This window comes from Zea mays, chromosome 9 (genome assembly GCF_902167145.1).
Source record: "Zea mays cultivar B73 chromosome 9, Zm-B73-REFERENCE-NAM-5.0, whole genome shotgun sequence".
Classification (NCBI taxonomy): domain Eukaryota; kingdom Viridiplantae; phylum Streptophyta; class Magnoliopsida; order Poales; family Poaceae; genus Zea; species Zea mays.
In genome coordinates this window covers 47,304,369-47,375,228 of record NC_050104.1, presented here as the reverse complement: position 1 = coordinate 47,375,228, position 70,860 = coordinate 47,304,369, and the positions used below count along the sequence as shown (strand labels likewise).

The 70,860-nt window shown below is 44.4% G+C and overlaps 3 protein-coding genes and 2 long non-coding RNA genes across 10 annotated transcripts in view; 2 read left to right on the top strand and 3 right to left on the bottom strand.

Annotated features, from left to right (window-relative positions):
• Positions 1-2,175, top strand: part of LOC103638330 (uncharacterized) — a 10,860-nt gene extending 8,685 nt beyond the window's left edge. Inside the window, exon 4 of one of the 2 annotated variants that reach the window (XR_558700.3) lies at positions 2,025-2,175. This is a non-coding gene — a long non-coding RNA (uncharacterized lncRNA). Of the gene's footprint in view, positions 1-2,021 lie in introns of both variants that reach the window. The other variant, XR_002749225.1, reaches the window with a different exon arrangement.
• Positions 2,176-33,477: 31,302 nt separating this feature from the next.
• Positions 33,478-40,830, top strand: LOC100274442 (ADPATP carrier protein 1 mitochondrial). 4 transcript variants are annotated; one of them, XM_020543563.3, is made up of 5 exons: positions 33,478-33,966; positions 36,370-38,702; positions 38,783-39,025; positions 39,132-39,335; positions 39,443-40,830. In XM_020543563.3, the coding sequence occupies exon 5, from the start codon at positions 39,457-39,459 to the stop codon at positions 40,555-40,557; it is 1,101 nt and encodes a 366-aa protein (XP_020399152.1). In that variant the 5' UTR covers positions 33,478-33,966; positions 36,370-38,702; positions 38,783-39,025; positions 39,132-39,335; positions 39,443-39,456; the 3' UTR covers positions 40,558-40,830.
• Positions 40,681-44,055, bottom strand: LOC103638329 (sodium/hydrogen exchanger 4). Its single transcript, XM_008661274.3, has 14 exons — positions 43,693-44,055; positions 43,484-43,602; positions 43,278-43,375; positions 43,046-43,105; positions 42,916-42,962; positions 42,650-42,844; positions 42,520-42,566; positions 42,366-42,432; positions 42,185-42,285; positions 41,950-42,051; positions 41,612-41,753; positions 41,451-41,513; positions 41,269-41,352; positions 40,681-41,186 (listed from the first exon to the last, which is right to left on the bottom strand). The coding sequence occupies exons 1-14, from the start codon at positions 43,873-43,875 to the stop codon at positions 40,902-40,904; spliced, it is 1,593 nt and encodes a 530-aa protein (XP_008659496.1). The 5' UTR covers positions 43,876-44,055; the 3' UTR covers positions 40,681-40,901.
• An 11,474-nt stretch (positions 44,056-55,529) lies between these two features.
• On the bottom strand, positions 55,530-56,835 carry LOC109942392 (nuclear distribution protein PAC1). Of its 2 annotated transcripts, XM_020544341.1 has the most exons (4): positions 56,669-56,835; positions 56,336-56,378; positions 55,932-56,139; positions 55,530-55,641 (listed from the first exon to the last, which is right to left on the bottom strand). In XM_020544341.1, the coding sequence occupies exons 1-4, from the start codon at positions 56,812-56,814 to the stop codon at positions 55,637-55,639; spliced, it is 402 nt and encodes a 133-aa protein (XP_020399930.1). In that variant the 5' UTR covers positions 56,815-56,835; the 3' UTR covers positions 55,530-55,636. The 2 variants fall into 2 exon arrangements, with proteins under 2 accessions (XP_020399930.1, XP_035818427.1); XM_035962534.1 differs by lacking the exon at positions 55,530-55,641 and having other exon boundaries at positions 55,847-56,139.
• An 8,851-nt stretch (positions 56,836-65,686) lies between these two features.
• Positions 65,687-67,598, bottom strand: LOC103638328 (uncharacterized). The gene is made up of 5 exons (XR_558699.3): positions 67,569-67,598; positions 67,406-67,497; positions 67,229-67,322; positions 66,195-66,287; positions 65,687-66,108 (listed from the first exon to the last, which is right to left on the bottom strand). It is a non-coding gene; the product is annotated as an uncharacterized lncRNA (long non-coding RNA).
• Between the last annotated feature and the right edge of the window lie 3,262 nt (positions 67,599-70,860).

The window sequence follows — 70,860 nt, the reverse complement described above, 5'->3', positions numbered from 1 at the left end:
AAATGCCTCTCAAAATCTTATTCATTTATCTTTGACTATTTGCAAAAGAACTTTGAAAATAATTTACAAAAGAATTTGCAAAAACAAAACATGTGGTGCAAGCGTGGTCCAAAATGTTAAATATAAAGAAACAATCCACGCATATCTTATGAGTATTTATATCGGCTCAATTCTAAGTAACCTTTGCACTTACAATTATGCAAACTAGTTCAATTATGCACTTCTATACTTGCTTTGGTTTGTGTTGGCATCAATCACCAAAAAGGGGGAGATTGAAAGGGAATTAGGCTTACACCTATTTCCTAATTGATTTTGGTGGTTGAATTGCCCAACACAAATAATTGGACTAACTAGTTTGCTCTAGTCTATAAGTTCTACAGGTGCCAAAGGTTCACAATAAGCCAATAAAAAGACCAAGAAAAGGGTTCAAACAAGAGAGCAAAAGACAACCCGAAAGGTACCCTGGTCTGGTGCACCGGACTGTCCGGTGTGTCACCGGACAGTGTCCGGTGCACCAGGGCACTCGAGGCTGAACTCTTCACCTTCAGGAAATTCAGAGGGCGCTCCGCTATAATTCACCGGATTGTCCGGTGAGTCACCGGACAGTGTCCAGTGCACACCGGACTGTCCGGTGTGCCAGCGGAGCAACAGCTACTTCACGCGCAACGATCGACTGCAACCGCATTAAATGCGCTACAGTGCGCGCCCGAGTCAGAGCACGAGCGGGAGGCGCACCGGACAGTCTATAGGACCTGTCCGGTGTACCACCGGACAGCCCAGAGGCCCCACAAGTCAGATCTCCAACGGTCGAACCCCAACGGTCTACTGACGTGGCTGGCGCACCGGACTCTCCGGTGCGCCATGCGACAGCAGCCTACCAACGGCCATATTTTGGTGGTTGGGGCTATAAATACCCCAACCACCCCACATTCAATGCATCCAAGTTTTCCACTCTTCTACACCTTACAAGAGCTAGCATTCAATACAAGACACACCAAAGAGATCAAATCATCTCCCAACTCCACACAAAGCTCTAGTGATTAGAGAGAGAGATTTGTTGTGTTCATTTGAGCTCTTGCGCTTGGATTGCTTCTTTTCTTTCTCATTCTTCTTGTGACAAACTCAATTGTAACCGAGGCAAGAGACACCAATTGTGTGGTGGTCCTTGCGGGAACTTAGTGTTTCGTTTGATTGAGAAGAGAAGCTCACTCGGTCTAAGTGACCGTTTGAGAGAGGGAAAGGGTTAAAAGAGACCCGGTCTTTGTGACCACCTCAACGAAGAGTAGGTTTGCAAGAACCGAACCTCGGTAAAACAAATCATCGTGTCTCGCTCTTTATTTGTCCACGATTTGTTTTGCGCCCTCTCTCTCGGACTCGTTTACATTTCTAACGCTAACCCGGCTTGTAGTTGTGCTTAAGTTTAGAAATTTCAGATTCGCCCTATTCACCCCCCTCTAGGCGACTTTCAATCACAAAAACTATTTGCAGACCAAGCGTGTGCGAGATGGCATATGGAGAAGCCAGGAGTATGTTAATATACAAAATACTGACTAATTATTTTTCTCAAATTGTTCTGATACTGGAGAAGTTTAAGAGTGTCCTTGACAGAGATGGCACACTCGACAATATGCCAAGCTCGATCTGCCAGGAGACTCATGATCACAAGAACTGGCTTGCTCATTGGGTCCAAATGCTCAAGCATAGCCAGCCATATCTCTCTGGGCCTCCTCCGCCAAAATTGTTGTAACTATTCATCATTCAGTACCTTCTCCCTTCCAAACCCTGCTAATCCGATAGGCAACAGAATGCAATTTCAGTTATTTTCTGTCTATAGACAAAAAAAAGATTAGTAGTAGTAGTAGCACAATTAGCGCTTGCTTCGCTTCACCACGGTGTTCTCTCTTTCAATCAATACACAAGATGTGAATACAAAGGTTGCTGAGAATGCATCTTCAAGGGCTTGAAATGGTTGAGATCGTCACATAAGAACTCATCTGACTTTTCATGTTTATTTAATATAGCAGCTTCAAAATCAAGTCCGACTTCCAAGAAGAGCAAGGATGACGATGATTCTGATGAGGACGAGACAGATGAAACCAATTGCCTTTTAATGGTCTATGTTATCATTCAAAATTGTCTTATGTTGACACTATGTATATATGCTATTCACAATAACAGAGCCATTCATGCTGTTGGGCGCCTTGGATGAACTATCTTTTCTTCAACAAAGATGGAGCTCATGCAGATTGATTTAGTCCCTTTCTTGCAACGTAACATATATTTCATACAATTTTTTTACTCCTGTTGCATTGTACGGACACTCACCTAGTATTATATATATTGTGTGTGGATGAGGCCTCCATTTCGGATTTCACCTCGGACCCCTAAAAAGTTAGGAACGGCCCTCTTCATTGTCGTGCCACACAGCTGCCTCGTGGCACGCATAAAAGTGTGCCCTGGCCCATCTTGTTACTGGCGTGCCACGTCCAGCCATTCATGTGCCACGATGAACCTCTCTGGAATCGCCCGGCCAACTCGCCAACGACCTATAAATTGGTCGTGCCACCTGTTGCACCTCCTCTTTACGCACATGTCCAGTTTGTCCAATCGCCTGTTCATCCACTATAGCCTCTTCTCAGCGGTTTTCCCCAGAAATGGTCACCGGTGCTGTCGCGCTTCACCTCGCCGTGGCTGAGCCCCTGTCGCTTGTTTAATTCTGGTATATTATGTGTTTTAGCTTCTTTATGATCCCCTGTTGCTCATCGTACCTTCCGTTTAAACTCTACCGCAGTGGATAGCCGGGAACGCTGCCTCATCGCCGGACTTCGCCGTGGAATGCCACTTGCACGGTGACTGGTCCATCCACTTCTACACCGGCTTGACCAATCCTTGTTCTCAGTATCTGGAAAGTCCATGAAGCTTATTACATCTTCAGTTTGAGCCCTACCGTGCCATAGCCGTAGGAACATGGTCACCTCGCCGCGGTTCTCGCGAGAGCCCGTTCTAGTATTTTGGGGTAGGTTCCGAGCCTCGTTTCTTGTTCATAGGCCTACATTTTAAGTCGGATTTGGTGTAGAAGTAATTTTTAGCTCATGTCGTAGCTTGTCTCGGCCAAGCCAAGCTCACTTCCTCTCTTGCTGGGTGTCGTGGACTTAGTTTGTGAAGGAACGAAAGTGGGAGGGGTCTCAGTGAGATTGTCAGTGAAACATGTGAATAGTGCTTAGGATTATTTACCAGTTGTTTGAATCGACAGGTGGCTTGGTGCAAAATGAAAACATGGGTGCAGGCCGTGCGCTGGTGCACGGTTTTTGCTGTGGCTGGGCTGGTTTGGGCCGGATTTAGCCCAGTTCCTGTTTCACGTTTTTCCTTTATTGTTTGTCTGAAATATTGTGAAAGCTGCCAAAAATTGTAGAAAAATGAAACATGTTAATATTTTTAGAGCTAATAATAAATTTTAAGTGATTAAAAGGTGTCTATTTTAAGCCTATTTGAATTTTAGAAATAAAATCTGAACTTAAAAATTATGAATTTTTTTCAGTGAGCTTAATATGTTTATTGTAGCCTCTAGGTAAAGTTTTAATCTGTTTGGAGGTCATTTGACTAGAAAACCCGTTATTGCCCAAAATAAAGACACTTTAATGTAAAATCAAGTGACAAATTAAGTGTTGGATAAAAAATAATAAGTTATCTAATGATTTTTGGATATTAAATTAAATTCAAATATGTTTAAGCTCGCTGAAGACTCTTAGTTGGAAAAGGTAGCTTATAATGATCCTTAAGAGATTAAATATCTAGTTGGTTATAATGTTTTGTATTGCACCGTGAAGGAAAGTCGTATTCAACAAATCTAGTTTGTTCTCATTTATTCAATTTTGCATTTTATGACTTAAACATTCATGACCATATCATCACATGAGCATTCATTATCATATTTGACTTGTAGAACACTCAAAAGAGATTGTGGTAGAAGAAGAAGCATCTCCAGAATCTGAGGATCCTCTTATTGAGAAAAACACTAATTGTGACATCCGAGTAGAGGAACCCGAATCTCCTTCTCATCAAGGCAAGCCTTGGTGCATCTTACCTTTCCTTGTTGTTTACAAAGCTTTTTCTCACCTTGAATAATGCTTTAAGGGCATGTTTGGTTTCAATTAGTCCTAGGACTAAACTTTAGTCCTAAGACTAAACTTTAGTCCCTATATGTTTGGTTTTAGGGACTAAATAGATTCTAAAGTCATTAAATACACTATACAAAGACTCAAATACCCTTAGAATATACTCATAATATTAGTTATCTATAAAAAAGGTAAGGGCAATATGATAATTATGGGCTTTTAGTCTCTTTTAGCACCTATGTGAAGGACTAAAGACTAAATCATTTTAGTCCATATTTTAGTCCTAGTGTTTGGCAAAAAAGGGACTAAAAACTAGAGACTAATCTTTAGTCCCTCTAACCAAACACCCCCTAAGTGATAAGAGTTGTATGTTAAACGATTGATGCATTACCCTTCCTTGGAATATTGATTACCACCCTTGCCACCAGTTTTATGAAAACTTAGAAATGCTTAGTGAAAGCTCTCTTGTGGGTTTTGGTGTTTGGATGACAACCCAATTAAAGGACTAACAAGTGTGCTAAGTGTTGAACAGGAGCTTAATGCAAAGCTAATAGGGTTCAACACAAGTAAACAAGTGCGATGGTCCAAAGACTGGATTATCTATAGATAATGGACATCACAAGTAAGATGGACATTGCTTAAGTGAGACTCGGTGTGCATAACTCAGAGACAACCGATCAAGCCAACGATGGAGGCAAGAAGAGCTTCGAGGTACCGAGTGCACGTGAGAAGGTAAGGGGACCAAGAACCCAAAGCCAGGGGTGAAGAAGAAGACTTGCAAAGTCAAGGTTGATCGAGTTAAGAAGAGTTATGGTGCATCAAGGATCACTACATAAGGACATGACTTACAACCAATGAGGTAACATCTACAATTGTGAGGTGTAAGTCATAAGGCTTAAGATCAAGCTCAAGAAGTGAACAAGGTCACTAGAAGGAGGAGCAGTGTCAAAGCCAGAACTGGAAGCAGCCCAAAAGAGCTAAGTTCACCTTGATCTTTAGATTGGGTTGTTCCTATGTTTGGATATATTCTATGTGACCTTTGCAGGGGGTTGGAACTCAGATATGTCAATATAGATCAAGTCAAGTTGACTTGATAGCTTATATGTCCAACACATGTCAATGTAATATGTGCTAAATGGTTAAGACATGCAAGTCTAAGAATCAAGGTATATCTCTGGCCCTAGTGAATTGTTTTTAGAGCTAACATATTTCTCTAAGTGCCAGGGACCAATTTGAGTCAAATCCAAAAGAGCAAAGGAAGTCCATCTGAAAGGCCAATGGAGTACCTGCTGCGGGTGCACCGGACAGTGTCCGGTGCCCCAGCAGCTCGGCTGGCAAACTAGCAGCTCTCGGGAATCGATGGGGGCGCTGTGGCTAAAATTCACCGGACTGTCCGGTGTGCACCAGATTGTCCGGTGAACCTACAATGCCCGCACTAATGGTCGGCAGCGCAATCAGCGGGCGACGCGTGGCCTGAGCCAACGATCAGTTGGCGCACCGGACTGTCCGGTGCGCCAAGAGGACCGAGGGCGCAACGGTCGGCTTCGCCAGAAAAGGAAGGATATCGGGCACCGGACAAGATACTGTTCATGTCCGATGGTGCACCGGACTGTCCGGTACGATACCCGACAGAAGACAAGGATAGCTTTCCAAATGAAGCTCCAACAGCTCCTAGGCCCTTTGGGGCTATAAAAGGGACCCCTAGGCGCCTCAAACAAGAAAAGAAGAGCAGCCAACAAGTGCATACATCATTTGGATCAATTCTCTCTCTCCCTCTCTTGTGTATCTCTCTAGTTTGTGTAGAGGTGAAGTTATAAGCCTTTAGAGAGAGGGGAAGTGCTGCTGAGAGCTAGAGCAAAATCTTGAGCGCATTGTTACTCTGCCGGAGTGCTGTCAAGAAGATTGTAAGCAGCCACGACATCGTTGTAACTGACATCAACATAGTGGAAGGCTCTATCTGTCGCACTGATAGATCCGAGCAAACAGAGGAAGAAGTTGAAATAGACTCCAAGCCAAGGTGTGGCTAACTCCAACGAGGACTAGGCAAACATTTCAGGCTTGGCCGAACCTCAGGATAAATCCCTGTGTCTGTGTGCTCTGCTCTGTGATGTGTGTTGTTTCTCTGTCTTATTTGTTGTTTATTGCACTTCTATATTTATATGTGGTACAAGCTATCTTCGAAGTGCAGGGTATTTTAAGACAGGAACTTCAATTCCGCTGCAACCTACTTGAAGGGTCTTTCAATCCACTGTGATCCAGCTTTCGAGTAGAGTAAGAATTTCCAGTTTTAAAGTAATAATTATTATTCGCCTATTCACCCCCCCTCTAGGCGACATCCAGATCCTATTCCCGGGCAAAGGGAACTTTCAATTGGTATCAGAGCTAGGCCTCTCTATTGTGGGCTTAGCCGTTCAGAGATGGCGATGTCGTCACAAGAGGTAACTCTAGAACTTCTTCTAGGCGATGGTTCTAATTATAAATCTTGGTCTGTCTCTATTTATAATGCTTTCATGCATATTGATCCTGATTTGAGACAGCTCTTCAGTAGAAGTATTTTTCCCTCTAATATTAGTAAAAAACCTTCTAATGCTGAACTAAGATGTCTATCTCTTAATCACCATGCTTGCAACATGTTAGTTGACTCTCTTTCTAGAGGTGCTTATTTTGCCATCATAAGTAGTGATAGTGATTTATTTGTTGATGCTCATGATCTATGGACTAGAATTAAAATAAAATATTATGAGTCCAATTGTACTACTTCTACTCCCTACGTTGCTTGTGGTACTAACCTTTCAAAGGGAGAAGAAAAACGATGGCAACCAAACGATGAATCCATCTCACCGACATGTTTGTCTTCCACTAGTTATAAATGTCTTATTGCTAACAATGATAGTGGAGACGAAAGCGATGATGAGGAGGAATATGAGGATGATAGCGAGGATGAGTCTTCATCACCACAAGGTACATTTTCCTGTATTGCTTCCACTAATAATAATGACAGGGAAAATGAGACCGGCGATGTGGAAGAAGAGGAGATTCGCTGGTTCTACACCCATCTCAACAAAAAAGACAAAGTGCTCTTGGTTAAGCTGTTGAGGAGGAACAAGGAACAAGGCGAGACGCTTCTCAGGCTAGAGGAGACTCTCATCAAAACCAACAACAGCCTGGAGAAGATGACCAAAGAACATGAGGAGTTAAAGTGCTCTCATGATAATTTGGTCCAACGGTATGAATCTATTTTATTTGAGCAAAGAAATAATCATGATGTATTATCTGATGTTGCTCAACTTAAAACTGAGAATTCTATGCTTAAGAGTCAAGTAGAAATGATAAATTTAGAAAATTTTGCTTTAAGTGAAAAATATGATATGCTATCTTATTCTCATAATGAATTAGTTGATGACCATACCATGCTTGATGTTGCTCATGAGGTTGTAATTGTGAACTTAAATTCATGTGAACCTCACTCTTGCACACGTGCGCATTTAGATAATATATCACCATGTGCTAACCCCTGCAGGATCAAAAGAAAAGTTGCTCATCAATAAAGAAAGGAACAAGAAAGCAAAACAACTAAGGAGAAGACGCATTGCTCAACCTCCTCAAGATATCCACGGACGCGTGGTGAAGAAGCTTGAGACGGGAGAAACCGCAGCAAGTGTTAAACTCCATAAGAAGGATGTTCCCAAAGCAATAAATGAAGGAATCAACATGAACAAGGAAAAAGGTAAAAATTCAATTAGTCATGTTGTTTGCACTGATCATCTCTCTATGTCATCCAAGAGCAAAAAGGGAAGAGGAAAAAGGAGGTGCTTCAAGTGCAAGGAATTAGGTCACTTCATTGCGTCTTGTCCACACAAAGACAAGGATGAAGGAATGAGGAGATGTTTTGGATGCAACGTTAAGGACCATATGATCACTTCATGTCCGCTCATGAAGAATCAAAGACGTGCACCCTCCAAGATGACCCTCACTAAGAAAAAGACAAACAACAAGTGTCATGTCAGGTTGAGCGACGCTTCTGCTACATGTGTGGTGAGCATGGTCATCTACCTAAGGTATGTAAGAAGGGTAAGGTTCCTAAGCAAGTAAATTTATCTCAATCTTATTCGCTTAGGAGACCCAAATCATACACTTGTGCTAGATCAGTAATGAGATCACCTAGAACTAGCACAACTGCTATTTGGGTACCAAAGGCTCTTTTAGATGAATGCTATGGACCCATCCCGAGATGGGTACCAAACTGTGCCAACTAGACCATGCAGGTGCCTCGAGATGGACTGGAGATCTTGGGAGAGCTTAAGATGGTTAATTCAAACTCTATGCTTAAGCTGTCAATTTTTACTGTCTATTTATTGACCCAAGGTTGAATTATTGTGCAATACTAATCCCATGTTCATCTCGAGTTAAATAAGTTGTAGAGGTCCTTAATCATTATTGATGAATCAAGCAAAGGACTTTGATGAGAATCTGCAACTTGCTCTCTAAAGGACGGTACCCGTGTATCTTAAGTGCATTATTTCTAATCAGCATTGCTTTTAAGTTGGATTGTCATGCTATACCTATCCTTGGAGTAGTTATGCTTTTGAGATTGCTTGTGTGGAATATCTTTCAATTAATGATCCATGATTTCCAAGATCATAATCATGCTTGCTTAATCGTGACTGTGTGCTTTATAGGTCATATCTCTTGAATCATTCAATGGGTAGCTTTTCATTTAATATATCCACCATAATTAACTCTCTTGGTGTATGTGGATAAACATGTATCTTTTTGTAAGTCATGCTATGTGGTTTTTAATGATTAACCTATGTGCAAGCATGATAGTTTTGTTTAGTCCATGTTCACATGATTACTTTGTCTTGGTACTCTGTGTATACCAAAACAAGAAATCCATGTTGTGTCTCTAATGCACCCTCTCGAGCTATGAGGTGCATGAGCAAAAGGAGCCCTAAATTGGTGACAACATGTGCTCTCAGAATGAATCTCATGGCATTCAGGTAAAAGACAAAGGTATGGAGAATGGAACTATGCAATTTCATTGAATATCTTGAAGTTTTGTTGATTGTGTTCATAGCTATGTTCTTGCCTTTCAATTGGTAGTATCTTGGCTTAGGTGCTTTATGCTTTAAAATGTTGTTTCCTTTGGTGTACCTAGAAAAATACTTCTTAATCATGGTGTGCTTAGACATTGTGCTTTATATGCATGATCTTGTCGTTTTTCAATTGGTATATGTGTTGCAATGATCATCATGTGTGAAACGTGCCTAGGTTGTTTTTAAGTGTTATATATCATGAGGCATGCATTGTTTCCACTAGTCATAAGTTGTATTATCTCATCTATTCAATTGGTATCTTTTTGTGATGCAATTGATATATTATGCCTAGACCAAGGTATGTTGTGATCCCCTTTAGTTCTGAGGATGCTAGAATGTGCAAGGTGCAAGTCATTCAAATACTTGATGCACAACTTTAGGGGGAGCACACATAACTTGTGTCCTTTGAGACTAACTATTTTTTGAGTGATCCTATATAGTCTCAAGGTGGAAAAGGGAAGATGAGCAAGAAATGGAACAATCAGAACTTCAGTACCTCCACAAGTCAAGTAATTGGTATCTAAAGTTGTGAGTAATTGCGTATTTAAAATTGCTCATGCTCTATAATAGTTGGTGATCCTAGATGCTTATCTTTAAATATCATGGAGCTATGACAGTGATGATCTTTCAATTAGTAGCATTGGTAGTGTGCTTCAATTTGTATTTTTTGGTAATCACTAGAATAGAAGCCTCATCTTGTGCCCCAATACTATAACTTGTTCTAAGTTTGGTGTCTTAGCAACAGGAAAAGGTCAGGATAAAGGATCAGGCATGAGTGTAAAAGAGCTCCCTAGAGATAAAACTTTCAAGATGGAAAGTACACCATATCATGGTAAAGGCACGAAAGGAAGTATTGACCTTTTTGCGTATTTGTACCTTAATTTTCCTCCAATGCTTGTGGTGCATATGTTTAATGTGTAAGGGGGAGTAATGTTAGTGTGTTGCATTTTCCCTGCTTAATACCCTGTTGTCCCTTGACATCATCCTATGTTCTTGCTTGAATATGGTTTTGGTGTTTGATGTCAAAGGGGGAGAATTTGTGCATTAAAGCTTATCTCGATCTGAGAGGAAAGGTTATCTTTAGGGTGAAGATTAATTTTTTGTGTGCTAAAGAACTCAAAGGATCTTAAGGAAGAATGTATTAGTTTTGTTGATAATACTTATCATATGCTTCTTGTTGTATTATATGGTGATAATGCATACTTAGTGTTTCCGTTGATATGAATCAATTGGTATCTATTGTGTTTGTCCTGTAATAGATATTCATGTGGTTCTGGTGCTTTAAATTGGTATCTTAATGGTGAATAGTGGTAGGTTGATATTCCTATGGTATATCCATTTAATTGGTGTTTAACTCTGATTCTGTGCATTTGTGTGTTATACGTATCACAGTTTAATTATTGTCACAATGCATCCCACAGGTGCTAAGGTGTAGTAATGCTTCAAATTAGCCTAAGTTTAATTATTGTCACAATGCATCCCACAGGTGCTAAGGTGTAGTAATGCTTCGAATTAGCCTAAGTATGTGCAATTTGGCATATAAGGCCAAAGTTAAGATTCTAATGTAAGCACATATTTAGAAGGAGCATTCTATAAACTTAGAAGTCAAAATTTGTGCTTTAAATCTTATTCTTGTGTAAGCTTTAATTGTGTTGCCATCAATCAGCAAAAAGGGGGAGATTGAAAGCTCTCTTGTGGGTTTTGGTGTTTGGACGACAACCCAATTAAAGGACTAACAAGTGTGCTAAGTGTTGAACAGGAGCTTAATGCAAACGGAGGAAGGAGTTGAAATAGACTCCAAGCCAAGGTGTGGCTAACTTCAACGAGGACTAGGCAAGCATTTCAGGCTTGGCCGAACCTCGTGATAAATCCCTGTGTCTGTGTGCTCTGCTCTGTGCTGTGTGCTGTTTCTCTGTCTTATTTGTTGTTTATACTTGCACTTCTATATTTATATGTGGTACAAGCTGTCTTCGAAGTGCAGGGTATTTTAAGACAGGAACTTCAATTCCGATGTAACCTACTCGAAGGGTCTTTCAATCCACTGCGATCCAGCTTTCGAGTAGAGTAAGAATTTCCAGTTTTAAAGTAATAATTATTATTCGCCTATTCACCCCCCTCTAGGAGACATCCAGATCCTGTTCCAGGGCAAAGGGAACTTTCACTTAGCTCTGCTAATAGATTAGAGTTAAAATGATTTTGATCTCTGAATCATGTTTTTATAAAGAAAAAGGGCTCCAAATGATGAAGGCATCAAAGACCTTGATGAATTCATCATTCAAGCAGGGTACCTCTCTCAGGTACAAGTTTTTAAGAATTAGTTTAAAATGAGACCAAACATTGAGCAGGAGAGTTCGCCCGTCTGTGTCGTTTAAAGGGAGAATTGATTCAAGGGAAGCATTTCTTTGGCCAAAGGAAAAGTGAAAGGGAATTAGGCTTTCACCTAGTTCCCAAATAATTTTGGTGGTTGAATTGCCCAACACAAATAATCGGACTAACTAGTTTGCCCCAGTGTATAGAGTATACAGGTGTAAAGGTTCACATTCAGACCAAGTGTTGGATTCAACAAAGGAACAATGAGGCAACCGAGGGCACCTCTGGCTGGAGGCACCGGACTGTCTGGTGTGCACCGGACAGTGTCCGGTGCGCCCAGAGGACACCAACTCAAACTCTTCGCCCTCGGGAATTCTCGGAAGCCGGCGCGCTATAATTCACCGGACTGTCCGGTGTGCACCGGACATGTCCGGTGCTCCAAGGAAGCACGGTCTCCAGAACTCGCCAGCCTCGGGTTCGCGTGGCAGCCGCTCCGCTAAAATTCACCGGACTGTCCGGTGTGCACCGGACTGTCCGGTGTGCCAGCGAAGCAACGGCTCCCTGCGGCGCCAACGGCTCCCTGCGGTGCATTTAATGCGCGCGCAGCGCGCGCAGACGTCAGGCACGCCCATACTGGTGCACCGGACATCAAACAGTACATGTCCGGTGTGCACCGGACACCCAGGCGGGCCCACAAGTCAGAAGCTCCAACGGCTAGAATCCAACGGCAGTGATGACGTGGCAGGGGCACCGGACTGTCCGGTGTGCACCGGACTGTCCGGTGTGCACCGGACTGTCCGGTGCGCCATCGAACAGACAGGTTCCCAACGGCCACATTTGGTGGTTGAGGCTATAAATACCCCAACCACCCCTCCATTCATTGCATCCAAGTTTTCCACTTCTCAACTACTACAAGAGCTCTAGCATTCAATTCTAGACACACTAAAGAGATCAAATCCTCTCCAATTCCACACAAAGCCCTAGTGACTAGTGAGAGTGATTTGCCGTGTTCATTTGAGCTCTTGCGCTTGGATTGCTTCTTTTCTTTCTCACTTGTTCTTGAGATCACAACTCCATTGTAATCAAGGCAAGAGGCACCAATTGTGTGGTGGCCCTTGCGGGGAAGTTTTGTTCCCGGCTTTGATTTGAGAAAAGAAGCTCACTCGGTCCGAGGGACCGCTTGAGAGAGGGAAGGGTTGAAAGAGACCCGGCCTTTGTGGCCTCCTCAACGGGGAGTAGGTTAGCAAGAACCGAACCTCGGTAAAACAAATCTCCGTGTCTCACTTGCTTATTCGCTTGGGATTTGTTTTGCGCCCTCTCTCGCGGACTCGTTTACATTTCTAACGCTAACCCGGCTTGTAGTTGTGTTGATATTTATAAATTTCAGTTTCGCCCTATTCACCCCCCCTCTAGGCGACTATCAATTGGTATCAGAGCCCGGTGCTTCATTAGAGCCTAACCGCTCGAAGTGATGTCGGGAGATCACGCCAAGAAGGAGATGGAGACCGGCGAAAAGCCCACTACAAGCCACGGGAGCACTTCATCGGAAGAGTCCCGCACCAAGAGGAAGGAGAAGAAGAAGGACTCCTCCAAACGGAAGGAGAAAAAGTCTTCCTCTTCTCACCACAAAGAGAAGAAGGAAAAATCCTCTTCCCACAAGCCGCATCGGAAAGGCGACAAGCATAAGAGGATGAGGAAAGTGGTCTACTACGAGACCGACACTTCATCAACATCAACCTCCGACTCCGATGCGCCCTCCGTCACTTCTAAGCGCCAAGAGCGCAAGAAGTATAGTAAGATCCCCCTACGCTACCCTCGCATTTCCAAACATACACCCTTACTTTCCGTCCCATTAGGCAAACCACCAACTTTTGATGGTGAAGATTACGCTAGGTGGAGCGATTTAATGCGATTTCATCTAACCTCGCTCCACAAAAGTATATGGGATGTTGTTGAGTTTGGTGCACAGGTACCGTCGGTAGGGGATGAGGACTATGATGAGGATGAGGTGGCCCAAATCGAGCACTTCAACTCTCAAGCAACAACAATACTCCTCGCCTCTCTAAGTAGAGAGGAGTATAACAAAGTACAAGGGTTGAAGAGCGCCAAGGAGATTTGGGATGTGCTCAAAACCGCGCACGAGGGAGACGAGCTCACCAAGATCACCAAGCGGGAAACGATCGAGGGGGAGCTCGGTCGGTTCCGGCTTCGCAAAGGGGAGGAGCCACAACACATGTACAACCGGCTCAAGACCTTGGTGAATCAAGTGCGCAACCTCGGGAGCGTAAAGTGGGATGACCACGAGATGGTTAAGGTTATTCTAAGATCTCTTATTTTCCTTAACCCTACTCAAGTTCAATTAATCCGTGGTAATCCTAGATATACTAAAATGACCCCCGAGGAAGTTATCGGGAATTTTGTGAGTTTTGAGTGCATGATCGAAGGCTCGAGGAAGATCAACGAGCTTGATGATGCCACCACATCCGAAGCTCAACCCGTTGCATTCAAGGCAACGGAGGAGAAGAAGGAGGAGTCTACACCAAGTAGACAACCAATCGACGCCTCCAAGCTCGACAATGAGGAAATGGCGCTCGTCATCAAGAGCTTCCGCCAAATCCTCAAACAAAGGAGGGGGAAAGACTACAAGTCCCGCTCCAAGAAGGTTTGCTACAAGTGTGGTAAGCCCGGTCATTTTATTGCTAAATGTCCTATATCTAGTGACAGTGACCGAGGTGACGACAAGAAGGGGAGGCGAAAGGAGAAGAAGAGGTACTACAAGAAGAAGGGTGGTGATGCCCATGTTTGTCGGGAGTGGAACTCCGACGAAAGCTCAAGCGACTCCTCCGACGACGAGGACGCCGCCAACATCGCCGTCACCAAGGGACTTCTCTTCCCCAACGTCGGCCACAAGTGCCTCATGGCAAAGGATGGCAAAAGGAAAAAGGTTAAATCTAACTCCTTCACTAAATATGAATCTTCTAGTGATGATAATGCTAGTGATGAGGAGGATAATTTGCGTTCCCTTTTTGCCAACCTTAACATAGCTCAAAAGGAAAAATTAAATGAATTGGTTAGTGCTATTCATGAAAAGGATGACCTTTTGGATTCCCAAGAGGATTGTCTAATTAAAGAAAACAAAAAACATGTTAAGGTTAAAAAGGCTTATGCTCTAGAAGTAGAAAAATGTGAAAAATTATCTAGTGAGCTAAGCACTTGCCGTGAGATGATTGACAACCTTAGGAATGAAAATGCTATTTTAAATGCTAAGGTTGATTCACATGTTTGTAATGGTTCAAATCCCAATCTTAGAGATGATAATGTTGACTTGCTTGCTAAGATTGATGAATTGAATGTATCTCTTGCTAGCCTTAGATTAGAGAATGAAAATTTAATTGCTAAGGCTAAAGATTTTGATGATTGCAAAGTTACAATTTCCAATCTTAAAGATAAAAATGATATTCTTCATGCTAAGATTGTTGAACTTAATTCTTGCAAACCCTCTACATCTATTATTGAGCATGTATCTATTTGTACTAGATGTAGAGATGTTGATATTAATGCTATTCATGATCATATGGCTTTAATTAAACAACAAAATGATCATATAGCAAAACTAGATGCTAAAATTGCCGAGCACAACCTAGAGAATGAAAAATTTAAATTTGCTCGTAGCGTGCTTTATAATGGGAGACGCCCGGGCATTAAGGATGGCATTGGCTTCCAAAGGGGAGACAATGTCAAAATTAGTACCCCTCCTAAGAGATTGTCCAACTTTGTTAAGGGCAAAGCTCCCATGCCTCAGGATAACGAAGGTTACATTTTATACCCTGCCGGTTATCCCGAGGACAAAATTAGGAAAATTCATTCTAGGAAGTCTCACTCTGGCCCTAATCATGCTTTTATGTATAAGGGTGAGACATCTAGTTCTAGGCAACCAACCCGTGCCAAGTTGCCTAAGAAGAAGATTCCCAATGCATCAAATGAACATAGCATTTCATTTAAGACTTTTGATGCATCATATGTTTTGACTAACAAATCCGGCAAGGTCGTTGCCAAGTTTGTTGGGGGCAAACACAAGAGCTCCAAGACTTGTGTTTGGGTACCCAAAGTTCTTGTTTCTAATGCCAAAGGACCCAAAACAGTTTGGGTACCTAAAGTCAAGAACTAAATTTGTTTTGTAGGTTTATGCATCCGGGGGCTCAAGTTGGATACTCGACAGCGGGTGCACAAACCACATGACCGGGGAGAAAAGGATGTTCTCCTCATATGAGAAAAACAAAGATCCCCAACGAGCTATCACATTCGGGGATGGAAATCAAGGTTTGGTCAAAGGACTTGGTAAAATTGCTATATCTCCTGACCATTCTATTTCCAATGTTTTTCTTGTAGATTCTTTAGATTACAACCTGCTTTATGTTTCCCAATTATGTCAAATGGGCTACAACTGTCTTTTTACTGATGTAGGTGTCACTGTCTTTAGAAGAAGTGATGATTCAATAGCATTTAAGGGTGTGTTAGAGGGTCAGCTATACTTGGTAGATTTTGATAGAGCTGAACTCGACACATGCTTAATTGCTAAGACTAACTTGGGTTGGCTCTGGCACCGCCGACTAGCCCATGTTGGGATGAAGAATCTTCATAAGCTTCTAAAGGGAGAACACATTTTAGGATTAACAAATGTTCATTTTGAGAAAGACAGGGTTTGTAGCGCATGCCAGGCAGGAAAGCAAGTTGGAACCCATCATCCACACAAGAACATCATGACGACCGACAGGCCACTGGAGCTCCTACACATGGATCTATTCGGCCCGATTGCTTACATAAGCATCGGCGGGAGTAAGTATTGTCTAGTTATTGTGGATGATTATTCTCGCTTCACTTGGGTATTCTTTTTACAGGAAAAATCTCAAACCCAAGAGACCTTAAAGGGATTCTTGAGACGGGCTCAAAATGAGTTCGGATTAAGGATCAAGAAAATAAGAAGCGACAACGGGACGGAGTTCAAGAACTCTCAAATTGAAGGCTTCCTTGAGGAGGAGGGCATCAAGCATGAGTTCTCTTCTCCCTACACACCTCAACAAAATGGTGTAGTGGAGAGGAAGAATCGAACTCTATTGGACATGGCAAGAACCATGCTTGATGAGTACAAGACACCGGACCGGTTTTGGGCCGAAGCGGTCAACACCGCCTGCTACGCCATCAACCGGTTATATCTTCACCGAATCCTCAAGAAGACATCATATGAACTCCTAACCGGTAAAAAGCCCAACATTTCATACTTTAGAGTTTTTGGTAGCAAATGCTTTATTCTTGTTAAAAGAGGTAGAAAATCTAAATTTGCACCTAAAACTGTAGAAGGCTTTTTACTAGGATATGACTCAAACACAAGGGCATATAGAGTCTTTAACAAGTCCACTGGACTAGTTGAAGTCTCATGTGACGTTGTGTTTGATGAAACTAACGGCTCTCAAGTAGAGCAAGTTGATCTTGATGAGATAGGTGAAGAACAGGCTCCATGCATAGCGCTAAGGAACATGTCCATTGGGGATGTGTGTCCTAAGGAATCCGAAGAGCCTCCACATGCACAAGATCAACCATCCTCCTCCACGCAAGCATCTCCACCAACTCAAAATGAGGATGAAGCTCAAGTTGATGAAGGACAAAATCAAGAAGATGAGCCACCTCAAGATAATGGCAATGATCAAGGGGGAGATACAAATGATCAAGATAAGGAGGATGAGGAAGAACCAAGGCCGCCACACCCAAGAGTCCACCAAGCAATACAACGAGATCACCCCGTCGACACCATCCTCGGCGACATTCATAAGGGGGTAACCACTCGATCTCGTGTTGCACATTTTTGTGAACATTACTCTTTTGTTTCCTCTATTGAGCCACACAGGGTAGAGGAAGCACTACAAGATTCGGATTGGGTGGTGGCGATGCAAGAGGAGCTCAACAACTTCACGAGGAATGAGGTATGGCACTTGGTTCCACGTCCTAACCAAAATGTTGTAGGAACCAAATGGGTCTTCCGCAACAAGCAAGATGAGCATGGTGTGGTGACAAGGAACAAAGCTCGACTTGTGGCCAAGGGATACTCCCAAGTCGAAGGTTTGGATTTCGGTGAAACCTATGCACCCGTAGCTAGGCTTGAGTCAATTCGCATATTATTGGCCTATGCTACTTACCATGGCTTTAAGCTTTATCAAATGGATGTGAAAAGTGCCTTCCTCAACGGACCAATCAAGGAAGAGGTCTATGTTGAGCAACCTCCCGGCTTTGAAGACAGTGAGTACCCTAACCATGTCTATAGGCTCTCTAAGGCGCTTTATGGGCTTGATAGTCGCCTAGAGGGGGGGTGAATAGGGCGAAACTGAAATTTACAAATATAAACACAACTACAAGTCGGGGTTAGCGTTAGAAATAAAGAACGAGTCCGCAAGAGAGGGCGCAAAACAAATCTCAAGTGAATAAGCAAGTGAGACACGGAGATTTGTTTTACCGAGGTTCGGTTCTTGCAAACCTACTCCCCGTTGAGGAGGCCACAAAGGCCGGGTCTCTTTCAACCCTTCCCTCTCTCAAACGATCCACGGATCGAGTGAGCTTCTCTTCTCAAATCAAAGCCGGGAACAAAACTTCCCCGCAAGGGCCACCACACAATTGGTGCCTCTTGCCTTGATTACAATGGAGTTTTGATCTCAAGAACAAGTGAGAAAGAAAAGAAGCAATCCAAGCGCAAGAGCTCAAATGAACACAAGCAAATCACTCTCTCTAGTCACTATGGCGTTGTGTGGAAGTTGGAGAGGATTTGATCTATTTGGTGTGTCTAGAATTGAATGCTAGAGCTCTTGTAGTAGTTGGGAAGTGGAAAACTTGGATGCAATGAATGGTGGGGTGGTTGGGGTATTTATAGCCCCAACCACCAAACTTGACCGTTGGCTGGAGGCGTCTGCTCGATGGCGCACCGGACAGTCCGGTGCACACCGGACAGTCCGGTGCCCCTGCCACGTCATCACTGCCGTTGGATTCTAGCCGTTGGAGCTTCTGACTTGTGGGCCCTCCTGGGTGTCCGGTGCACACCGGACATGTACTGTTTGATGTCCGGTGCACCGGTATGGGCGAGCCTGACGTCTGCGCGCGCTGCGCGCGCATTAAATGCACCGCAGGGAGCCGTTGCTCCGCTGGCACACCGGACAGTCCGGTGCACACCGGACAGTCCGGTGAATTTTAGCGGAGCGGCTGCCGCGCGAACCCGAGGCTGGCGAGTTCCTGAGGCCGACCTCCCATGGCGCACCGGACACTGTCCGGTGTACACCGGACAGTCCGGTGAATTATAGCCGAGTCGCCTTGGAAATTCCCGAAGGTGGCGAGTTTGAGTCTGAGTCCCCTGGTGCACCGGACAGGTACTGTTCACTGTCCGGTGGCACACCGGACAGTCCGGTGCGCCAGACCAGGGGTGCCTTCGGTTGCCCCTTTGCTCTTTTGTTGAATCCAAAACTTGGTCTTTTTATTGGCTGAGTGTGAACCTTTTACACCTGTATACACTATACACTTGGGCAAACAAGTTAGTCCAAATATTTGTGTTGGACAATTCAACCACCAAAATTATATAGGAACTAGGTGTAAGCCTAATTCCCTTTCAATCTCCCCCTTTTTGGTGATTGATGCCAACACAAACCAAAGCAAATATAGAGATGCATAATTGAACTAGTTTGCATGATGTAAGTGTAAAGGTTGCTTGGAATTGAGCCAATAAAACTACTTACAAGATATGCATGGAATGTTTCTTTCTTATTTAGCATTTTGGACCACGTTTGCACCACTTGTTTTGTTTTTGCAAAACCTTTTGTAAATCCATTTCAAAGATCTTTTGCAATAATCAGCGGTAAATGAATAGGAGTTTGCAAAAGCATTTTCAAGATTTGAAATTTCCTCCCCCTGTTTCAAATGCTTTTCCTTTGACTAAACAAAACTCCCCCTAAAAGAGATCCACCTCTTAGTGTTCAAGAGGGTTTTGATATACCATTTTTGAAATACTACTTTCTCCCCCTTTTGAACACAATAGGATACCAATTGATAAATACTTTTGGAAAACACTAAGTTTTTGAAATTGGTGGTGGTGCGGTCCTTTTGCTTTGGGCTCATTTCTCCCCCTTTTTGGCATGAATCGCCAAAAACGGAATCATTAGAGCCCTCGAAGAACTATCTTCCCCTTTGGTCATAAGTAAATGAGTTAAGATTATACCAAAGACGAAGTCCTTTTCCTTGATGCTCATTTCTCCCCAAGGAATAGAGAGTTGCTTGGAGTGATGGCGAAGTATGAGTTACGGAGTGGAAGCCTTTGTCTTCGCCGAAGACTCCAATTCCCTTTCAATATACCTATGACTTGGTTTGGAATAGACTTGAAAACACATTAGTCATAGCATATAAAAGAGATATGATCAAAGGCATTCAAATGAGCTATGTGTGCAAGCTAGCAAGAGAAATTTCTAGAATCAAGAATATTGAGCTCATGCCTAAGTCTGGTAAAAGTTTGTTCATCAAGAGGCTTGGTAAAGATATCGGCTAATTGATCTTTAGTATTAATGTAAGAAATCTCGATATCTCCCTTTTGTTGGTGATCCCTAAGAAAATGATACCGAATGGCTATGTGCTTAGTGCGGCTATGCTCGACGGGATTGTCGGCCATTTTGATTGCACTCTCATTGTCACATAGCAAAGGGACTTTGGTTAATTTGTAACCGTAGTCCCGCAGGGTTTGCCTCATCCAAAGCAATTGCGCGCAACAATGTCCTGCGGCAATGTACTCGGCTTCGGCGGTGGAAAGAGCGACCGAGTTTTGCTTCTTTGAAGCCCAAGACACCAAGGATCTTCCCAAGAACTGGCAAGTCCCCGATGTGCTCTTCCTATTAATTTTGCACCCCGCCCAATCGGCATCCGAATAACCAATCAAATCAAAAGTGGATCCCCGAGGATACCAAAGCCCAAACTTAGGTGTGTAAGCCAAATATCTCAAGATTCGTTTTACGGCCGTAAGGTGGGATTCCTTAGGGTCGGATTAGAATCTTGCACACATGCATACGGAAAGCATAATGTCCGGTCGAGATGCACATAAATAAAGCAATGAACCAATCATCGACCGGTATACCTTTTGATCCACGGACTTACCTCCCGTGTCGAGGTCGAGATGCCCATTTGTTCCCATGGGTGTTTTGATGGGCTTGGCATCCTTCATTCCAAACTTGCTTAGGATGTCTTGAGTGTACTTCGTTTGGCTGATGAAGGTGCCTTCTTGGAGTTGCTTAACTTGAAATCCTAGAAAATACTTCAACTCCCCCATCATAGACATCTCGAATTTCTGTGTCATGATCCTACTAAACTCTTCACATGTAGACTCGTTAGTAGACCCAAATATAATATCATCAACATAAATTTGGCATACAAACAAGTCATTTTCAAGAGTTCTAGTAAAGAGTGTAGGATCGGCCTTGCCGACTTTGAAGCCATTAGCAATAAGGAAATCTCTAAGGCATTCATACCATGCTCTTGGGGCTTGCTTGAGCCCATAAAGCGCCTTAGAGAGCCTATAAACATGGTTAGGATACTCACTGTCTTCAAAGCCGGGAGGTTGCTCAACATAGACCTCTTCCTTGATCGGTCCGTTGAGGAAGGCACTTTTCACGTCCATTTGATAGAGCTTAAAGCCATGGTAAGTAGCATAGGCTAATAATATGCGAATTGACTCAAGCCTAGCTACGGGTGCATAGGTTTCACCGAAATCCAAACCTTCGACTTGTGAATACCCTTTGGCCACGAGTCGAGCTTTGTTCCTTGTCACCACACCATGCTCATCTTGCTTGTTGCGGAAGACCCATTTGGTTCCTACAACATTTTGGTTAGGACGTGGAACCAAGTGCCATACCTCATTCCGCGTGAAGTTGTTGAGCTCCTCTTGCATCGCCACCACCCAATCCGAATCTTGGAGAGCTTCCTCTACCCTGTGTGGCTCAATAGAGGAAACAAAAGAGTAATGTTCACAAAAATGAGCAACCCGAGATCGAGTAGTTACCCCCTTATGAATGTCGCCGAGGATGGTGTCGACGGGGTGATCTCGTTGTATTGCTTGGTGGACTCTTGGGTGTGGCGGTCTTGGTTCTTCCTCATCCTCCTTATCTTGATCATTTGCATCTCCCCCTTGATCATTGCCATTATCTTGAGGTGGCTCATCTTCTTGATTTTGTCCTTCATCAACTTGAGCTTCATCCTCATTTTGAGTTGGTGGAGATGCTTGCGTGGAGGAGGATGGTTGATCTTGTGCATTTGGAGGCTCTTCGGATTCCTTAGGACACACATCCCCAATGGACATGTTCCTTAATGCGATGCATGGAGCCTCTTCCTCACCTATCTCATCAAGATCAACTTGCTCTACTTGAGAGCCGTTAGCTTCATCAAACACAACGTCACATGAGACTTCAACTAGTCCAGTGGACTTGTTAAAGACCCTATATGCCCTTGTGTTTGAGTCATAACCAAGTAAAAAGCCTTCTACAGTTTTAGGAGCAAATTTGGATTTTTTACCTCTTTTAACAAGAATAAAGCATTTGCTACCAAAAACTCTAAAGTATGAAATGTTGGGCTTTTTACCGGTGAGGAGTTCATATGATGTCTTCTTGAGGATTCGGTGTAGATACAATCGGTTGATGGCGTAGCAGGCGGTGTTGACCGCCTCGGCCCAAAACCGATCCGAAGTTTTGTACTCATCAAGCATGGTCCTTGCCATGTCCAATAGAGTTCTATTCTTCCTCTCCACTACACCATTTTGTTGTGGCGTGTAGGGAGAAGAAAACTCATGCTTGATGCCCTCCTCCTCAAGGAAGCCTTTAATTTGAGAGTTCTTGAACTCCGTCCCGTTGTCGCTTCTTATTTTCTTGATCCTTAAGTCAAACTCATTTTGAGCCCGTCTCAAGAATCCCTTTAAGGTCTCTTGGGTTTGAGATTTTTCCTGTAAAAAGAATACCCAAGTGAAGCGAGAATAATCATCCACTATTACAAGACAATACTTACTCCCGCCGATGCTTATGTAAGCAATCGGGCCGAATAGATCCATGTGGAGTAGCTCAAGCGGCCTGTCGGTCGTCATGATGTTCTTGTGTGGATGATGGACTCCAACTTGCTTCCCTGCCTGGCATGCGCTACAAATCCTGTCTTTCTCAAAATGAACATTTGTTAATCCTAAAATATGTTCTCCCTTTAGAAGCTTATGAAGATTCTTCATCCCAACATGGGCTAGTCGGCGGTGCCAGAGCCAACCCAAGTTAGTCTTAGCAATTAAGCATGTGTCGAGTTCAGCTCTATCAAAATCTACCAAGTATAGCTGACCCTCTAACACACCCTTAAATGCTATTGAATCATCACTTCTTCTAAAGACAGTGACACCTACATCAGTAAAAAGACAGTTGTAGCCCATTTGACATAATTGAGAAACAGAAAGCAAGTTGTAATCTAAAGAATCTACAAGAAAAACATTGGAAATAGAGTGGTCAGGAGATATAGCAATTTTACCCAATCCTTTGACCAAACCTTGATTTCCATCCCCGAATGTGATAGCTCGTTGGGGATCTTGGTTTTTCTCATATGAGGAGAACATTCTTTTCTCCCCTGTCATGTGGTTTGTGCACCCGCTGTCGAGTATCCAACTTGAGCCCCCGGATGCATAAACCTACAAAACAAGTTTAGTTCTTGACTTTAGGTACCCAAATGGTTTTGGGTCCTTTGGCATTAGACACAAGAACTTTGGGTACCCAAACACAAGTCTTGGAGCCCTTGTGCTTGCCCCCAACATATTTGGCAACTACCTTGCCGGATTTGCTAGTAAGCACATAAGATGCATCAAAAGTTTTAAATGAAATGGCATGATCATTTGATGCATTAGGAATTTTCTTTTTAGGCAACTTAGCATGGGTTGGTTGCCTAGAACTAGATGTCTCACCCTTATACATAAAAGCATGATTAGGGCCAGAGTGAGACTTCCTAGAATGAATCTTCCTAATTTTGCTCTCAGGATAGCCGGCAGGGTATAAAATGTAACCCTCGTTATCCTGAGGCATGGGAGCTTTGCCCTTAACAAAGTTAGACAAGTTCTTAGGAGGGGCATTGAGTTTGACATTGTCTCCCCTTTGGAAGCCAATGCCATCCTTGATGCCAGGGCGTCTCCCATTATAAAGCATGCTACGAGCAAATTTAAATTTCTCATTTTCTAAGTTGTGCTCGGCAATTTTAGCATCTAGTTTTGCTATATGATCATTTTGTTGTTTAATTAAAGCCATATGATCATGAATAGCATTAATATCAACATTTCTACATCTAGTACAAATAGATACATGCTCAACAATAGATGTAGAGGGTTTGCAAGATTTTAATTCTACAACCTTAGCATGCAACATATCATTTTTAGTTCTAAGGTCAGAAATTGTAACATTGCAAACATCTAGTTCTTTAGCCTTAGTAATCAACTTTTCATTTTCTACTCTAAGGCTAGCAAGAGATACATTCAATTCATCAATCTTAGCAAGCAAATCAACATTATCATTTCTAAGATTGGGAATTGAAACATTACAAACATGTGAATCAACCTTAGCATTTAAAATAGCATTTTCATTCCTAAGGTTGTCAATCATCTCACGGCAAGTGCTTAGCTCACTAGATAATTTTTCACATTTTTCTACTTCTAGAGCATAAGCCTTTTTAACCTTAACATGTTTTTTGTTTTCTTTAATTAGACAATCCTCTTGGGAATCCAAAAGGTCATCCTTTTCATGAATAGCACTAACCAATTCATTTAATTTTTCTTTTTGAGCTATGTTAAGGTTGGCAAAAAGGGAACGCAAATTATCTTCCTCATCACTAGCATTGTCATCACTAGAGGATTCATATTTAGTGGAGGATTTAGATTTAACCTTCTTTTTGCCGTCCTTTGCCATGAGGCACTTGTGGCCGACGTTGGGGAAGAGGAGTCCCTTGGTGACGGCGATGTTGGCGGCGTCCTCGTCGTCGGAGGAGTCGCTTGAGTTCTCGTCGGAGTCCCACTCGCGACAAACATGGGCATCGCCGCCCTTCTTCTTGTAATACCTCTTCTTTTCCTTTCGTCTCCCCTTCTTGTCGTCACCTCGGTCACTGTCACTAGATATAGGACATTTAGCAATAAAATGATCGGGCTTACCACACTTGTAACAAACCTTCTTGGAGCGGGACTTGTAGTCTTTCCCCCTCCTTTGTTTGAGGATTTGGCGGAAGCTCTTGATGACGAGCGCCATTTCCTCATTGTCGAGCTTTGAGGCGTCGATTGGTTGACGACTTGGTGTAGCCTCCTCCTTCTTCTCCTCCGTTGCCTTGAATGCAACGGGTTGGGCTTCGGATGAGTCGCCAAGCTCGTTGATTTTCCTCGAGCCTTCTATCATGCACTCAAAACTTACAAAATGCCCGATAACTTCCTCGGGGGTCATTTTAGTATATCTAGGATTACCACGAATCAATTGAACTTGAGTGGGATTAAGAAAAATGAGAGATCTTAAAATAACATTTACCACTTCGTGATCGTCCCACTTCTTGCTCCCGAGGTTGCGCACTTGGTTCACCAAGGTCTTGAGCCGGTTGTACATGTGTTGTGGCTCCTCTCCTTTGTGAAGTCGGAACCGACCGAGCTCCCCCTCGATCGTTTCCCGCTTGGTGATCTTGGTGAGCTCGTCTCCCTCGTGCGCGGTTTTGAGTACATCCCAAATCTCCTTGGCGCTCTTCAACCCTTGTACTTTGTTATACTCCTCTTTACTTAGAGAGGCGAGGAGTATCGTTGTTGCTTGAGAGTTGAAGTGCTCGATTTGGGCCACCTCATCCTCATCATAGTCCTCATCCCCTACGGATGGTACCTGCGCGCCAAACTCAACCACATCCCATATGCTTTTGTGGAGCGAGGTTAGATGAAATCGCATTAAATCGCTCCACCTAGCGTAATCTTCACCATCAAAAGTTGGTGGTTTGCCTAATGGGACGGAAAGTAAAGGTGTATGTTTGGAAATGCGAGGGTAGCGTAGGGGGATCTTACTATACTTCTTGCGCTCTTGGCGCTTAGAAGTGACGGAGGGCGCATCGGAGTCGGAGGTCGATGTTGATGAAGTGTCGGTCTCGTAGTAGACCACCTTCCTCATCCTCTTGTGCTTGTCGCCTTTCCGATGCGGCTTGTGGGAAGAAGATTTTTCCTTCTTCTCTTTGTGGTGAGAAGAAGATTTCTTCTCCTTCCCTTTGTTGGAGGAGCTCTTCTTCTTTTCCCTCCTTTTGGTGCGGGACTCTTCCGATGAAGTGCTCCCGTGGCTTGTAGTGGGCTTTTCGCCGGTCTCCATCTCCTTCTTGGCGTGATCTCCCGACATCACTTCGAGCGGTTAGGCTCTAATGAAGCACCGGGCTCTGATACCAATTGATAGTCGCCTAGAGGGGGGGTGAATAGGGCGAAACTGAAATTTACAAATATAAACACAACTACAAGTCGGGGTTAGCGTTAGAAATAAAGAACGAGTCCGCAAGAGAGGGCGCAAAACAAATCTCAAGTGAATAAGCAAGTGAGACACGGAGATTTGTTTTACCGAGGTTCGGTTCTTGCAAACCTACTCCCCGTTGAGGAGGCCACAAAGGCCGGGTCTCTTTCAACCCTTCCCTCTCTCAAACGATCCACGGATCGAGTGAGCTTCTCTTCTCAAATCAAAGCCGGGAACAAAACTTCCCCGCAAGGGCCACCACACAATTGGTGCCTCTTGCCTTGATTACAATGGAGTTTTGATCTCAAGAACAAGTGAGAAAGAAAAGAAGCAATCCAAGCGCAAGAGCTCAAATGAACACAAGCAAATCACTCTCTCTAGTCACTATGGCGTTGTGTGGAAGTTGGAGAGGATTTGATCTATTTGGTGTGTCTAGAATTGAATGCTAGAGCTCTTGTAGTAGTTGGGAAGTGGAAAACTTGGATGCAATGAATGGTGGGGTGGTTGGGGTATTTATAGCCCCAACCACCAAACTTGACCGTTGGCTGGAGGCGTCTGCTCGATGGCGCACCGGACAGTCCGGTGCACACCGGACAGTCCGGTGCCCCTGCCACGTCATCACTGCCGTTGGATTCTAGCCGTTGGAGCTTCTGACTTGTGGGCCCTCCTGGGTGTCCGGTGCACACCGGACATGTACTGTTTGATGTCCGGTGCACCGGTATGGGCGAGCCTGACGTCTGCGCGCGCTGCGCGCGCATTAAATGCACCGCAGGGAGCCGTTGCTCCGCTGGCACACCGGACAGTCCGGTGCACACCGGACAGTCCGGTGAATTTTAGCGGAGCGGCTGCCGCGCGAACCCGAGGCTGGCGAGTTCCTGAGGCCGACCTCCCATGGCGCACCGGACACTGTCCGGTGTACACCGGACAGTCCGGTGAATTATAGCCGAGTCGCCTTGGAAATTCCCGAAGGTGGCGAGTTTGAGTCTGAGTCCCCTGGTGCACCGGACAGGTACTGTTCACTGTCCGGTGGCACACCGGACAGTCCGGTGCGCCAGACCAGGGGTGCCTTCGGTTGCCCCTTTGCTCTTTTGTTGAATCCAAAACTTGGTCTTTTTATTGGCTGAGTGTGAACCTTTTACACCTGTATACACTATACACTTGGGCAAACAAGTTAGTCCAAATATTTGTGTTGGACAATTCAACCACCAAAATTATATAGGAACTAGGTGTAAGCCTAATTCCCTTTCAGGGCTCAAGCAAGCCCCAAGAGCATGGTATGAATGCCTAAGAGATTTCCTTATTACTAATGGCTTCAAAGTCGGCAAGGCCGATCCTACTTTATTCACTAAAACTCTTGACAATGATTTGTTTGTATGCCAAATTTATGTTGATGATATTATATTTGGGTCTACTAACGAATCTACATGTGAAGAATTTAGTAGGATCATGACAAAGAAATTCGAGATGTCTATGATGGGAGAGTTGAAGTATTTTCTAGGATTTCAAGTGAAGCAACTCCAAGAGGGCACCTTCATCAGCCAAACGAAGTACACTCAAGACATCCTAAGCAAGTTTGGAATGAAGGATGCCAAGCCCATCAAAACACCCATGGGAACAAATGGGCATCTCGACCTCGACACGGGAGGTAAGTCCGTGGATCAAAAGGTATACCGGTCGATGATAGGATCATTACTCTATTTATGTGCATCTCGACCGGACATTATGCTTTCCGTTTGCATGTGTGCAAGATTCCAATCCGACCCTAAGGAATCCCACCTTACGGCCGTAAAACGAATCTTGAGATATTTGGCTTATACACCTAAGTTTGGGCTTTGGTACCCTCGGGGATCCACTTTTGATTTGATTGGTTATTCGGATGTCGATTGGGCGGGGTGTAAGATTAATAGGAAGAGCACATCGGGGACTTGCCAGTTCTTGGGAAGATCCTTGGTGTCATGGGCTTCAAAGAAGCAAAATTCGGTCGCTCTTTCCACCGCCGAAGCCGAGTATATTGCCGCAGGTCATTGTTGCGCGCAATTGCTTTGGATGAGACAAACCCTGCGGGACTACGGTTACAAATTAACCAAAGTTCCTTTGCTATGTGATAATGAGAGTGCAATCAAAATGGCCGACAATCCCGTCGAGCATAGCCGCACTAAGCACATAGCCATTCGGTATCATTTTCTTAGGGATCACCAGCAAAAGGGAGATATCGAGATTTCTTACATTAATACTAAAGATCAATTAGCCGATATCTTTACCAAGCCACTTGATGAACAATCTTTTACCCGACTTAGGCATGAGCTCAATATTCTTGATTCTAGAAATTTCTTTTGCTAGCTTGCACACATAGCTCATAAATGTACCTTTGATCATGTCTCTTTCATATGCTATGACTAATGTGTTTTTCAAGTGTATTTCAAACCAAGTCATAGGTGTATTGAAAGGAAATTGGAGTCTTCGGCGAAGACAAAGGCTTCCACTCCGTAACTCATCCTTCGCCATCGCTCCAAGAAAAGGACTTCGTCTTTGGTATAATCTTAACTCATTTACTTATGACCAAAGGGGAAGAAATTACTTCGAGGGCTCTAATGATTCCGTTTTTGGCGATTCATGCCAAAAAGGGGGAGAAATGAGCCCAAAGCAAAAGGACCGCACCACCACAAATTTCAAAAACTTAGTACTTTCCAAAAGTATTTTTCAATTGATATATCAAAAGGGGGAGAAAGCAGTATTTCAAAAATGGTATATCAAAACCCTCTTGAACACTAAGAGGAGTATCTCATTTAGGGGGAGTTTTGTTAAGTCAAAGGAAAAGCATTTAAAACGAGGGGAGAAAATTTCAAATCTTGAAAATGCTTTGCAAACTCTTATTCATTTACCTTTGACTATTTGCAAAAGATCTTTGAAATGGATTTACAAAAGGATTTGCAAAAACAAAACATGTGGTGCAAACGTGGTCCAAAATGCTAAATAAGAAAGAAACATTCCATGCATATCTTGTAAGTAGTTTTATTGGCTCAATTCGAAGCAACCTTTACACTTACATTATGCAAACTAGTTCAATTATGCACTTCTATATTTGCTTTGGTTTGTGTTGGCATCAATCACCAAAAAGGGGGAGATTGAAAGGGAATTAGGCTTTCACCTAGTTCCCAAATAATTTTGGTGGTTGAATTGCCCAACACAAATAATCGGACTAACTAGTTCGCCCCAGTGTATAGAGTATACAGGTGTAAAGGTTCACATTCAGACCAAGTGTTGGATTCAACAAAGGAACAATGAGGCAACCGAGGGCACCTCTGGCTGGAGGCACCGGACTGTCCGGTGTGCACCGGACAGTGTCCGGTGCGCCCAGAGGACACCAACTCAAACTCTTCGCCCTCGGGAATTCTCGGAAGCCGGCGCGCTATAATTCACCGGACTGTCCGGTGTGCACCGGACATGTCCGGTGCTCCAAGGAAGCACGGTCTCCAGAACTCGCCAGCCTCGGGTTCGCGCGGCAGCCGCTCCGCTAAAATTCACCGGACTGTCCGGTGTGCACCGGACTGTCCGGTGTGCCAGCGAAGCAACGGCTCCCTGCGGCGCCAACGGCTCCCTGCGGTGCATTTAATGCGCGCGCAGCGCGCGCAGACGTCAGGCACGCCCATACTGGTGCACCGGACATCAAACAGTACATGTCCGGTGTGCACCGGACACCCAGGCGGGCCCACAAGTCAGAAGCTCCAACGGCTAGAATCCAACGGCAGTGATGACGTGGCAGGGGCACCGGACTGTCCGGTGTGCACCGGACTGTCCGGTGCGCCATCGAACAGACAGGTTCCCAACGGCCACATTTGGTGGTTGAGGCTATAAATACCCCAACCACCCCTCCATTCATTGCATCCAAGTTTTCCACTTCTCAACTACTACAAGAGCTCTAGCATTCAATTCTAGACACACTAAAGAGATCAAATCCTCTCCAATTCCACACAAAGCCCTAGTGACTAGTGAGAGTGATTTGCCGTGTTCATTTGAGCTCTTGCGCTTGGATTGCTTATTTTCTTTCTCACTTGTTCTTGAGATCACAACTCCATTGTAATCAAGGCAAGAGGCACCAATTGTGTGGTGGCCCTTGCGGGGAAGTTTTGTTCCCGGCTTTGATTTGAGAAAAGAAGCTCACTCGGTCCGAGGGACCGCTTGAGAGAGGGAAGGGTTGAAAGAGACCCGGCCTTTGTGGCCTCCTCAACGGGGAGTAGGTTAGCAAGAACCGAACCTCGGTAAAACAAATCTCCGTGTCTCACTTGCTTATTCGCTTGGGATTTGTTTTGCGCCCTCTCTCGCGGACTCGTTTACATTTCTAACGCTAACCCGGCTTGTAGTTGTGTTGATATTTATAAATTTCAGTTTCGCCCTATTCACCCCCCTCTAGGCGACTATCAAAAAGCATTTGAAAAAGGGGGAGAATTCTTCAAAAACTTAGATATGCTTTGAAAAATCCATTCTTATACTTTCGGCCAAATGCAAATGACTTTGAAAAGATCTTATCAAAAGTTTGCAAAATCAATGCTAGTGGTGCAAATGTAGTCCAAATTTTTAAATATGTCAAAAGCACTCATATTCACTTATAAACACTTTCACTTCAGTAACTTATGAACTCTTGTCACAATTGCAAACTAGTTCAAATTTATACTTCATATTTGCTTTGGTTTGTGTTGGCATCAATCACCAAAAAGGGGCGATTGAACGGGAAATGGTCTTAACTATCTTCTCTATGTTAATTTTGGTGCTTGATGACCATCACAACCTTATGGACTAACTAGTTTGCCTAGTCTTTGATTCACAGGTCCATAAGTTCAACAATTTAGATTCTAAGTTAGAAACAGCTCAAAACCAACCTAATAAGGGTAAAACTTGGAATAGAAGAGGTTTGCCTAGTTCTATACTTTAGATAAGTTGTATACACCCCTAGGAACCTAATTAACTCACCTAAGGAGGCTAGATAGCTCAAATTCAACAATTCACTCTTTTGGAGATAGTTTGAGCAAAAACAGATATATGAGTTGGAGGGAATAAAAAGTCCAAAATCCATGACTTCGACTAGATGGAAAGTCATAAGATATGTTTGTCTAATTCATAGGAACATCCTCAATGCTAGTCAACAGATTTGAAGAAGATTTGATCAAAGAAGAAAGAATTGGCCTACTAGCTGGGGCACCGGATCGTCCGTGCAGGGAGGCCAAGACTTGGCCTCCTCTCAGCTGGAGCACCGGACTGGTCCAGTGGCTATCTGGACCGTCTACATAGAGAGGATTTTTTAGAGCTTCCTGGAGCTGGGGCACCGGACCGTCTGACAGACTCCAACAACGACTATCAATACTCAACGGCTTCCTGCTCTGACCGGTTCAGAAGGTCTAGTGGTGCACTAGACCAGCACTATAGGGGGTCTGGTGCACCACCCGATGGTGTAGAAATTGTTGCTTTCTCCAATGGCTCTTTTGGTTGTTTGGGGCTGTAAATACCCCCAACTAGCACATTGAAGATACAAGAACTACTCCAACCTACAACACATTCAAAGCCATTCACGCACCGCATTTGACTGATTTGAGTTTGAAAGACTTAGCGGATAGTGCATTCAAGTATTGTGAGTTCTTGCGATCTTGGTTTGAGCTTTCATTCTCACTTCCTCTCCTGCATTCTCATTGTTGTAAAGTGAAGCAAGAGACTCCGTTCTTTGTGTGGAGGTCCTTGCGGGACTTGGTGTCCCCGAGAAGTGAAGAAAGACTCAATCAGTCTCCATGACCATTTGAGACAGGGAAATGGCTGAAAGAGACCCATCCTTAGTGGACTCCTCAATGGGGACATACATTCTTCGGAGTAGAACCTCGTGAAACAAATCGCTGTGTTCTTTGCATCAATCTCTGTTTTGCTATTTGATTCTTCCTCTCCCCTCTCTCTTGTTCTCTTGCTTGTGATTGATTTCATATCAATTTGAGTTGGCTCCCAAAATAATTCCGCATTTGATTGACCAACTCCAACAAGAAGAACACTTCTCCCTTACTATGATTGACTTTATACTCATTCTAACATTAACTCAAGGGTGAAGTTTGTATTTAAGTTTGTAAATTTTAGGTTTCACCTATTCAGCCCCTCTCTAGGCTACTTTCAGTTGTGACAATGGAAATAGATTGCACGGCCCAATGCCCATAAATCTAGAGACCATTGAACTATATTTTCAGTATGTGATAACACACACCATAGACCATACTAGAAATGCTAAGAAATGTTCACACGTCATTGAGCATCCAATCCTAGCACTTATCGACAATGGAATAGTTTGCGGCACCTAGTGCCTATGAATCTAAAGATCATTAAACTATATTTTCAATAGCTAAGAACAAACATCATAGACCATACTAGCAATGCTCAGAAATGTACAACACATCATAGTCCAACCAATCCTAGCACTTAGCGATAATGGTAATAGTTTGCGCCACCCAGTGCCCATGAATCCAGAGACCATTGAACTATATTACTAGTATGTGAGAACACACATTATAGACCATACCATTAATGCTCATAAATGTACAACACATCATAGAGCATCCAACCATAACACTTAGCAACAAATCCAAAGGCAGTGGGAGTATGAAAGAGGGGAGGGAGACAAAACATATGCATGAAGGTGCATGTAAGATACAACCATCATATGCAGCAATGACACAAAGCCTAGCACATATTTGGAAAGAACAAAGATTCATCACATTGTAACACCATAGAGATCAACACCATAATCTACAACTTATGGGCAGATCCATACGAGTTATTACTCAGAAAGTGAAACACAAACCCTAGAACATTATTAGAGGCAAATCCATACCAATATAATAAAAAATATACTCAATCATGGCAGAGGAGACAACTCCACAAACAAAATCAACAGGGAAGGGAAAATCAATTAGCAATATATCAAGGACTAGGGTACCAGCGAGGAACGACCCCCAAACACGGCCCACATGAAGCAAAATTCAAAGATAAAATAAAGGAAAAAGGAAAGACAAAATATAGTTGGCTATATATACATATTATCTTCAAAGGTCGTCAACATCCTATGATCTTGGAATTTTATTTCCCTCCAAACATTTCAACCTATATGATCTAGGTTGATTTAAAGATGTCGTTGAGAAGATTTTGACGAAGGTCCTCAAGTAATGAATCTTTCTATTTTAAATCTCTTTCAGGGATCAAGAAACACAAGCTTTATGTGCACGCTTCAGCAAGCCAAAGGAAGGAAAACAACTTTGGCATCATGGATGAAGCCTAGCATCAATGCATCGCTAGAGCCCAATAAAATAGGTAGCACTCGGTTAAAGCTTCGGATAAACTTAGATGTTGGAAAAGACGAAAGAGCCTAATGACTTCAACTTATGTTTGGTAAAAGACCCACTAAGTTGATGGAAATCACTTGCAATTGCCATCCACCTGCCCCTAGTTCTCACCCAGCCAATCAAGTTGACCTCTCCTCCCCAATGATCTCCTCCGAGCCCTAGTGGCCAATGTTCGATACCTGCGACATCAGCTCGATTCCGGGCCACCATGGATCCAACAACGTTGAGGATAATCTTTCTGAAGCTTTGGAACACCGAAATTTGTTGCCACGGCGCGAGCTCATCTTCGATTGGAGCATAGACCATGTCGGCGGAGGAAGGAGACACGACAACCCTGACGTGGGCGTTGGCTTGGGGAATGGCGTTGGACGCGGTGGTGGTGTATCCCGAGGCCGCGGAACTGCCGATATTGGGCGCGGAACGACCGGCTTGCAGCGTGGTGTTGGGCGCGGGACTGCCGGTGGTCTGGCGCGAGGCACGACGCGTGGCGCAGCATGCGGCATTGGACGCAACTCCGCCTACCTGAAGCTCAGCACTGGCGCACCTACAGGTACATCGAACTACACAGTTCTCTGGAAACCATTGCATATTTTCTTATCCAACCCAACTGTGTTTAGCGTACTGGATAGTTTTCTTATTCAACTGTATTCAGCTGCATATGCACTGAAATATGTCACTGAAATAATTTTACTTAAATATGTCAGTGAAATGTCACTGAAAAAATGTGTTCAGCGTACTATGTTGTTGAGCACCCACAGGCGTGAAATCCGATCCTATAGATGTTGCAGGTAAAAAGAATCTCACTCTCAAAGAAGCCATATTGTAGGAAGGCCATTAGTTCCCTCTTCCTTCCCTGTTACAATTCTCCATTTATTTGGCCACACATCAGCAGACGACACAAAGTCAATTAGATCAAATAAATGGCTCCCTGCAACTTCAGTTACAGTAGGCTGATGGGTGGATGACACATGCCAGTTCAATAGTTCATTCAGTACTATAACTCTGAAACCACTTCTTGACTGAGAAACTAGGAGACTTGGAATAGTCTAGTAAAAAAAACCATAGCAACAAATAAGGTGACAATAACTTATTCAGCTGTTGCACATTTCACTGCTGGTAGTGGACGTTCGATTACCTTAACCATGAGATACTTCTTTAGTGGAGCACTCATGGTGAAATGATTTAACCTTATCTACCTCAGATTTACTATGAATTAATTATCTATGCAACATCATAATTAGCACAAGTAAAAGAAATATTGATGACAAAGGGGCAGGTGATAAGCCTATATAGCTAGAAGAAAGCGGTGAGCATTCTTTTGAGCTAAGGCTATTCAGTTTTCAGTCTCGTCTGCCAGGTGGAGCTGCTCAGTCCATATGATGCTTCAACAGTCCATATGTGCTGCTGCTCTTTCATTTGAAAAGGGCATGGGAGCAAATCATGCATGTATTCTCCATGATTTCGCTACCAAATTGTCCTACCTTTTTTTTCTTTTGTTTTACCTTTTGTGTGTATACATGGTTAGCAGTGGTGGATCTAGCTAAAAATATCGTCGGGGCTATCAAGGTTAGCTTCACTATATAATATAAATTTTCTTGAACTTTAATAGTGCTTTGCTAGAGGATTTATAAATCACCCCCAAGGTTTTAAAGTCGGCTAGTCGACTCTAGTCGCCTGACCACCGATAAGGTGACTAATCACGATTAGTCGTCGATTTACTCGATTAGTCGAGCCTAGTCGACTCCTAGTCGTACTATAGTCGTCCATCTATAACAGGACCCTATATTATATATATATATATATATATATAATATATAATATATATAATATAGCTGTAGCACGACAGCAGTACACTATAGCTGTCTAGCAGGACAGCAGTACAAGCAATCAAAATCAAGGATGTTTCCACTAATAGATAACTTGAACATTATTACGCCGCCTCCTAGTCTCATATGTAGTGTGAATAACAACTCAAGACTTGCAGCACCAAATGAACAATTGAAGAACCAAAAGAACACAAGATTACCATCTGTAGAGGTGCTCATTTCGGTTAAGTTTAGAACAGATTGGTGCAGACGGTTGCCGGAGCGGAGCAGAGGCGAGCGCTGGAGTTGAGCAGTGAGCAGAGGCGAGCGCCGAATCTGAGCAGAGGCGAGCGCAACAGAGGGCAGACGGCAGGGCCACCGGAGCTGAGCAGAGGCGAGCGCAACAGAGGGCAGGGCCACCGGAGCTGAGCAGAGGCGAGTGCAACAGAGGGCAGAGGGCAGGGCCACCGGAGCTGAGGACCACCGGAGTAGAGGGCAGGGCCGCAGGCCAGCAATGGAGCAGAGTGTGAGAGGGGGCAGAGGCGGCGGCTTAGGGTTTTACTGTTTTAGGGTTTCTAACTTTCTACTGTGCGGCGGCACAGTGGCAGACAGTAGAGCTTGTTTCTACTGTGGACTGGAGAGTGGAGACAGTGGGCCGCCAACCCATATAATGATATAACAGAGGAGGACACTTTTTTTACAGGCCCAAACTTGGCACAAGCTAGTCGGACATGGCACCTAGTCGGCCGACTAATCGCGATTAGTCGCCGACTAGGACGATTAGTCGTAACCTAGTCGCCCTAATCGAGTCGTCCATGCTAATCGTGCTGTACCAAGCGATAAGGCCGACTAATCGCGACTAGTCGCGATTAGTCGGACGACTTTAAAACCATGATCACCCCTAAATTCGCCCCGGATGGTTAGTGCAATAATTTCCCAACCAATCATCACCTTGTGCACTTCTTGGTTGATGTAGCCTTATAGGGCTTGACGACAAGAAATGCATTTTTGAACCACCGAAACCAAGTTACCATTTATTATTACAGTAATAATAAACAACTAGTTGGAACGGTTTGTTTGTTTGTCTCCCACAGATTACTTAAACTATTCTGTTTTTGTGACTGTTCTGTTTTATTTTCCTATGTTAGGTGTTGCTACAGATGGACTACCACTGTCGGGGATAGGGCGTGGCTGTGGAAGCAAGCATCATAAGGTTCACAGAGATCTATTTGTTCACCGATTGATCCGATTAGACTTCCCGCGGGGTAGCACGGGGAACTTGCTGAATCAACTCCTTGGAATCGGAGGCCTGACTGAGGGTCAATCCTATGGTAACCTCAACCTAGGAATGCCTGTTTCACTTCCTTGACAGAGCCAACTGAGATGCTCTGTCTCGATGTTGACCTAACATGGATTGATTAGAAATTCTGAAGGGTCTCATCCTGATCTCGCAAAGGATCAGCAATAGCTGTGTGTACTCGAGGACTCTTAGGGAAAGAAAAGCACTTTTCTCTCTCAGCAGTTAGAAATTCCTCGGATCGTCTGCGCTTGGCTTGGTATTCTTATACTGAATCGCTGTTGGATAAAAGAAAGCATAAAGTTTTTAAGCCTGCGTTCTCGTTGGCGAAACCACTAGGAGGCAACCATGAAAGCGGTTTCTATGTTTCGATCGAACAAACACAGCTTTACGCTTCTTTCCAACTCTACCCACGCTTCGGGTTCACACTTACTTTACGCCTTATCGAACTTGGGCTTAGTTCAGCCAGCTTCGTAACATGCCTGCTCAAAGTGAGTAGTTGGAAGTTCCTGTAAGCATCTTCCCATGAATTGACGTATATAAGCGTAGTTATCAGGTACGCCGTGAGCTGGATTCTATCCCCGAGGATAGAGATTGATGGGTAATAGTTTTGATAGAAAACTCATATGTTAAGTTCTCTAGTTGATGTGATGCGGCTCGATTCATCATTGCTCTCACATCAATGTTTTCGGTTCCCTTTTTACTCTCCCATTTTCATAGAGAAAGATGTTCTGATTCAGTTCTCTCTGAAAAGGAGGGGCCCTTAGGGACACAGTAGTACCATTTCCATTGTGCGAAAGGTCGTGTCCTGGTAGCCTCTCTGCTGTAGACGGTCTCATTGGTAAATTCTTCCATTTCTAAAATTGTCAAATCGAGATTGTGTGGGTGTTCAGTCTACTCTACCGCTCATGAAAAGATTTCGTTGGGTAGAACCAAGTCTCTTTTGGGAGCAGATTGTATTTGATTTTATATAGTTACTCCATGATGATGATGACTAGATGGAGTTCCACTGATATGAAGAGAAGAAATAGAATATTGGCTAATATGGTGCCAATTCATAATTTAAGTTTACCTGATTATTATGAATATGAAGAAGAATACCATCCAGTTTCAAGAGAGGCAACCAGAGGCGAGGGATAAACATGTTTGTCTAAACAAACATCGTCTATATCACATGTTTCTTTCGCTTAATGTCCTGTCGGACATGAAGCTCCATCAACCTGCCTTAAAACGCCGGAAACGAACGTCTGAGACCGTTTTCAAGCTCGACCTAAACCCCCGGAGGGGGACTAGCTGCCATCCCTTGTAGAACTCTCTTTTCATACCAGCACTCTATGTATCCGGGCTCTCCCTCCGGGGGCCGAGCACCTGGTTCCGGACAATAACAATAATATCTATCCTATTAACCTGCCCTCCGGGGGCCGGGCTCGCCCTTCGGGGGTTATGGCTTCAATCACCGATCGGTCGGCATGCCTCCACTCGGGCTTGACCTCGTTCCGGTCTTACCCACCCTCGAGTCTGGTCTCGGGTGGGCGCTTAGGCAAGGTACGACTACCCGGATCTGGTTCCGGTTCCGGAAAAGCGTATCAAGAGCTAGTTCACTAGGGCTAGCTTGGCAGTACATCCTGCCGGGATATACTCTTCACGTGGGCGTGGCCAGGCTTCGAGCTCAAAATCTTACAACCCTTCACGCTCTACTTCGCTCGATGTGGATCTAAACCTTAACTCTGAGCCCACCGATGATGATGATGTCGAAGAAATGATGCATATCACCATGGTATATGCTTGTACAATTGTTTTTATTCCATCCTGCATTGTTTGTAGTTATTGTTTAGCGTTCTAAATCATTGTTTACATGTATGTTATTGAGTAGAAATAAGTTTGTGACAAAGCTGATTGGACATTCGATAACAATAGATTTTTTTTTGTGAAATATGCATCCAAGAAATCAATGCTGGGAATAGGTTTAATGGTATCATGACTTCGTGAGGTTACAACAATATAGCTGAGACCTGAGAAGTATAAGATAGCAACTGAGCTGCATCATTCAAAAGTGCAATTGAAGAATAAATGAGATTTACTTAAAGGCTTGTATGGGTTTTGGTTACAACTGCATAAAGATACCGGACTTGGGATTTAGGAACATATTCTGCATTCGATGGGTACAGGAATAGGTTGACAAAGGTATGCATCATTTTTTTGCTTATTTTCAATGTTTTCTTAATGATTTCAGTTTAACTAACCATTCTTTTACATGCATGTAGGGCCATTCAAACTGGAAACGATTAAAGAAAGGTCGATTAAAGAAAGGTCCACTAGAGCATGGAGAATTGTTACATAAAATGTTTGGTGGCATTGTTGTGGATAGATCTAGTGCAAGCGCACCCCGTGAAGTGTTTGGAGGGAATGATGAAGAAGAGGTTGTTGTTGATGGATGTTATGGTGGAGATGACAGTGATATCATGCCACTAAGGAAAATTATAAAATTGCAAACAAAGTCATGCTAGGTGAGCATCTAGATGAAGTATATCAAGGAAGTTAGTTAATCGTAAAATTAGTTAGTTTGAACTTTGACCCGGTGAAATTTCCACGCTCCTACATGCGTGGAAACAGGAAATTCTCCCGTGTCCGTCCCCAGCCCGCACCGCGGCGTGATTTTGAGTTTTTGACCCTGTACAACGGGCATACCCTGACTACGCAGAGGTAGAGACCGCCACGACATGTCGTGACTCGTGACCTCACTGCTTGCGTTGCCCGCCGCGCACGAGTGGCGGCGCAGCAGAAAATTAAACGACCCGACCCGGACTACTTACACATGTAAAGGCTCTTCTGCTCCCATTCTGATTGGCACCCGTAAATCATCTGCTTTGTCTACCTCGGCAGGTTTGCAACATTTACGCGATCCATTGCATTGCGACTTGCAGCTGCAGAGCCGGTGATGGCGGACCGGCGGAGCAATGGTGGTTCGCCCCCTAGCTGGAGCTTCGCGTCTCAAAGCAGCCACTACCACTTGGCGGCGATGAGAGGAAGCTACGCGCCACAGAGCCTCTGGCGCCCGTCGCCGATGCCGGTCCGTGGTGCCGCCCTGTCCTCGACGCCGCACGTTGTGGCCTCGGCGCCCGCCGAGAAGAACTTCGCCGCCGACTTCCTGCTGGGCGGGGTGTCGTCGGCGGTGTCCAAGACCGTGGCGGCGCCTATCGAGCGCGTCAAGATGCTGCTGCAGAACCAGGACGAGCTGATCCGGACCGGCAGGCTGTCCGAGCCGTACAGGGGCATCGGCGACTGCTTCGGCCGCACCGTCAGGGACGAGGGCTTCCTGTCGCTGTGGCGCGGGAACAACACCAACGTCATCCGCTACTTCCCCACGCAGGCCCTCAACTTCGCGTTCAAGGACTACTTCAAGGGCCTCTTCAACTTCAACAAGGACAGGGACGGCTACTGGAGGTGGTTCGCGGGGAACATCGCCTCCGGCAGCGCCGCCGGGGCCACGTCGCTGCTCTTCGTCTACTCCCTCGACTACGCCAGGACGCGCCTCACCAGCGACTACAGGGCGGCGGCTAAGGGCGGCGAGAGGCAGTTCACTGGCCTCGTCGACGTGTACCGGAAGACGCTCCGGTCCGACGGCGTCGTGGGGCTCTACCGCGGGTTCAACGTCTCCGTGGCCGGGATCGTCGTGTACCGCGGCCTCTACTTCGGCATGTACGACTCCTTGAAGCCGGTGCTGCTGACGGAGAAGTTGCAGGACAACTTCTTCGCGAGCCTGGCGCTCGGCTGGATGATCACCAATGGCGCCAGTCTGGCCTCTTACCCGCTGGACACTATCCGGAGAAGGATGATGATGACCTCGGGGGAGGCCGTCAAGTACAAGAGCTCCATGGACGCCTTCGCCCAGATCGTCAGGAACGAGGGCCCCAAGTCGCTCTTCAAAGGCGCCGGCGCCAACGTCCTACGCGCCATCGCCGGCGCTGGCGCGCTTGCCGGCTACGACCAGCTGCAGCTCATCTTCTTCGGCAAGAAGTACGGCTCAGGGGGCGCGTGAACAGGGACAAGTTTCAGCGAATTCAGTAAAACTCAGCGAATAGACGACGACGACGAAAACGGCATTTGATTCCTTCATTTACTATATTTTTTTTACAGGTTCACATATTTGTATAGCTCAAAATTCACAATAAGAAGCATTCAGATTGCTTCCATTTGTTTTCGCTCTGATTGATTTTTTTTTTAAAAAAAAATTATGTTTGTAAGATTGCAGTGATGTAATATAAGTACTAAAAATAATAAAGAGTTGCTTGAAAGCATTCAGTGTTATCAACTTTACAGTGCCATGGGCGAACTATGCTGACAGAATTCAGAGAAACTAACTCCTCTTATATGCACCTGCAGTCAGTGCGACCGCGGTCCACCAAAGATTGGCCTCATGAACCTGTCATCGAACTTCCTCCAGTAGATGTGAACCGTGTGGACGGGCCTCTCCAGCATCATAGACAAGCTCCTCTTGGCTTGCTCCAAGACGATACCGCTGCCTGACGCGCCTTCATCGCCCGACAGGAACGGCAGGGTGAAGTCATCCTTCGGGGAGTTGCTGCCTGTGCTATGGCCTCTGGACAGCGCCCTCGACTGGTGCGGGAGCATGCCACTGATCAGGGGCCTGGTCAAGAAGCCAAACACCTGCAATCATTCATGGGCAAGTTTCAGCCTGCTCAAGTCTCATTCACGTATTGCTAGGTCCCTTATTAGTTGAGATACCGACCAGAGTGGTGAAGAAGACGACGATTATTGTGCTAGTGATGATGGTGGCATGAACTGGATCCGATGTTACACCTGAAAATGTGAACTACAACAATACATAAAGGGTTGGTAAGTCAAAAATTAGCTTCGAATCAGAAACAGTTTATTCAGAAAAAGACAATTGCTAGCAAAAACTTTAGTAACCTGATTGTATGCTAGTGCAATGGAAACAGCACCTCTCATGAGCCCAGCCCACCAAATAACAACCTTGGCATGAGTAAAGATTTTCGAGGGTGTCATCTCGTTGACGTTCTTAACAGAAAAAGATTATACATTTCTTTTCAGTCAAAACAAAAGAAGGCAACCTGGTGCTTGAATGTGATCGGGGTTCTTTCAGAACTTCCACTCATGATATTTGACAAAATGGATATAGGGAAAACAAATGCCACTCGTCCCAGTAGTATGAGCAATATGAGGATGCCAAAGATACCGATGGATGTCTTGAAGCTGGAAGAAGAAAAAAAAATAGAAAATAATAAATAGAAGCTACTCCCTAAGTTTTAAATATAAACCATTCTGCCTTTTGTAGATACATAGCCTTTATTATGCATCAAAACATAGCCTATAATTTAATTTAGAATGGAGGGAGTGCTACTCTGGACAGCAGAAGATAGAGACGAGACTTTGTTCTCTGTTTGCTCACCTTTCCTTTGATGTCCTCCACTTATCAATGTCAAGAGCATCCATACCGACGTAAAGGAAGATGAATGTCTCGGCAATGAAAGATAATGTTGCAAATATATGCCTGCAGACACATCCATAAGAATCAAGGATGACTTCGCAACAGCATAAACATTGCTGAGAATGGATCCGAATAGACCAATCGAACACAGCATTCGATTCTTAAGAAATGTTTGGACATTGATTATTGAGCTCACTTTGTTGTAATCCTTGAGCTCTCTGTCACGTTGTGCCATGCATAATGGGACATGACAATGCCGCAAAAGAACACGGTCAAAATTCCACTCAGCTCTAGCAACTGCAGAACATGCAGCATCTTGGGATGAATTGTGGAAGTGCATAATGTAAGTACTAGGAGATAAAATTTGGTAATCTTACCTCTGCCAGCATATACGATAGATAGGCCATGAGAGCCATCAAGGCAACCTCTCTATCGGTCGAATGCCTGAACAAAATATGGGGAAGAGATTTGAAAGATAAAAGAGTAGCAGATGAACACAAACTAAACCGATCGGTAACAACGATTACTCACCTACCAAAATACAGAGCTTTGAGAACATATGCAGTTACTAGACCGATCTGACAAATTTGCGGTAAAGAGTTAAGGGTGTACAAAGAAATGGCACTAATGCATATATATGGAAGAAAAAAACAGTTCTTACTGAGATTCCGAGGACAGTGCTGGTTGCAAAGAGATAGAGGAAGTCAAATATCACTTTTAGCACAACCCCACCCTTGAGCCGACTGATATCGAGATCCTTGATGGCATTGAAAAGAACGACCGCCGTTGCATCGTTGACAACTCCTTCTCCAAACACCAGGCTGTACAGCCTTGGTGTCTCATCTTGGTTTATGACCTGCGTTTCAGCTCCGTGTGTTAAGCAGATGGAAGTGGGACAAAGTGTTAAGGATTCAGAATGCAGCAGACCTGCAACGTGCACACGGTGTCTGTTGAAGAAAATATGGCTCCCAGTGCTGCAGATGGACATGAGATCAGTACAAATTTCATGACAGGACAGAGAGCAGTCTATGAGTGACACAAATAAAGGAAGACAAACCTAAATAATCTACCGCACCAAGTTCTCCAAACCCGACTTTCGGGAAGAGCCAATAGCAGCCTGATATTAACCAGACGAAGTACATGTCATTGTCAGTCACCAATGGTGAGGAAGTTGTGCATTGCGAATGAGCCTAGGTTTTACTAGTTGCAATATTGAACTGTATACAGAATAATAGATGAATATATACCATCGATATGAACAAAGAGCTAACGAATCAGTAAAAACCTACCTGCCGAAACTATTGCACCTGAGATGAAAACGCCGAACACGCCGAAGGACATGATGGTCATGAAGTTGTGGAAGAACTGCTTTTTCTTGACCTGAAACCTGTAGGCAAACAACAGTCATATCCAGAACACTCGAGTAGGCATCTGATCGAAGCTCTCAGTCACGCCATTACAAATACTACCTTGCAAGTGGACCAAGCATGCATACCCGGCGTTGAAGATTATCGGTGGAAGCACGTAGATGAAGAAGAGCTGCTCATCGAACCGCAGGATGTGTGAGTGCTTCCCCTTGGTCAGCAGAAATACGATCACTCCTATGATGCACCCCTGGCAAAAGAAAATCGTAGAAAATAGTTGTTGTTGACAATGAAATACTACTTATTATCAGTGAAAATTTGGCGGGGATTGGATTCGTACGATGACGAGGGCGGTGATGGACTCATTGACCCACTTGTTCTCCTCGAGGAGGTGGCCCGCGACGAGGCACAGGCACAGCACCGTCGTGAACATGCAGATGGACACCACCGTGGTGCTGCTCCCACCGGTTCCATCCGCCGCCGCTGCCACCACCAGCGTCTCCCACCACGCCGCCGCCGCCATGGATTCTCTGTCGCATGTCTCTCGCACCCGTGTCCTCTGTTTTTGCTGCCGCCGTGTGAGGGACGATTTTGGCGCGTAGCCAGGGGCCAGGGGGGTGCCTTGGAAACAGCAGTGCACGTCACGGCGGCACGCGTGATGGACCTTGGCACCGTGCCTGCGTGGTACATGATCCCAGGAGCCACGTCTGTGGGAGGACTCCTCGGGGCTGCTCCAGGGGACCGCTCAAGATGAGCTCTGAATCTTTTAAAGACTGACACTGACAATCACTCTTTTTTCTAAGTTGTTTTATGTTTTCCTTAATTAACGAAACGGCGATATATCATTTTAGAGTAAAGTCTGTTTCATCCTGAAACTGTCTCTATTTTTAACACTACAGCAGAAAAGAGTTTTGTAATATCTGTTGACCTATAATGCCATTCAAATAGTACTGAAGACTAAGATCTTATTCTCTAGTCTGACCTGATACTAAAAATATATTAATTAAGATTTCTATAAAGAACTAAAATAAAGCAACACAATTAAAATAATATGATCCCTTCCTTCTTTCTTGATTCTTTTATGAGAAAGAGGTAAAACGTAGAGAGAAGGTTGAAAACAATTATGAAACGAAATATAAGCTTCATTTATTCCTATTCTTTTCTTCGATTACACATTATTATAAAACTAGTACTTTGCTCGCGCTTCGCGCGAGTTCTATAAACGTTATATTTGAACAGTTGAATTATATATATCTTAAATTAGATAGCAACTCAAATTACAACATCAGAAACTTACATAATGTTATCCTGAACATTATCTTGACAGGAATTACATAATTTCTTGGATTGGAACAAAGGTGGGACTTTAAATAGCATATAAATCAAAGTGCACATTACCTCAATAGGAGTCAAAGCATTTCATGGACAGTAAATGATAGTCGCCTAGAGGGGGGTGAATAGGGCGAAACTGAAATTTACAAATATACACACAACTACAAGCCGGGTTAGCGTTAGTAATGAAGAAACGAGTTCGCGAGAGAGGGCGCAAAACAAATCCCAAGCGAATAAGCAAGTGAGACACGGAGATTTGTTTTACCGAGGTTCGGTTCTTGCAAACCTACTCCCCGTTGAGGAGGCCACAAAGGCCGGGTCTCTTTCAACCCTTCCCTCTCTCAAACGATCCACGGATCGAGTGAGCTTTCTCTTCTTAATCACACGGGAACAAAACTTCCCCGCAAGGGCCACCACACAATTGGTGCCTCTTGCCTTGGTTACAAATGAGTGTTGATCACAAGAACAAGTGAGAAAGAAAGAAAGCGATCCAAGCGCAAGAGCTCAAAAGAACACAAGCAAATCACTCTCTCTAGTCACTATGGCGTTGTGTGGAATTTGGAGAGGATTTGATCTATTTGGTGTGTCTAGAATTGAATGCTAGAGCTCTTGTAGTAGTTGGGGAGTGGAAAACTTGGATGCAATGAATGGTGGGGTGGTTGGGGTATTTATAGCCCCAACCACCAACTTGACCGTTGGTGGAGGCTGTCTGCGCGATGGCGCACCGGACAGTCCGGTGCACACCGGACAGTCCGGTGCCCCTGCCACGTCATCACTGCCGTTGGATTCTGACCGTTGGAGCTTCTGACTTGTGGGCCCGCCTGGGTGTCCGGTGCACACCGGACATGCACTGTTCCTTGTCCGGTGTGCCGGAGTGGGCGCGCCTGACATCTGCGCGCGCAGAGCGCGCAATTAATGCGCCGCAGGTAGCCGTTGGCGCGGAGACGACCGTTGCTCCGGAGTCGCACCGGACAGTCCGGTGCACACCGGACAGTCCGGTGAATTATAGCGGACTAGCCGTTGGAGTTTCCCGAAGCTGGCGAGTTCCTGAGGCCGACCTCCCTTGGCGCACCGGACACTGTCCGGTGTACACCGGACAGTCCGGTGAATTATAGCGGAGTCGCCTCTAGAAATTCCCGAAGGTGGCGAGTTTGAGCTGGAGTCCTCTGGTGCACCGGACACTGTCCGGTGTACACCGGACAGTCCGGTGCTCTCAGACCAGAGGGCCTTCGGTTCCCACTTTGCTCCTTTGTTGAATCCAAAACTTGGTCTTTTTATTGGCTGAGTGTGAACCTTTTACACCTGTGTAATCTATAAACTTGGGCAAACTTAGTTAGTCCAATTGTTTGTGTTGGGCAATTCAACCACCAAAATTAATTAGGGACTAGGTGTAAGCCTAATTCCCTTTCAATCTCCCCCTTTTTGGTGATTGATGCCAACACAAACCAAAGCAAATATAGAAGTGCATAATTGAACTAGTTTGCATAATGTAAGTGTAAAGGTTGCTAGGAATTGAGCCAATTTAAATACTTACAAGATATGGATGGATTGTTTCTTTCTTATATAACATTTTGGACCACGCTTGCACCACATGTTTTGTTTTTGCAAAATCTTTTGTAAATCCATTTCAAAGTTCTTTTGCAAATAGACAAAGGCAAATGAATAAGATTTTGAGAAGCATTTTCAAGATTTGAAATTTTCTCTCCCTGTTTCAAATGCTTCTCCTTTGACTAAACAAAACTCCCCCTAAAAGAGATCCATCTCTTAGTGTTCAAGAGGGTTTTGATATACCATTTTTGAAATACTACTTCACCCCCTTTTGAACACAATAGGACACCAATTGAAAATATTCAACACTAAGTTTTTGAAATTGGTGGTGGTGGTGCGGTCCTTTTGCTTTGGGCTCATTTCTCCCCCTTTTTGGCATAAATCGCCAAAAACGGAATCATTAGAGCCCTTGATGCTCATTTCTCCCCAAAGAATAGAGAGTTGCTTGGAGTGATGGCGAAGTATGAGTTACGGAGTGGAAGCCTTTGTCTTCGCCGAAGACTCCAATTCCCTTTCAATATACCTATGACTTGGTTTGAAATAGACTTGAAAACACATTAGTCATAGCATATAAAAGAGATATAATCAAAGGTATATAAAATGAGCTATGTGTGCAATCTAGCAAAAGAAATTGCGTGAATCAAGAATATTGAGCTCATGCCTAAGTTTGTTAAAAGATTGTTCATCAAGAGGCTTGGTAAAGATATCGGCTAATTGATCTTTAGTGTTAATGTAAGAAATCTCGATATCTCCCTTTTGTTGGTGATCCCTTAAAAAGTGATACCGAATGGCTATGTGCTTAGTGCGGCTATGCTCGACGGGATTGTCGTCCATTTTGATTGCACTCTCATTATCACATAGCAAAGGGACTTTGGTGAATTTGTAACCGTAGTCCCGCAGGGTTTGCCTCATCCAAAGCAATTGCGCGCAACAATGACCTGCGGCAATATACTCGGCTTCGGCGGTGGAAAGAGCGACCGAATTTTGCTTCTTTGAAGCCCAAGACACCAAGGATCTTCCCAAGAACTGGCAAGTCCCCGATGTGCTCTTCCTATTGATTTTGCACCCCGCCCAATCGGCATCCGAATAACCAATTAAATCAAAAGTGGATCCCCTAGGATACCAAAGCCCAAACTTAGGAGTATAAGCCAAATATCTCAAGATTCGTTTCACGGCCGTAAGGTGAGCTTCCTTAGGGTCGGCTTGGAATCTTGCACACATGCATACGGAGAGCATAATATCCGGTCGAGATGCACATAAATAGAGCAAAGAACCTATCATCGACCGGTATACCTTTTGATCCACGGACTTACCTCCCGTGTCGAGGTCGAGATGCCCATTAGTTCCCATGGGTGTCTTGATGGGTTTGGCATCCTTCATCCCAAACTTGTTTAGAATGTCTTGTGTGTACTTCGTTTGGCTAATGAAGGTGCCCTCTTGGAGTTGCTTCACTTGAAATCCTAAGAAATACTTCAACTCCCCCATCATAGACATCTCGAATTTCTGTGTCATGATCCTACTAAACTCTTCACATGTAGATTCGTTAGTAGACCCAAATATAATATCATCAACATAAATTTGGCATACAAACAAATCATTCTCAAGTGTTTTAGTAAAGAGTGTAGGATCGGCCTTTCCGACTTTGAAGCCATTTGTAATAAGAAAATCTCTAAGGCATTCATACCATGCTCTTGGGGCTTGCTTGAGCCCATAAAGCGCCTTAGAGAGCTTATAGACATGGTTAGGATACTCACTGTCTTCAAAGCCGGGAGGTTGCTCAACATAGACCTCTTCCTTGATTGGTCCATTGAGGAAGACACTTTTCACGTCCATTTGATAAAGCTTAAAGCCATGGTAAGTAGCATAGGCTAATAATATGCGAATTGACTCAAGCCTAGCTACGGGTGCATAGGTTTCACCGAAATCCAAACCTTCGACTTGGGAGTATCCCTTGGCCACAAGTCGAGCTTTGTTCCTTGTCACCACACCATGCTCGTCTTGCTTGTTGCGGAAGACCCATTTGGTTCCTACAACATTTTGATTAGGACGTGGAACTAAATGCCATACCTCATTCCTCGTGAAGTTGTTGAGCTCCTCTTGCATCGCCACCACCCAATCCGAATCTTGAAGTGCTTCCTCTACCCTGTGTGGCTCAATAGAGGAAACAAACGAGTAATGTTCACAAAAATGAGCAACACGAGATCGAGTAGTTACCCCCTTATGAATGTCGCCGAGGATGGTGTCGACGGGGTGATCTCGTTGGATTGCTTGGTGGACTCTTGGGTGTGGCGGCCATTGCTCTTCTTCCTCCTTGTCTTGATCATTTGCATCTCCCCCTTGATCTATGCCGTCATCTAGAGGTGGCTCATTTGATTGATCTTCTTCTTCATCAACTTGAGCTTCATCCTCATTTTGAGTCGGTGGAGATGCTTGCATGGAGGAGGACGGTTGATCTTGTGCATTTGGAGGCTCTTTGGATTCCTTAGGACACACATCCCCAATGGACATGTTCCTTAGCGCGATGCACGGAGCCTCTTCTTCACCTATCTCATCAAGATCAACTTGCTCTACTTGAGAGCCGTTAGTCTCATCAAACACAACGTCACATGAGACTTCAACTAGTCCAGTGGACTTGTTAAAGACCCTATATGCCCTTGTGTTTGAGTCATAACCAAGTAAAAAGCCTTCTACAGTTTTAGGAGCAAATTTAGATTTTCTACCTCTTTTAACAAGAATAAAGCATTTGCTACCAAAAACTCTAAAATATGAAATGTTGGGCTTTTTACCGGTTAGGAGTTCATATGATGTCTTCTTGAGGATTCGGTGTAGATACAACCGGTTGATGGCGTAGCAAGCGGTGTTGACCGCCTCCGCCCAAAACCGATCCGAAGTCTTGTACTCATCAAGCATGGTTCTTGCCATGTCCAATAGAGTTCTATTCTTCCTCTCCACTACACCATTTTGTTGTGGAGTGTAGGGAGAAGAGAACTCATGCTTAATGCCCTCCTCCTCAAGGAAGCCTTCAATTTGAGAGTTCTTGAACTCCGTCCCGTTGTCGCTTCTAATTTTCTTGATCCTTAAGCCGAACTCATTTTGAGCCCGTCTCAAGAACCCCTTTAAGGTCTCTTGGGTTTGAGATTTTTCCTGTAAAAAGAATACCCAAGTGAAGCGAGAATAATCATCCACAATAACTAGACAGTACTTACTCCCGCCGATGCTTATGTAAGCGATCGGGCCGAATAGATCCATGTGTAGGAGCTCCAGTGGCCTGTCGGTTGTCATTGTGTTCTTATGCGGATGATGAGTGCCAACTTGCTTTCCTGCTTGGCATGCGCTACAAACCCTGTCTTTCTCAAAATGAACATTTGTTAATCCTAAAATGTGTTCTCCCTTTAGAAGCTTATGAAGATTCTTCATCCCAACATGGGCTAGTCGGCGGTGCCAGAGCCAACCCATGTTAGTCTTAGCAATTAAGCAAGTGTCGAGTTCAGCTCTATCAAAATCTACCAAGTATAGCTGACCCTCTAACACTCCCTTAAATGCTATTGAATCATCACTTCTTCTAAAGACAGTGACACCAATATCAGTAAAAAGACAGTTGTAGCCCATTTGACATAATTGAGATACCGAAAGCAAATTGTAATCTAAAGAATCAACAAGAAAAACATTAGAAATGGAATGGTCAGGAGATATAGCAATTTTACCCAAACCTTTGACCAAACCTTGATTTCCATCCCCGAATGTAATCGCTCTTTGGGGATCTTGGTTTTTCTCATATGAGGAGAACATCTTTTTCTCCCCAGTCATGTGGTTTGTGCATCCGCTGTCGATTATCCAACTTGAGCCCCCGGATGCATAAACCTACAAAACAAGTTTAGTTCTTGACTTTAGGTACCCAAATGGTTTTGGGTCCTTTGGCATTAGACACAAGAACTTTGGGTACCCAAACACAAGTCTTTGACCTCTTGTGCTTGCCCCCAACATATTTGGCAACTACTTTGCCGGATTTGTTAGTTAAAACATATGATGCATCAAAAGTTTTAAATGAAATGTCATGATCATTTGATGCACTAGGAGTTCTCTTTCTAGGCAACTTAGCACGGGTTGGTTGCCTAGAGCTAGATGTCTCACCCGTATACATAAAAGCATGATTTGGGCCAGAGTGAGACTTCCTAGAATGAATTTTCCTAATTTTGCTCTCAGGATAACCGGCAGGGTACAAAATGTAACCCTCGTTATCCTGAGGCATGGGAGCCTTGCCCTTTACAAAATTAGACAATCTTTTAGGAGGGGCACTAAGTTTGATATTGTCTCCCCTTTGGAAGCCAATGCCATCCTTAATGCCCGGGCGTCTCCCATTATAAAGCATGCTACGAGCAAATTTAAATTTCTCATTTTCTAAGTTGTGCTTGGCAATTTTAGCATCTAGTTTTGCTATATGATCATTTTGTTGTTTAATTAAAGCCATATGATCATGAATAGCATTAATATCCACATCTCTACATCTAGTACAAATAGATACATGCTCAACAATAGATGTAGAGGGTTTGCAAGAATTAAGTTCAACAATCTTAGCATGAAGAATATCATTTTTATCTCTAAGATTGGAAATGGTAGCATTGCAAACATCTAGTTTTTTAGCCTTAGCAATTAAATTTTCATTTTCTACTCTAAGGCTAGCAAGAGAAATGTTTAATTCTTCAATCCTAGCAAGCAAATCATCATTATTATCTCTAGGATTGGGAATTGAAACATTACAAACATGTGAATCAACCTTAGCATTTAAACTAGCATTTTCATGTCTAAGGTTGTCAATCATCTCATGGCAAGTGCTAAGCTCACTAGATAGTTTTTGACATTTTTCTACTTCTAGAGCGTAAGCATTTTTAACCTTAACATGTTTCTTGTTTTCCTTAATAAGACAATCCTCTTGGGAATCCAAAAGGTCATCCTTTTCATGAATAGCACTAATTAATTCATTTAATTTTTCCTTTTGTTCCATGTTAAGATTGGCAAAAAGGGTACGCAAGTTATCCTCCTCATCACTAGCATTTTCATCACTAGAGGTTTCATATTTAGTGGAGGATCTTGATTTTACCTTCTTCCTTTTGCCGTCCTTTGCCATGAGGCACTTGTGGCCGACGTTGGGGAAGAGAAGCCCTTTGGTGACGGCGATGTTGGCGGCGTCCTCGTCGTCGGAGGAGTCGCTTGAGCTTTCATCGGAGTCCCACTCTCGACAAACATGGGCATCGCCGCCCTTCTTCTTGTATTACTTCTTCTTCTCCTTCCTTCTCCCCTTCTTGTCGTCGCCTCGGTCACTGTCACTAGATATGGGACATTTAGCAATGAAATGACCGGGCTTACCACATTTGTAGCAAACCTTCTTGGAGCGGGACTTGTAATCTTTCCCTCTCCTTTGCTTGAGGATTTGGCGGAAGCTCTTGATGACGAGCGCCATTTCCTCATTGTCGAGCTTGGAGGCGTCTATTGGTTGTCGACTTGGTGTAGCCTCCTCCTTCTTTTCCTCCGTCGCCTTGAATGCGATGGGTTGAGCTTCGGATGTGGTGGGTTCGTCAAGCTCGTTGATCTTTCTCGAGCCTTCGATCATGCACTCAAAACTTACAAAATGCCCGATAACTTCCTCGGGGGTCATTTTAGTATATCTAGGATTACCACGAATTAATTGTACTTGAGTGGGGTTAAGGAAAATAAGTGATCTTAGAATAACCTTAACCACCTCGTGGTCGTCCCACTTTATGCTCCCGAGGTTGCGCACTTGGTTCACCAAGGTCTTGAGTCGGTTGTACATATGTTGTGGCTCTTCCCCTTTGCGAAGCCGGAACCGACCGAGCTCCCCCTCGATCGTTTCCCGCTTGGTGATCTTTGTGAGCTCATCTCCCTCGTGCGCGGTTTTGAGCACATCCCAAACCTCCTTGGCGCTCTTCAACCCTTGTACTTTGTTATACTCCTCTCTACTTAAAGAGGCGAGGAGTATCGTTGTCGCTTGAGAGTTGAAGTGCTCGATTTGGGCCACCTCATCCTCATCATAATCCTTATCCCCTATTGACGGTACCTGTGCACCAAACTCAACAACATCCCATATACTTTTGTGGAGTGAGGTTAGATGAAATCGCATTAAATCACTCCACCTAGCATAATCTTCACCATCAAAAGTTGGTGGTTTGCCTAATGGGACGGAAAGTAAAGGTGCATGTTTAGAAATGCGAGGGTAGTGTAGGGGGATCTTACTAAACTTCTTACGCTCTTGGCGTTTAGAAGTTACGGAGGGCGCGTCGGAGCCGGAGGTCGATGTTGATGAAGTGTCGGTCTCGTAGTAGACCACCTTCCTCATCCTCTTTTGTTTGTCTCCGCTCCGATGCGGCTTGTGGGAAGAAGATTTTTCCTTCTTCTCTTTGTGGTGAGAAGAGGATTTCTTCTCCTTCCCTTTGTTGGAGGAGCTCTTCTTCATCTCCCTCCGTTTGGTGCGGGACTCTTCCGATGAAGTGCTCCCGTTGCTTGTAGTGCGCTTTTCGCCGGTCTCCATCTCCTTCTTGGCGTGATCTCCCGACATCACTTCGAGCGGTTAGGCTCTAATGAAGCACCGAGCTCCGATACCAATTGATAGTCGCCTAGAGGGGGGGGGTGAATAGGGCGAAACTGAAATTTACAAATATACACACAACTACAAGCCGGGTTAGCGTTAGTAATGAAGAAACGAGTTCGCGAGAGAGGGCGCAAAACAAATCCCAAGCGAATAAGCAAGTGAGACACAGAGATTTGTTTTACCGAGGTTCGGTTCTTGCAAACCTACTCCCCGTTGAGGAGGCCACAAAGGCCGGGTCTCTTTCAACCCTTCCCTCTCTCAAACGATCCACGGATCGAGTGAGCTTTCTCTTCTTAATCACACGGGAACAAAACTTCCCCGCAAGGGCCACCACACAATTGGTGCCTCTTGCCTTGGTTACAAATGAGTGTTGATCACAAGAACAAGTGAGAAAGAAAGAAAGCGATCCAAGCGCAAGAGCTCAAAAGAACACAAGCAAATCACTCTCTCTAGTCACTATGGCGTTGTGTGGAATTTGGAGAGGATTTGATCTATTTGGTGTGTCTAGAATTGAATGCTAGAGCTCTTGTAGTAGTTGGGGAGTGGAAAACTTGGATGCAATGAATGGTGGGGTGGTTGGGGTATTTATAGCCCCAACCACCAACTTGACCGTTGGTGGAGGCTGTCTGCGCGATGGCGCACCGGACAGTCCGGTGCACACCGGACAGTCCGGTGCCCCTGCCACGTCATCACTGCCGTTGGATTCTGACCGTTGGAGCTTCTGACTTGTGGGCCCGCCTGGGTGTCCGGTGCACACCGGACATGCACTGTTCCTTGTCCGGTGTGCCGGAGTGGGCGCGCCTGACATCTGCGCGCGCAGAGCGCACAATTAATGCGCCGCAGGTAGCCGTTGGCGCGGAGACGACCGTTGCTCCGGAGTCGCACCGGACAGTCCGGTGCACACCGGACAGTCCGGTGAATTATAGCGGACTAGCCGTTGGAGTTTCCCGAAGCTGGTGAGTTCCTGAGGCCGACCTCCCTTGGCGCACCGGACACTGTCCGGTGTACACCGGACAGTCCGGTGAATTATAGCGGAGTCGCCTCTAGAAATTCCCGAAGGTGGCGAGTTTGAGCTGGAGTCCTCTGGTGCACCGGACACTGTCCGGTGTACACCGGACAGTCCGGTGCTCTCAGACCAGAGGGCCTTCGGTTCCCACTTTGCTCCTTTGTTGAATCCAAAACTTGGTCTTTTTATTGGCTGAGTGTGAACCTTTTACACCTGTGTAATCTATAAACTTGGGCAAACTTAGTTAGTCCAATTGTTTGTGTTGGGCAATTCAACCACCAAAATTAATTAGGGACTAGGTGTAAGCCTAATTCCCTTTCAGTAAACAACATAGAAATCAAAGTGCACGTAAAATGCACATGCTGAAGCACAGCATTGATGCACAATTGCATCATGATTCAATAAACCGAATTGTAGTTTGACGGGGAGGAGACGGGGGTGGTTGTGCTCCTTGCGGCGCGGCGCCGTTTGACAGGGAGGAGTTGGGGAGGCTCTTGGTGGCGTGTAGCGCAGCGGGAAGAGCCGATTGAGAGAATGAGTGTCCTGCTAGCGTGCTGTGAGAGTGTTATGGAACTAGGAAGAGACGAGTGGAAGTTACAGAAGGAAGGAGACTGTTATCCGTTCGAGGAGACTGTTATCCGTTCGAGCGTGGGAAGATGGGCAAAATCAAGCGTCGCCGCCATCATGGTCGCACGATCTCCTTTCCGTGGAAGGCATCACCTTTGGAAGCGAGAGGAAGAAGATGTGTATATTCTTCTATTCTCTCTATCTGTCCGGCGCTGTCCAGAAACTTCACGTTAAGAAACAATCGCACGGAATTCTCTTGTGTCGTTGGTTGCTGATCCAATGGCTGGGAAACGGAGGAGCGACGTGGACAAAGTGGTTGAGCAGCTTTACGTCCGCGTTTGTTATATAGAAAAGAAATTTGGATAGTTGTGCCTGGTCCGATAGAATATATAGCCCGTCAGAAGGGATTGGTGATGGTTTGAATTACTGAAGGAACCTGCAATATCAGAAATAAAAAAATCAAGTTTCATTGTGTATATGTTTTTGAATGGCGAAAAATGGGAAAGTAACGTTGTATATGAAATTTAACATTTGAGAAGGGACATCATAAATATTTTGTTTTTTCTAGGTGCATACATACTGAAGGAGGACACAATTGGATTGTGCAGTGTTGCTTTCCTTAAAAAAATGAACAACAAAACATATCTAATGGAAGGTCATGATCATCAAAGCGAAAGGAGATCAATACATCCTTATATATGTTAGGCTCTAGTAGAGGCTTAACATTATTATTATCAACGCCACACGATGAACATGAAGATAATGAATGTTTTAACGACATCACAGTTTCTGCTGATGATTCTTCAGTTGAACTACTTCCATCATCTGATTTTGTTATTTTTCTTATATTGTAAGTTCCAGAGCAAGGAGGTGTAGTGTAAGATGAGTTTGTGAGAAGGTGTAGCGTAAGATGAGTCTGTTGAACCTGATGACTATCTTGATGATTTGAACATGGATAGAATCATCTGTACCACTTGTAAATTCTCACTGTCCCATTCAGGTGTCAAGAAATCATTCTGAGCATCATAAAATATATCACCTGCACAGAAAACATTTTAATGTTTTGTACTACCAGTAGTGAAGAAGAGATGTTGTTCAAATAATCCTATAGCAGCTGACATTCAGAAAGACTTACTGAGAACCAATAAGTGATCAATGTTGAAGCTTGAATGACAATGTCAAATTCCCTTCTCTTCATTTTTTTTGGACTGCACAGCCATTGACGTATCAGTCTACAATGATAAAAGAAATAAGTTTGTGACTTTGTGACATCAATTTGAAAGAATGAATTTGCCCCTCTCTGAAAATGATAAGTCACAGAGCTGCAAGGTATAAACACGTGCATCAATTTGCAACAAAAAACACTATGGAAGAGGTGTTTCAAATGTCATCTTCGGGCACCATGGCACATTCGGAGGGTGAAAGGGTTGAGATAAATTAGGGGTTAGTTTGCAATAATTTATCATGGTGAATGATTATATAATGCCAGTACATATTAACCATTCAGAAGGCATCATCTCACAAGAAAGTATTCTGTGGTTCTGGAGTGCAAGGACAAAAGCCTTCTTCATTGTCCTCAAGTCAATCACTGTCACTTCAGCTCCAGCAGCAATATAGCAAAGGGATTCATGGCATTTCATAGCAATTGGTGGCCCATTTGAGTTGAGGTGAGCACTGCCTACACATGGTGATGAACCACTCGAAGGAGCCACTGTGTCCCAAACTTTAACCTGATGCAACATACCAGCATGAAAAAATGTAACATGGTTACTAAGAAAAAAAGACTTGCATCAGCATCAAACCACTCTCCGAGACCATAAGGTAAAGCCAGTCAAAAAGAATAGAAGATATGGTCATTGACAAAATTATCTCTTTTTTCTATTATTGTGGCATGGCAGATACATTTGCGACATATGGTCCCATTACCTTTGAGTCTTTGGAACAGCTCACCAACAGGGACGATTTATGCCTGAAAGATAAAAGGAAAGGAAAAGAATGGTTCAAACTAGGAATTTGTTTTAATGACAATGTTTGAAGATGTCATAACATGCTATGATTAGCTTTTCTCCTTCAACATATAATGGTACATGAAGCAGTGTGAAGTAAGATACATATGCTGAAGGCAACTGTTATGAGAATCAAATCGTATGAAAATTATTACTTGAAGCAGAGTGCCAGAACATGTATGTTCTGGACAGGAGCATTATACACATTGTAACAGTATAGTGAACTTCATTCAGATAGTTTGACAGTGCATACCACGCAACAGATAAAAATGACAGTGCCTTTTCATGCCCATGAAATGTTGCTATCAGTGGGTGATTTTTCGCCCTCGTACTCATAGACCATAGGCGAATGGTGCAGTCTTCCCCTCCACTTGCAAGCAGTTTAGATTCACCATCCATAAGCAATCTGTCAGCCAGAGCAGTGACAGGCAATTGAATGGCCCTTGTAACAGTGTGAGTAACCCTACATAAAAATGCCAGTGAGAGGCGGGAGAGGGCCACGGTGAAGATTAGGAGCGAGAGCGGCAGCGGAGGCGCGACGTGGAAGAGCGCGTGGCTGAGGGCGAGGACCACGAGCTCATGGCCGCGCGGAGGAGCAGGCGGCAGATGGAGGACGATGGAGAGTGCCGGTGATGTGTTTGAGGGGGGGGGGGAAGAAGCGACGACGACGGGGCAGAGGAACTCTAGAATACTCGCGGTGCCAACACATCCTAGAACCATCTACAAACGGCGGACGATCCCAGCATTGGCCAACGATCGAACGACCAAGCATTTTTTTGCCGACGTGGACGCATGTAGGAGCGGGAATCCTTTCTGCTTTAATAATAAGGAACTACCTTCAAAAAATTTGAAGGTTGGTCGCAGGCGTTCGAGCTTTATCTCTACTAATCCTTAAGGCTGGTGCGAGGGCGTCCACAGCATCACCGTGCCCCCGCCCAGGCCCGCGCATCCTGCAGCCCCGCCCCCTATGTCGCCCTCAGCTCCCCGAAACCTACCGCGTCGTAGCCGCCATTAGTGCCTCCGCACAATCCCCTGCCCGCTCGGCCGCGCAGCCTTGGCGTCGTGACCGCCTCCTCTGCTCCCTCCTCCATCCCGCGCGTCCCCCGCAACCTCTGCCTCCCCCTCGCGTGCAACCCCGCTTTGTGCCCATCCCCAGTGTCATCCCCCATCCATATGCAACCCCGCTCCGCCCGCGATGGGATCTGGGAGCATCAAGGTCACCACTGCAGATGACCTCGACCACCCACGCGTTCTTCTCTAGGGCGAGGACGACGACAGGGAGGAGGGCAAGATCACCGACAGCGCCTGCGCTCCTCTCCCGTGTGTTGCACTTGGTTTCCTGTGCGCGTTTCTCTACCCCGCCGGCCTCTTCCCCCGTGCCCCCGACTCCGCCAGCCATTGGCCCCGCCAGGTACAATACCCGTGTTTTCGCTTCTTTTGATCTCGTTCTGTTTGTTGGGGGAGGGCAAGAGATCTGAAGGTTTGGACGGGGATCGGTGAGTATTCCTTGTGGGCAATGACACAGTGTGGGGGATACTAGTACTTATCCGTGTAAATAGAATTCCTGTTGGATGAATGAATGCAATAGTAGCAATAGATGAATCGTAGACAAACAAGTTGCGGGGAACGTGGACAGTTTGTAGTTTCCTGGATTAGATCAAACGAGAACAACAAAACTTTGACGGATGCTGGAAGGCTTCAATGATACAGTGGTAAATTCTTTCTTATAAAAATGAGGTAGTCAATTAGATCAGGGAAGAATATGCTAGGTGTGCTTGTATATGACATAGGCTTAACAAACTTGATAAGCAAATCACTCAGAGAAACCAAGTGATTTAGCTTAGTAGCTACATCCCAAATAGTGACCATTCCTTTCTTTGAAGCTCAAAGATTATCACTCTGTTGAAGAAACCACAAGTATTGCAATCATTTTGCTCTGTTTTATCTGCCTGCAGCCATGCTCTACGACCTGTCACAAATGCTGTCAGGTTGGCTACTGCCTACAGTGAAGTAGTTTTGGGATGACTTACCTGTGTTTATTCACAATATTGCCAACTTTGATGGCCGGCTAGGAGTAATATATTTGCTTTAGAATTAGGCCTCAAGTCATTCGGTCTATGCTTATACAGATTAAGTTGGACAAAGAAAAGAATATTATCTCCATTCTGGATAGGGGTATTGGTATGACCAAGGAAGATCTTATTAAGAACTTTGGAATGATCTCTAAGTCTAGCACTTAAGACACTGCTTTTTCATCTTTCTGGCCAATTGCTGCACTCCAAAATTTGTTTAATATATTAAAGATTATGCTCTCAAATAATTTGAACTGTTTGCTATTTTTGCAGCTTTTGTCAAAAAATATAGTCTGGAGGTGACCTTAATCTTATTGGACGGAATAATGACCACAAACAACTGCTTGTTTTCGTACACTTATTTTTTTGTTGATTTCTTAATGCCTCTTTTTTATCCATTTCTATCCTTACCGGATATGAAATCCCTATCTCCATAGCCCCCTTAGTTATTGTCTTGTGGTTGTAATGCCAACCTTAACAAGGCTCTTATGTAGAGATGTTGAATGTGTCTCTGCACTCTGTTAATGACTGGTTTCCAAAATAAGTTTTGGTGTGAGTATACTTGCTGATCGTCTTTTCGACTACAATTGATCAATACAGAGGATAAACCAAGCATTGGTAAAATGGCTTCATGCGCTCGTTCAGAAATATGGATGATTGCGAAAGGTTCACTGGAAGATGATATATTCCACGAGCCCATCTTTTCCTGTAAGTTTCTTGTTTTGTCTGGTTTCTATTTCTGCGTGTCGTGACAAATCAAAAGCTAGAGAAAAATGGAAGCTGCAAGCATTTTGAGACATGATTGGTTGAATTTTTGTATCTCTACAAGGTTGTTTAGAGCATGGAACTACATGGTCAATTAGACATGCCTAATTTTGTTACTTAGTCTGCTTTTTTTGGCTATGACATCCTGCTTTACCAGCTTGATTTTAATAAGTAAAATAGTTGTAACGTTTGAATAATAATTTGCCAACCTATTCACTAGTTGTCTATTACTCAAACCAGTTACCAAATTTGTTTTGTCTTTTATACATGCTTCAGTCTTAAGGCTTGCCCACTCCACTACCTTCTCTGTTAATTGGTGTGGCGGAACTGCCCGAATTATTCCAACTTAAGTGCCTAAGTCCTGCCTTAGAGGCTAGACCACACTTAAATGGGAATAACCCGTCAATCCCTCAGATCTAGTCCGACGAGGCCACTGACAGGATCAAGTACCACAGTCTCACTCGATGGTGAGTCACAGAGCAAATACAATAAAGCATAAAACCATACATTAATAAATAGTAAATTTATTACATCAACATCGGAGTTTTAGCAAAAGTAGCATCATTGTCTGAAGTGCAGCGGAATAAAACTAACGATAAATAAATAGAGAGATGGGGACGCCTGTCCCATCACTCTTCATGCTCCTCCTCAGCCGAGGCAGGATCCCACTCGACTGTCCAACCTGGTGGCAAGATGGACGGCCAAGTCACTCCAGCAACCATGTCCTCCAGAGAACCTATAAAATTATGCCACAAGCAAGGCTGAGTATACTAATACTCAGCTAGACTTACCCGGTGTGAGGAGTCTACTCCTCTACCTCTAGACATGTAGCTGTTTGGCTGTGGGGTTTGGTTGCCAAAAGCACTAGCTGAGTTTGTAAATCAAGTTTTAGCTTTGTCAAGTTTTAGTGTGACTCTCTTAATACTAGATGTGTACTATCTACTCATTCATGATAGCAAGCAATTTTAGCAATCAACATCTTTTGTCACCTCATCACATTTTCACTTGTTACTCAATGTAGCAGCATGGATCAAGCAGTCTCATTAGCTGCGAGAAGCAGACGATTCGAATCGAGTTTTTATCCTTGCAAGGTAAACCTAAACACACGACGTGGTGAGGCACTCTGTCCCCACACACATCAACCGTCCCCATCGATTCCCCGTCAGCAGATCAGGGCTCACCGCCTTGGCGTACAATGCCTCACTGACCCCGACTGCCGTCGTGCAGTGACCGCACTTGTACCCACCATAACCGGAATGGGAGACCACGTCTCAGGTCGCGTGAGGGGTAAAGTCCACTGCCAGGTTCAATCAGGTACTAGGCTTACCGATTTACCATATTTCTCGGCATGTGCTTAGTACGTTCAAACGCTTGACTCACGGTACCACACCTTAATCCTTATTCCAGTTTTTATCCCGTGGACAACCAATCCCCATGGATTGTTGTCCACAAACCAACATCATTATAATAAGAAAGTGGATACAATCAATTCCTGATCTCGCGCGAGTGCTAGAAAAATCACTCGACTTCTACCGAGAGCCTTAATTAGTAAAGCAGCTACTCGACCTAGCATACTAGTATCCATCACAAAAGGATTCCTGAGATCATGCAACTAGGGTTTCAAACAACTCTTACACTTAAATGCACATTCAATCCTACAATCATTAAGTGTAGTAAAATAGCATAATAAATAGGTTATGCATAAAACCGGGGCTTGCCTTCCGAAGCGGGGGCAGACAGATCCTCTCGTGCAGGTTCTGGTGCTGGATCCGGGGCTACCTCTTGAGCAGCTCCTTGCTCCGGCACGAGGACGTACTCTCCGTCAGCGAGGTTGCAATCTATCGAATGCAATGAGTAAGAATATGTATGCCATGATTATGCAGGATTTAGTAAACATTATGCTAAGTGAAGGAAAACTACGTCAGTTAGTAACTTAGGGTTTCTTGGTCATGCGTGGCTCTTAGTGGTGTATGCTTATCAATTTAGGTTTGGGTTTTGCCCAGGGATAAGCATAGTGAATTGAACTTGGATTTCCCTTAGATGTTTTAGTAGACAAATGAGGGACTTTGCTGGTTGGGTTAAAATGATATTACTCTCCATTATTAACTAGTTGTGTGCTCGTGCGTTGCAACGGGAACATATAATACCATTGATAGCTTATGTACGTTGGGATGAGCATCGACATATATCTGACCGGATCTTCTTCTTCCTTGGGGATCTGGAGAAAAGCCTGTTCGGAAGCCAAACATGTGAAGACCTGATCATGTGCTGCCCTTGCGTCTCTGATCATCATCAGCACACTGTTCGACGCTTATATGAGTCTTGTTAATTTGCATGCCTCGTGCATAGTCTCTCAACCATCAATTCATTATGGTATACAGAATTCGTGTGAGTTGTGACAAACATTATCAAATTCATATAAATTATTTTAAAGAATTAATATAGAGTTTTATATGATAGAGAAATACACGTGGAGTAAAAAATGCTAAACAAAAGATCTAAAATATAACAGTTCGATCAAGTTGCATAAGATGTACAATTTTCCAATTGCTTCTGCATTTGGAAGTCCACCTTCCTATGTTCTCTTTGCTATTTCTGACTTAATAGAATCCAAATAGTATTGAACACTAAGAAAACAACAAAATGAGATGGAATTGTGTTGACTGAAAAATATATGTATGTAGCATTTGGAATAAAAAAATACACTTTAAGTATTCAAGTACCAGATAATGCCAGACAAGGGATTAATTCCACAGAGCACAGTACAAAATCCATGATAAGATATTTCATAATAGATTTAAAAAAGGAAGGCTTTTGCTTAAAATATGAGGCCTTAATCTCAAAATGTGTATATGTGATATTGAACGGGTCACCACCAATGCCTACACAAGTTGACTGCCCCAAACCTACAGCTGTTGTTTGAAACACTCGTCAAAAGAAATCAGACATGCATTAACCAAACATAGTCAGGTGCTCGTGCGTTGCCATGACTCACAAATTATTAATCTTTATTTTTGCATAATTTTAGATTTTTACCGTTTAAATGTGGGAGAGGAGAGAGAGGTGAATGGAATAGTAGAGATAAGATTTATAAGAAATAGGGATCTGCACCAAGAACATAAACACAAATTAATTAGCATATTCTTGCCCCCTCAAGTTAAAATCATGCATTGTACGACAACAGTACAAATCCGGTGTGCATACTACAGAACAGGAATGTAGGCATTACCTTAATTAAAAAAGTAATGTGCTAGTATTAGTAGTACCTTCTAGGGTTGAGTCTTGCTCAACACCCTTGTATGCCCAGTGGCATGATGCAATGATGTTCTCAGACGCATATCTTGCGATATTTATTTATAATCAGTCAAAAACTCAGAGAGTAATCTTACTTTATGAAGGATTTGAAACATAAAGAAAATTATGAAAATTACTGTATTAATCAACGAAAAAACACTCGATGCAACAACATACAAAGATCAATTAAATGCCAAGCACAAAAAATCTGAATGTGAAGCAAAGCATATATATACATATCTGGACATACAGTCTGGTTCTTGCCGCATGCTTCCCAGCTGGACACTTCTCCGACCATTCTCTGTGCTACCGAGCGAATAAAGGTCTGAATAATTAACATTTAGCTTCTCTCTTTCTCTCTATCTATAGAAAACTCTTATCCTAGTTCCATATCATTATGTTTTTCTTCAGTGTGTCGATGTAACCGGCTACGCTGTCTCCATAGAAGTCGTCTTTAGTCGGCTAGATGATGCTGGCGTTCCAAACCAGGCAATTAGTGAACAAAACAGAGCATGCCCTAGCATCTAGGTTCCTATAGATTTCAAGATCATGACTGATGATGTCCAGTATTTGACGTATGTACATAGTGTAAAACAGTCTTCCTTGCGTACCAGTGGAAGTCGATGGTGTTCCCTCCTTTGTCGGAGTGAAGTGGCTATGGAGTACAGGTAGTAGTTGTGTTAGCAGTCAGTAGCATGAGCGATCAGCCACATTGTTGATCTGATCAAACACACCAAATAGAGCACATCAAACCTTGCTTGCGGTTTGTACTACCTAGTGTATGTCTCTGATGAAGTGCGAGAGGAACATGAGCGCTTGTGTTATATTATTTGCACTGCAGAAAAGCAATGTTCATGACTGTTAATGATAAATTGTCCAAAACTTTGTAGAATTGGAGCATGCACATACGAGTAGCAGAGTAGCGACGTTACATTATGGGGGACTCGTTCCTCACATCGCGGGTAGGGACTACGGAGGGCGGATGGGGATTGCGGAGTTCGCTGCGGGAACTGCGGCAGGCGGGCGAATCGCGGCTGTCGTGTCTGGCGGGGTAGGGAGGCGGGGCAGTCTACATTGCTCTCTTAATAGTTAGTAGAGATTTTTGGAGGAACCATTATTGAGAGGCCGTTGTCTTTTGCAGAGAGCTACTAACCGTACAATGGATGTGATGTTTGCCAGCAGCAAATCTCGTGTTGCTGCTCTTGTTTTGGTAGAGCACCTGCTGCTGCCGACAATGCAAGGTTTCTGATCCTGTGTGGGATCTAGCCATGAGCTGGTTGGTTGACGATGTCCGTGGAATGGAGTGTAGTGGGTGTCAATGTATGTTTGGAGCTAAACCCATATTTGTGCCCATTTTAGTTTATTTTTGTCATTTAAATGTCGTGGGTCAGCCTGTCACGATTATTCTGACAGATCGTGTTTAGATCTTGCTCGTGGCCTACCGTGCTAATCGCTAGTTATGCTCGCATCGGACTGCTCTGACCCAAATCGTGGTTTAGGTACTTTACTGACATGATTCGAGAAGAAAAACGACGCTTCTATATTTCATTCCTGCCAAACAAGAACGCTTTAACTTGGCAGTGTTAGTTTTCACTTCCACAAAATCTAGTTTTACAAGTTACAACAAATGTGGAAGGATGGTGTAACAAAACCCTTACAGCCTTACTATGGGGCTCAAAAGTATATGGAAAGTGTCTCATCGATCCTGTCCTGCAGCTTGGTGCATTGCTCCAGTAACCGGGAAAGCTTGTCGTCCGTCTCGATGGGCATCACCTCCCCCAACTCTACTCTTAGCCGGGAAAGCTTGTCGTCTGTGTCGATGGGCATCACCTCCCCCAACTCTACTCTTCTTGGTATGTACATTTCATCAACTCCATGCACACCGTTGTTGTCAGTAACTGCCTGAGGTTCTTCATGAACATGCACATGCAGTCGTGGTGGCAGAGTTATGGGCTGCACATCAACAACATCGAGGTCACAACTGATCTCGATGATTTCGTCTAGTGTGATGCCGGTTGAAATGGCAGGCATCATGATGTGATCCACATCATCGCTGCTGGCGGTGTTAGCAGTAAGCCCTTGTGTGGTACCGTTTGAGCCAGCTGCTGCAGGAGCCTGATACAGGTGCTGAGTCAGAACATAAGCTTCTGAGAACTTTCCGGTACAGAGCTTTGCTAGCCTCCAGTTGTAAATACGACGGAAGATCGCCACCCATCTGGGAGCGAGATAGTAAGACGAATCCCGGAGTTCAAGGCCAACACAATTCTGCACCATAACATTCACTTCGGTGACCACCTGGCTTTCATCTAACAGCCAGGCTGATTCGGTCAAGTATCTCGCCAAGCACTCCTCAAGTAACTTCTTCTGATCCTGGATCTACATGCCCATGTGAGAACCATGGTTTAGCCAAGATAGATCGTAACTGAACTCTGGAATCTTGCAGCTATTAATGGCTGCAAGCAGTGGCTGGATCCTTGATGGCAAAGACCATCCAATGCTAGGCAAGAACATTTCTGCATATATCCTCTCATTGCTTGTTCTACTGATGGGAGCATAAAGGAATAGAACAAGTATAAAAGAACCTCAGTATTGCTTTCAGGTTTTCATTAGAAATTAGTTTCTTTGCGGGCATAACAATTGGTAACCAATCATCATTTGTGCCATTACTAATACTATTATCCTCATATTCCTCATGATAGGACAAAGGGGAGCTAATAGGCAATCCAGCTCCAATAACCAGACATTCATGATCTGGTGGAGTTCCCTCATCCATATCTGCACCGATGCTAGAAACATGTGCCCTGAAGTCATCTTCCGCTCCATACATACTGGAGTAATTTAAAGACATCCTATCTGCAAGAGGATGTGAAACAATTGGTTCTGCCAGAGCATTGGTGTTTTGCGTGTTAGCTTGTGACCACAGTATGTCTGTTTGCATCTCTACCTTCTGAGGGATCTCAGCAACACCACTATCCTGGTCTTCAGCTATAAGGCCATTAACCAATTTGGTCTTGCCTTCAGCTTTTGGTGAAGCTACTTTTGGTGTTTTTGAGAGTATGTCCCTCTTTCCAGTACGTGGAGAAACAGCAGTAAGGACAGATGAAAACCTGTCTTTTCTACCATCAGTTGGGGATAGAGGCTTTGGATGTGTTGAACTGAATAGTTTACTGGCAGCTCTTGGAGAGAAAGGATCTGAAAACAATGGGCTAATCTGTCTGTCAGGAGTGATTGAAATAGGCCCAGGAAATGATGGATCCAAATCCATTCTGCCATCAGGAGGAATCGCAGGAGCATTCTATGGTAGAAATAGATCTCTTTTGCCAGCAACTGGTTGACCAGTATATGGAAAGACAGTCTTTTCTTTGCTAGTTGGAGCACAATCTAGCCCAGAAGAAACATCATCAACGACCCTCTGCGATTTTTTAGAATGCACAAGCTGTGAACAGCCAGATGGGAAATCACTTTCACTGTTAAGAAAAGGTCCTTCTTTGACTAAGTACAGTTCTTCATACTGCCTCAACCCAAAACCATGGTATTCTAATAGATTTTCAACATCCTCGTCCTTGAAAAATAAAATGAGGCATATAAGGATTTCACAAGTTCCCAGTTCAGAATTAGTTTCTGTCCAAAGGAAGAAAACATACTAACCTCCATAGCAAGCCACACCACAACCTACGAAATAGGGATGCCTTGGCCATTCTGAAGACCACTGTGCAAGGAAGCAAGTGCTTGCCTCCTTAGCTGGGAAGAGAGTTCGCTTGTTAAATTTACAAAAAAAGGGTGCACTTGAAATTGAACAGCAGCCTACTACATGAAAGTACACCGAAGTAGTGATTTAGAAGTACTAAAAGACACTGCTATCACAAAATAATCTAATGCTAATAACCAAATAATGTGTAACAGCATGCACTCATTAAGTCACGATGAATTAAGTTCAGAGGATTTTAAAGTTAGAAATTCCAATGTGATGCTCAAGATTTTAGATAATTAGACAGGTTAGGTGGTTCTTTGTCCACTCTTTTAACTTGTGGAGCTCTATCTCTTATTTTCTGTATCTTTGTGCATGGACTCCATTTATCATATAAATATAGTTTTTACTCTCTATAAAGCTTTTCCGTAACGTTATCAAAATGCTGGAAGTATACTGAGCATGCAGTACGATGCCAGACATATGATATACCGAGTGAGTTCAGTGCCTTTTCCAATCATTGAGGCACATGATAATTTGCCACCCTTGAGCAGTAGTCACTGGCAATGGGCCAGGGTGGCAAAACCTTTCCACTCAATCGAGTGCCAAATTGTTATAGGACAAACATACAATGGTAAGCATGCAACAACTGAAATGAATCAAGTTTATCTTTATACCACAGTAGATTTTTTGCATTGTGAAAAGAATGCTCGCATTCTAAATCCATTATCACAGGTAATTCCATTATATTATAGGAACTGAGCCTAGCTCAGTTGATTGAGAATGTGGATGCACCCGTAAGCCACCCAAGTTCGATTGTGCCTGTTTCTTCTTAATAAGAAGTCACCTAGTTCCTACCAGGTTGGTCAATGTTTTTGTTGTTGCCATTACAGTATTTCAAACACAGTTGGCCTAGGAAATATAAGAGCTTAGGAAGAATAAATTCCACTGAAAGGGTATGTTGATGAACAACTTTTAGAGACAATAATTCTACCTTTGCAAAATGAGCATGCATCAAACAGGCCTGCAAATATGTAGCTTTCCTTGCAAGACGGAAGAAGGAAATAAAGTTCCTCATTCTGCATGCTCTGAATGTATAGGAAATGTAGGCATTAGATGAAAGCTAGTACAAATATGGTAAGCACAAAATAATGCTTGATGGTATGACTACCTTGCAACTTCTCTTGCAAACAAGATCTCTGGACTGCCTCTAATTTCACGAGACATCTTAGCAAGATCCAGAGATAACTCAGCAGGTTCAACCTAATTCAGATGTATCTATGATTCAGCAAATATCAGAACGCAAAAGACCAGATCTGCTCAAGTTGCCTCACCTTGTAACTAGGATGTTTGTCTAACTTAAGCGGCGCGGTACTGCTAGGAGAGCGAGTCGAGCAGGTAGAGGAGTGGCCACAGCGACACTCGGCGGACACGAACGAAGAGCTTGGAGTGGAGGTCAGCGGATGAGAGCGCATCATCAGGGCAGCCCGAGGCGGCGCTTGATGGACTCCGCGAGCGCGTGCTCATCGGGGAGGACCGCGGGGGCGAGACGGCTGGAGAGGATCCGGTGGTTGATGGACTTCCAGCATGCCTCACATGGTAGGAGGAGAGGATAGGGATCTTGACACCTCTCCCCCACCCCCATCCTCCTCCCCTCAGCCCCTCCGGCGGGCGGGCAGGCAATTCGGCCATGGATCCCCCACACGGAGGTCAGCGCCCTTCGTCCCCTACTACCTCCACGGTTTCCCCTCGTACTTCTCCGGCGCGACCGCTGGTTCATCCCGTGGGTCTCCGCGCACGGGGGCAGGACCGATTGGGCCACTGCGGAGCGGGATTCTCCGTCCGCGTCCCCTACGCGTCGAGGTTCCATGGCGCTCTCCGTCCTTCGTCCCCCCTCCCCCGTGCCAAGGAAGGTCTGGGTCTCGGGCAGAGACGGTGCCACTCCATGGGGTCCTACGAGTACGTCATGGACGACCACGCCTCGCTCCGCGTGGCGATCAAGCCGCCCAAGAAGAAGCCCGCGGCCTCCAAGTCGCGCCACCGCGGCGCCATGTCGGAGTGCGAGTTCGGCGCGTCCACGCGCGAGGAGACCTCGCTCCGCCTGCCATTCCCAGCAACGACGCACAAGTAGCAGCAGCAGGCCGACGCGAGCATGGCAAAGCTCGCCAAGGACAGCTTCTCCGTGTCGAAGACCTGGATGGTGCCGCCGTCCAAGAAGGATCCCGCCGGCGAGAGGCGTGCGGTGTCGTTCTGGTGGCCAGTGAGCGGCAGGGACGAGGGACCTGCATGCGCGGCGCTTGGCGGTTCCCACGCTCCAAATTGTTGGTCGGGGACTCGTTCCTCACATCGTGGGCAGGGAGCCAGGGATTGCGGAGGGCGGGTGGGGATTGCGGAGTTCGCTGCGGGAACTGCGGCGGGCGGGCGGATCGTGGCTGTCGTGTCTGGCGGGGTAGGGAGGCAGGGGCAGTCTACATTGCTCTCTTAATAGTTAGTAGATAATTCCTTTTTCATTTTCTATTTATGAATTTTAGGGTGGGTTTGAACTACAACAGTGATTTAACCTATTCCAAAAATTCTGGAAAATTTACAGTAGGTTACTATTCGTAATTGTAGTTTGTCCTATGAATTTGAGGTCCAGAATAAATAGAGTATGCCCTGGACAAAAATAACAAAAGTTGGGGCAAAGGGGTCACTTTGGACTATAACTCCTAACTAGGGGTGGGTTCTGTTCTAAGGGTCATTTTTGCTGGTATCTAACAGTAATAACATGCTTCTGTGCCAAAAATCACAGAAGGTTATTTGGTGGCTATTTAGTTGTGATTTTCTAAAGTTTAATGCCAAAAAGATACTTTCTACGATCTTGTTATTTGAAACATGTCAAACAACAGATTTCATATTTTTCCTATGTTTGAAATAACAAAACATTAGTTATCCCAAGGGTTGGGGTGTTTTCTTCTTGGGGTTATTTTTCTAAGTTTTTTCTAAGTTTTCCTTGTTTTCTTAAAATAAAAGGTATTCCATTTATTTTATACTATACAAGGGTATACTAAATTTTTCTAGTGAACTATACTGAATAAGTAAACTAACAAAAATGTGTGTGCTCCCTGGTTCTCTATTTAAATTGCCTTTTCTATTTTTTTAACTTTAAGCACAAGGTGATTTAAATGACAAACTCTACCTTAATGGGGTGTATAGAGGGGTTTATCATTTTTAAACAGGTTAGTAGGTGATTAAGTACTTCTCTAAATTTTCTTAACCTCAGTCAAATAGTGTAGCTATTTTTCCCTATTTCTTTTAGCTTTTGACCAGTTAATAATTTAAATCAAAACTTTAAAGTTCTCTGTAACACTTAGGGGTTTTATATTTTTCTTAAGTAGTTTACATTATTTATGATCTGGCAAAATTGGTTTGACTCGATTTGGGTGAACAAAACAGAAGTTATGAATTTTTCAAATTCTGTTTGAATTAAATCAGATTATTAAAAAGGTTTTCCTGGAAAAACCACTTTGCACCGAAGACCCTGGGTTCTTTCTAAACTAATCCTCTCAGTTATACCCCTGCGCTACTATTCCATTGAGTCACTGACAATGCACAAAACCCCCTAGCCTTTTCTTCTTCTCCCCCGCGGTCCCTCCCCTGGTTTAAACAGTACCCGCGGAAAAGAAAAGGGCGGCGCGGCTTACCGGCGACGAGAGAGGTCTGGCGAGGGGCGGGGTTGGCTCCAGGAGGTCCTGGCGGTCACAGCGGTATACGGCTCGACGGCGGAGGTGGCCGGAATCGTTCGGTCCACGTGCGCAGGCGGGTGATCTCGTCGGCGGCGGATGTTCCGGCTAAACCACGGCGATCTAGTTCAATCAAATGGCACGATGAGCTCCACGGGGTGACGTAAAGGCTATGTGCACAAGGAATCGAAGAATGGGGTAGAGATTTACCCGGTCTACGTTCACCGGCGGTCGGGCGAAGTCCGGCGACCGTGGACTGGCTTCTCCGGCGAAGCAAAGTCCGATTCCTTGCTCGGAGAGCTTCACCGAGGCGTGCACAGTCTCTTCCAAGGGTCGGGCATGGCTGGGAAAGGCTCTGTTGGCCGGTCTACGGTGGTAGGGGCTCGGATGGCCGCGGGCACGCCGTGCGCGGGGCAAACGCCGGTGGTTTCGGGATCTGTTGAGGTCGAGCGTGCGCGGAGGAGTATGGTCTACGCCTGAGGGTGATTTATAGGCGCAGGCGCGAGCAGGAGACGCGGGCACGGCTTGGCGTGGCGCGGGGCGCGCGGGGTCGGGCGCGGGCGTGCTCTGGCGCGCCCAGAACGCGTCAAACACGTGGAGGTGTTCTTCTGCCCATGTTCAAAAGCTTGCTGAGATCGCAAACGTGCGAATCTTGGCAAAAATCCGGCGCAGACCTCTTCTTGCACCTATGGCTATCTCTTGTATGTGAGTTCCAAGGGAAGATAAGTCCTAGGTCAGAAGATATGCGGACGCCAAATCTGGCTTGTCTCCCTGCCCGCTTCGCGACAAAAGTGATGCCAAGACATGTCAAATGAGTTTAACTTGGGATCAAATTTTTCCAGGGGGTGCCTTAGGTGGTTTGGCACATTTTTGGTATTCAGACCAAGTGGTTTTGGTGCCATTT

What these genes read in the sequence shown, in the direction of transcription:
- LOC100274442 (XM_020543563.3), top strand. Translation starts at nt 39,457, where the DNA reads ATGGCGGACCGGCGGAGCAATGGTGGTTCGCCCCCTAGCTGGAGCTTC.
- LOC103638329 (XM_008661274.3), bottom strand. Translation starts at nt 43,875, where the DNA reads ATGGCGGCGGCGGCGTGGTGGGAGACGCTGGTGGTGGCAGCGGCGGCG. An exon ending in GCACTGTCCTCGGAATCTCA is followed by an intron (nt 42,567 to 42,649) that starts GTAAGAACTGTT and finishes CAAATTTGTCAG; the next exon opens with ATCGGTCTAGTAACTGCATA. An exon ending in TATCGTATATGCTGGCAGAG is followed by an intron (nt 42,286 to 42,365) that starts GTAAGATTACCA and finishes CATGTTCTGCAG; the next exon opens with TTGCTAGAGCTGAGTGGAAT.
- LOC109942392 (XM_035962534.1), bottom strand. Translation starts at nt 56,814, where the DNA reads ATGGATGGTGAATCTAAACTGCTTGCAAGTGGAGGGGAAGACTGCACC. An exon ending in TCATTTTTATCTGTTGCGTG is followed by an intron (nt 56,379 to 56,668) that starts GTATGCACTGTC and finishes TTTATCTTTCAG; the next exon opens with GCATAAATCGTCCCTGTTGG. An exon ending in GCTGTTCCAAAGACTCAAAG is followed by an intron (nt 56,140 to 56,335) that starts GTAATGGGACCA and finishes ATGTTGCATCAG; the next exon opens with GTTAAAGTTTGGGACACAGT.